Below are 72,089 nucleotides of genomic sequence, written 5' to 3'. Positions count from 1 at the left end.
AATATCTTTTGACATCTCCAGCCAGATTTGGAGGAATATTTCATTTAGTCATAAAAACATATATCCTCATACAAAAAGCTAAATTATCTAAATACAGTTATAGTCAGTTTTCTCTTGTAATACAGTAAAGAACTCGAAAAGTCACAATTTTTGAAAAATTGCAAAGTGTGGTTGCCGCAATCGCTTGCATAGGCCCCTCCCACTAATTTTGCTAGCCAATTACAATGTCAAGTCACCCCTGTGATCATGTGTAAGACAGACAGACAGACAGACAGACAGACAGACAGACGTGTGTACTGTGTGCACATGCCCAGTGCATTGCCTTTCTCTAGATAGCTGCATGCACCAGCATGCATGCACTTTCAAACCCCCCCAAACCCCCCCCCACCCAAAGAAAAAACGCTCAAGCAGTCTTGTTTGTTTCTGTATCTTGACCTTTGACACTGCACTGGCTCTGTCGAGTAGACTATGTAGGTATGTGCGCTCACAGGCCAACGTTATTGTCCGGCTGATACATGTACAGGTGGGTTATGTCCAATTCCACCTGATGAATGTTATGATTTGTGTATACATTTAAATTATGTCAACATCTGATCACTTCCAAGTTCTTAATGAGTTTAAACTTTAAGAATATATGGGCTAACGTTAACATTCCGTGGGAATATTTATTCATAAACAGAGATCTTACTATAAAGAACTAGTGACCCAGTAGTGGCTCCTGCCTCTTACAATTATCTTTTTGTTATTCATGTCCTCACTGTATTGCATTACTGCTCTTGTTTTTTAATGTGTATGCCTTGCTTTTCTTTTCATTTTTTTCTCCATTGCTCTGTAAAGCACTTTGAGCTGCATACAGGTGCTATACAAATAAAGTTTTATTATTATTATTATTATTAATTTCTACAATGACGCCAGAAGCCCAGAACACGACACAGAATCACCATCAATATGGCCGTACCATGTTTGTTTTCCATGTTAAAGGGCCAAGAGTGCCTGAATATTGCGTGATCATTTTTTAAGTGAATAATAATATAATAATATTAAATTACAAAGAGTAGCCTCTTTATCATTACCATACTGACAGAGGACTCGCACTTTGGTTGCCTATACCGTTCAGCTCCTCTGTGATTTTAGTTTTTAAATAAACCTTTTCCTGTTTTTTCTGTTCTTTCTATATGCCAATGTTTACTTAGTAGCACTTTAAGATTTGTTTCAGATGTAAAGTGCATTACACAATTAAATGCATTTATTATAAAATGATGTATTAGCTTCGACTTAAATCAATACTCAAAACAGCTGTGTCAAAGAAAACACATTTTTCTTTTGGCTTGCAAATTCACCGCATAATGGACATACGTCTTACAAACAAGCCACATCCTTCCATTGCATCATTCTACTCTTGAATTCATTACAGCAATGCAACACTAAGAAGGACATATGTAACTCTTGGAACATGTTAAGGCTGGCGAAAGAAATGTTTCTGCGCGTCAGGCCAGAAGGTTGAGACATGAACAGTGATAGATAGTATTAGTTTACAGTTAGATGAAGTTAGATGATGGCCGGACTGATATAGTCTAGTAGCCAGCCCATAGAGCCCCATTGTGAACCCGGACATGTTGAGTACACCAAGGTTTTATGTTATAAATGTTTACTGTATGGGTCCCCAGCATGTAGAAACTGCCGGATGCTAACTTGCATTATGTTTTCATAATTGGCATAATATGTGACCATACCAATTACAACCTATAGAAGGCAAAATATTCAACGTTTCGTCATGCTTTATGTAGCATGTGACGTGTCAAACTATAGGGGGTTTTCATGATGCTGAATTCATTCAAAATTTTGCAAAAAAAAAACACTCATTGGGCTAAAAACGGCCAATGCCGTCATCACAAATTGATGATGTCAGCACAAGTGGGCATGGCCGTTTTAAGCCCAATTAGTGTTTTTTTTGCGAAACTAATGCTTGGAATGGAATAATGGATTCAGCATCATGAAAACCCCCTAGTTTGACACACCACATGCTAGATAAAGCATGATGAAATGTTTAATATTTTGCCTTCTATAGGTTGTTAATGGTGTATGGTCACATATTATGCCAATTATGAAAATTGCTCAACATATGCAAGTTAGCATCCGGCAGTTTCTACATGCTGGGGGCCCATACTAAACATTTCCAACATAAAACCTTGGTGTACTCAACATGTCCGGGTTCACTTTTTGGCTACTAGCTATGGTGTCAATTCCCTTCCTGCTCTCTAATGGAGCCTTTGGGTCCCTGCGGTTTGGCAAAACGCGTGCACGTTTTGGCCAGCAGGGGGGGGGGGTTCCGTGGTGAAAGACAACACAGCCCAGCGGTTGGTGCCACGGTTAGTGCGTCTGAAGAACCGTCGACGTCTGGCGGCCAAGCTGTTCAAATAAAATGTCTGCTTTTATTAAACGCCGGAGTGAGGCCGTGAAGGGGATGAGATGCAGATCAGTCACACAATAAAAAGTGTTCATTTAACTCTGACAGTGTGTATAAATGGAAGCGGTTCTATTTGTATACACTCTTTGAGTTACATTAACTAAGAGTTTACTCTGCAGATCCAATAAAAACGCACCGTTTAATTTTTTATTGTAGTGGGCTAATCACAACATGTTGTCGCGAGGCGCTTTACATAGCGACCCCGATGTCGTAAAACTCCCCTTTTAATGGGAAGAAACCTCAGCCAGAACCAGGCTCCAGGGTGGGTGGCCATCTGACTTTACAGGGTCGGGGGGGAAAGAGAGAGAGAGAGAGAGAGAGAGAGAGGCAGAGAGAGAAAAGTGATCGATGGATCGCCTATAGGGGGTTGAAAGATAAGAGTTTCATTGACCTGAGCTGAGAATTTAGACGCCAGAGGCAGCACAGCAGTTAAAAGTACAGACCGATACAGAGTAAACTGAAGTACTGTATGCAGTTAAAAGTAGCTATACACACCTATAGCGTACACACCTAAACGTCTCTGTCCGTCACGATCCGTGACGTTTTCCCGTTGTGCTTTTGTTTTGTACTATTTTTGGTCCCTTGGTTTCCTCTGTTGCTTTTGTTACCTGTGTTTGTCTCACCACCTGTGATTATTAGCTTTCTCCACCTGTGTCTTGTTTGTCTCTCAGTCAATCCCAGTGTTGATTTTGTTATAGTTGTTCACCTGTCAGTCAGTCTTTGTATATTATGCCCGGGGCATAATTATACAAAGTGTGTTTCAGTCCTTTTGTCAGATCCTCATTGGAAGTCATGAGTGTTTAGTGTATTTCCTAGTACCTTTGTTCCTAGTATTCCCATGTCTTGTATCTTACTTCCTCGTGTTTGATCCTGGTCCGTTGTGAGTTTTGTCAATAAATAATCCTCTGCCTCCGCCTGTCTTTCTGCACTATAGTCTGTGACACTGTCGGGTGGAAACCTCATGTGTCCAAAACTGTTCACTCTTCAGGATTCAAATTCAAAAGCTCGAAAGTCTACAAAGCTACACGTCTATACAAGCTCGAAACGTGCCGCTTCGCTCCGCATTTTGAGCTTGTTTAGATCTGCTACTTTTTTGTTTGTTGCGGCTTTCGCCTTTATTTTCTCTATTTTTCATAGAGAGACAGACAGTATAGGCTGACAGGACATGGGGGGGGGGGGAGAGAGATGGGGGAGTGACATGCATTGAAGGCCGTTCGGTATCGGCAGTCGAACCCGCGGCCACACTGCCAGACTCGGACTATATACCGGCCAAGGTGCGCCTGGACCGCTGAGCCACGGCCCGGGCCAGATCTGCTATACTTTTGATGCTTTCGTGTGACACTATATATCACGCAAGGCATTCATTTACGAAGAAAACAAAACAAAACAAGTTCTAAATATGGAGATAAGAGGTTTCTATATATACACAACCCAATTAGCATTTAGTACACATTAGAAACAGCAGTTAGTGTATGTTCTGGACACAGGAGGAGGGCTACCAGGTCCTCCACACACAGCAGCTACCAGGTCCTCCACACACAGGGACAGGAGGAGGGCTACCAGGTCCTCCACACACAGGGACAGGAGGAGGGCTACCAGGTCCTCCACACACAGCAGCTACCAGGGCCTCCACACACAGCAGCTACCAGGGCCTCCACACACAGCAGCTACCAGGGCCTCCACACACAGCAGCTACCAGGGCCTCCACACACAGCAGCTACCAGGTCCTCCACACACAGCAGCTACCAGGGCCTCCACACACAGGGACAGGAGGAGGGCTACCAGGTCCTCCACACACAGGGACAGGAGGAGGGCTACCAGGTCCTCCACACACAGCAGCTACCAGGGCCTCCACACACAGCAGCTACCAGGTCCTCCACACACAGGGACAGGAGGAGGGCTACCAGGGCCTCCACACACAGACACAGGAGGAGGGCTACCAGGGCCTCCACACACAGGGACAGGAGGAGGGCTACCAGGGCCTCCACACACAGGGACAGGAGGAGGGCTACCAGGGCCTCCACACACAGCAGCTACCAGGGCCTCCACACACAGCATGCTTCGGATCACAACGTCTTCCCCGTTGTTTACATTACGTCACTTTTCCACTGGGCCTGTAGTTGTGCTCCCCCCCCCCCCCCCCCCCCCCCCCCCCCCTCTACAGCTCGCATGTCCCGTTGATCCACCAAGACAATTGGAGTCGGAAAGTGGGCAGAGGGGTAATGGAGTAAATTTCGTAAATGTCGCTATGGTCTGGAAAAGGAGGAGAGGATGTGTGTTCATTCACTGGCTGGGCTCCGTGTTGCTCTTGGCCAAGACCCCATACTGGGCCCGTCCCGGGCCTGACGGAACACATTCTTGGCTCTCGCGCACACACAAAGCACACATGTGCTCACACACGCACCATGCTGCGTATATACACACGTGCACACGCACACGGTTGGCCCTCGTTTTTCCCAGTCCACACATTCATGAAAAGCTGCTGCTGCTGCTACAAGAGGACATTTTATGGCAGAAATATGCAAGGTGAAGAGGATTAACCAGACATAATCATAATCTCTTCATCACTCAAATAATTCATAAATAAATACAATTGCTACTAAAACAAATAGCACTACAGTATTAATGTTCGAAACAAAACGCTTGAGCGTCCGCGTGACTGACCGCGAAGAGGCTCCAGCTCAGGGGCCTCTTGCGTGGCAGCGGCGGCGGCGCAGGGGCCCGTCATTTCTAGATCCGCCTATATGGGGAGCATGAACGTGAGCACAGCAAATTCCATAGTAATCCGGCCAGTAGTTTTTGAGATATCTTGCTTGGCGAGTGAAGTGTTGGACGTACAGACAGACAGACAGACAGACAGACCGGCCGCCCCGGCAACCTTTCGGAGCCCCAGCGCTGCAGCCACTATATAGCCAGCAGGGGTTAACAACAGATGTTCAGTTCTGAGGAGCGTGTCTCCGGCTGCGGGGCTGTGTATACTTGAAAACAGAAAAACACGTGTCACCTTCTGACCTTGTACATAGAGGAGGGCCAGGGTTAGAGAGAGAGAGAGAGAGAGATTTTAGTTTTCTCGTGAGAGCAGAGCCACTAACAAGCTGACAGCTTGGCTCTGTCAGGCTTCACGCTGACGTTCCAGACTCGCCCATTTGGGACGACACCTCCAGCTACATTTTTTTCCTATCTGCTATTTATCACAATACGAGCACCGGTGGCTGACATCTTTCTTAATCGCTTCCAAGCACTTTGTTGTGTAATTGGTTTTCGTGAGACCTTCTCTTCCGAGGCCAAGAGATCAGTAATTTTAGTAGTGGCTGCGGTTATATTGCTTTTTCTTGCCTCGAGGTATAAGGCGGGCTACGATTCAACTTGGCCCCGAAATGCGTGCGCCATTCATCTTCTCCTCTCTTTCAAGTCAGGTCTCTCATCTCCATTGTCTCCTCCTTTTGTCAGTTTTTGGTGTCATCATTCGCTCTCATAAATCACCTCAAACTGGATTCATGGCATATTGTGTGAGTGACCAGCACTGTAAGTGATAAAACGCTCATTTTAGTTTGACACACAGCTGGTTGGAGGCAGTCATCCTATTCTATTTGTAATTTGAATCTTGATGATATTACAATATAAACATTGAACATTGAACTTTTTAAAATGTTAAATGTTATACTGTTAGTCAGTAAAGTTCAAGATTGGGTTGAACTTCTTTTGCCCAAATACGATGATTACTGACGTTATATATGACTCGGCCATATTGCGGCCAAGAACCTTTTGGAAGCCAAACCGTCACAAACTGCACTAGGCTATGCCCATGACATGGGCCCTATAGCAGCTCTCTCACGGGGTTGTCAGCATGATGCCTGCCCGAGCATAACTTGGGGATTGGGGGAAATGGAGAACAGGGGGCATCTATGAAACAATTCAAGGCCAACGTATGCTTGGGACAGGATTATCAGCTGATTCATGGGTACAAGTGTTTTGGTCTGGATTTCTCCTTTAAGGGATGGAAAATAAATGCCACGTATATCACTGCTCATTAGCAGTAAGTTGTTTCATCCCCTCATTTCCTTCGGTCGGTTGGTTGGTCTTCCACTGAATCGTTGTGACTCATCCTCAGAAACAGTGTTTGTGAGGGAATCACTTGGCCTCGTTAAATGAAAAGAAAGAAAGAAAAGAAAAGGCAAGTAACAGTAATTACGAAGAGAATCAGTGAGACGATGGAAAAGAAGAATATCTTGAGCAGTGTAAAATACAGTTCTCCTTAAAATGAATGAGGGTGCATGCATGAGTGATCAGCGCCACACTGTTCTTCCACACCAATACCCCCCCCCCCCCCCCGTTTATTTTTCTGTTTAGTTTATTCCAGTTTTTCTTTTCTTTTTTTAGTTTTCTGTTGATGGAAAAACACTATCAACTATCAACAGATGGTATAGATCTTGACTTCAGTGTTTTATTTTGTCTCTGTCGGAATGGAAATCTGGCCAAAACCTGATTTGAATTCCAAAATAACAAAAGTAGCAGATCTACAACCTCCGAACGCATTGCTTTGTGCCTCCAGTCTGCGGAACAAACCCATTGCTTTGTGCCTCCAGTCTGCAGAACAAACCCATTGCTTTGTGCCTCCAGTCTGCAGAACAAACCCATTGATTTGTGCCTCCAGTCTGCAGAACAAACCCATTGATTTGTGCCTCCAGTCTGCAGAACAAACCCATTGATTTGTGCCTCCAGTCTGCAGAACAAACCCATTGATTTGTGCCTCCAGTCTGCAGAACAAACCCATTGATTTGTGCCTCCAGTCTGCCACCAGTCTGCCACCAGTCTGCCACCAGTCTGCAGAACAAACCCATTGATTTGTGCCTCCAGTCTGCCACCAGTCTGCCACCAGTCTGCAGAACAAACCCATTGATTTGTGCCTCCAGTCTGCCACCAGTCTGCCACCCGTCTGTGGAACAAACCCATTGCTTTGTGCCACCAGTCTGCCACCAGTCTGCCACCCGTCTGTGGAACAAACCCATTGCTTTGTGCCACCAGTCTGCCACCAGTCTGCCACCCGTCTGTGGAACAAACCCATTGCTTTGTGCCACCAGTCTGCCACCAGTCTGTGGAACAAACCCATTGCTTTGTACAGTCTGCGGAACAAACGGGGGTGACGTGAGTGTGTTTTGGAGCGAGCGTTCCGCTTGTGTGTGTGTGTGTGTGTGTGTATTCCGGTGTCTGTCTGACTGGCTGCAGCTACCTGCCTGTGTGTTAAACACACACACACACACACACACACACACACACACACACACACCACACACGCACAGAACGCACACGCGAACATGCACGAACACACGTTCTCCTTTAATGTGCTCCCAGCAGACACACGCTTCATGGTTATCTAACTGCTGCTGGGCTCCATGGAGAGAGATGACACATCCAACACAAACACGCCTACAGCTGCTTATCACTGTGGGTTGGGTCTGTCTGTGTGTGTGTGTGTGTGTGTCCTGGCAGACGTCTGTCTGTCTGTCTGTCTGTCTGTCTGTCTGTCTGTGTCATTGTTCATCGCCTTAGGCCTTTAACACCTCATTAATATTGGTGTGAGCCCTTTTCCTGCCTATATGTATTACTTCATTAGTCAGGAATGTAAACAGCATGTGGTACAGTAAGACATAACAAAGCCATATTATCCACTTATTATCCCTAAGCTTATTTGCCCCCGCTTTGATGTCTATGTGTGCACGTCCCTGCAACGCATGCTTTACTTTACTGCATGCTCTCTCTCTCTCTCTCTCTCTCTCTCTCTCTCTCTCTCTCTCTCTCTCTCCATCTTTTCAACTGATTGTGAACCAGGAACCCCCTCGAGAGACCCGGAAAATAAATCCCTGTTCATTTTCCTCAGGAACTTTTCAGAAAGTATTTATTTAAAGACGTTTAACGCCGCGGACAAAGCCAACTCTTGTCGCGACAAATCATGACAATAAACACAATGTTTTGGGCCAAACCAAGAATTAGAAAGTAGAAAAAAATGGCAGGTTACAACACTTTTTTTGTTTGTTTTTCTTCTTTGTAATTAGTCGTTTGGTCCAAAATATTGTGTCTGCTGTCATGATTTGCCACGACTCGAGTTGGCTTCGTACGACGCTTAACAGGTCTTTAAATAAATACTTTTTGAAATGTCTACGGGAAAAATGCATTGGGATTCATTTCCTGGGCCTGGCGTCGTCACGAAAGGAGGCGAACTGATTCATTCAAGCAGACACATCTGATATGGGCACATCTCTTAATGGTGACTCAACCAGTTAATCCGGTACACTTTCCCTTGGAATTCGAACTCCCTCACATTTCTGTGGAAGTTCTTGACCACGTCCGACTTCCCAGTAAATGACGACATTGACGTGGCATCATGCTTCACCACGTCATTTAGTGCACTGTTTCTCAACTATAGTGGTTGATAAAAACAAATGACCACATGCCTATACAATACCTTCACGGGCCACCAGTGGAAAGTCTCTGCTCAGCTTATCCACCTGGCCATGCACACACACACACACACACACACACACACACACACACGCACACACACACGCACACATGCGCGCGCCCGTTCTGGCATGGTCCAAATTGGCAGCTCTCGTGTGAACGATGTCTCTGGGAATGAGTCAGCCTCTGTTGGAGGACAGGCCTTAATGTCCTGGACCCTGTTTTGGACGTGAAGCTGCCATTAAAGTGCAATCGTTTTCCAGGGAGTCACCCTGGGTCACATTATTGACAAGCTGTAGTGAGTTTGGAGAGGGTCGGCGGTGCTCCCATCAGGCAGCCACCGGGATGGCTCCACAAATCAATCTTCCCTTTCCTCTGTTTGGTCGTTGTAACGTGTAACGTGGGGCTGCATGTCAAACGCCCAGCTGTAATAGCAAGCACTAGAGGAGGGACACGTCTGTCCCGTGTGCATGCCCGCACACGGGCACAAACACACACACACACACACACACACAGAAGACACGGCGCACGGACACACGCACACACGTAGGTATCACGTGTAGGAAGGCAATGTTTTCACTATAAATGCCAATTTACTTTTCTCTTGTCATGTTTAACCCCTAAATCCAGTTACACAGTTTACTCCAACCCCTAAATGCTGAATCCTAAACCGTAATTTAGGAAAATTCTGAATCCTATATAAATCCTAAACCGCTAAGAAATGCTTAATCCTGAATCTATACACAATCACAATTTTACAAATTGTACCTTTAGTAAAAATAAAAAAAATCTTTGTTAAACCTTGAAAATAATATTTCTCTTCAAGAAAATAGTTCTCACAAGGTTGATTTCTCAAGTTCTACAATATTTGTGGGACGTCTAGCTCTTATAATACCTGACACGCACGCACGCACACACGCACGCACGCACGCATGCATTCATTCATGAAAACATGCACACATACTCACACATTACGTACAGTATGTGCACCATTAACATAGCGAAGTGCTTTCACACCTTTACAGAATTCCTTCTGCGTTTCGTTCTGGTCTAGCTCCAGATGTGGACGAGACGTTTCCAGATGTGATCTCTGCGGTATATATTTTACACTATAGTGATTTCCTATACAACAGAATTCCCTTCCCGTCCCGTCGCAAACCTCCAGATTGTTTGGGTTATAGGTTCCTGCTGGCCTTCAAGCGCAGTCAAAATGCTGACGCGTTGCGTTTGGGGGGAAAAAAACCTCCCTCTGCCCTGAGGCAGGAGAAGTGTTAAAAACAATACTGGGGATGTAAACCTATCCACACTTTTCCTGGGCTGTGTGTGCTCCAGTTCCTGTCGATTTCATTGGATATCATTGGTCATCTGACCAGTTTCATTGGCTTTCATTGGATCAAATTGACAGGAACTGGAGCACACACAGCCCAGGAAAAGTGTGGATAGACAATGAGTTGCAGAGATATCGCTGCTGTTGGGCAGAAACCTCTTATCTCCACGTTTTAACTTTTTGAGTTTTTTTGTTGTATTAACACGCTACTTGATCACGCTACAGCGTCACACAGCGTCATCAAAAGTAGCAGATCCTCGAAACGCGACGCGACGAAGCGACAGGTTTTTTTTTAGTATGTAGATCTTGTAGCCTACTTTTGATGTTTCTAATTTGAAACAGTTTTGGACAGAGACCCGACGGAGACGAAACAGTTGATTCAGATTTTAGAATCAAGTTTTGTTTGAATCAAATAGTACTTTTTTTTGTTGTGCTTTTGTTTGTTTGTTTCTTTCTTGAAAATGTTCTCCTATATCATTTTGCCCAAAACTGTGACACGCAGGTTGCCAAAAGGATCTCCATTCACATGAGCGTTTTAACACGCGTTTTTACTCTCATGTACCTGTCCTGTACACACAAGCTGTAACAATAAAGTACAACCTTGACCATGACCTTGAAATAATCTCCTACACGCCTGAAGACATAGGCCTATACAGCCATTAGATTCAATGAAAAAGTACTTGTAGACCCACAACGCCTGTACATCCATAGCATGTTTTCCCTCTCTGTTGACATAGTCTGTGGATTGAAGCTCCCAAGCCTTGTGGCTATGTATAAGTTGATGACAAGATCCTTCACCTCAGACTCACTCTGCACTCAGCATTTTGATGTAGCCTACTGTATATTCCGGGCGCAGGAATATGCTGGTATAGCGTATATAGACTTGTAGGATGAGGATGGCCTTACAGAATTGTGCCGATGAAAACGGGGTTCGTCCTTCGTCACTCAAGGTAATGCAAACCGTGCGGTGCTTTGTCATTGCTACTTCCACATTTTCTGTCACCATGCAGCGCCCAGTTGGAACGCTATGTAGTACAAGGGCACTGAGAGCAGTTCATATGCAATAGCATAATAATGGATGTCTCTTTCGGTGTGGGAGGAAACCGTATAGTGCCCTTGGAGGAAGCCCACCGCAAACCCGCGGAGAACATGATCCAGACTCCTCCACACAGCAGGAAGGCCAGGCCCCTGCTGGGATTTGAACCTCATGGGGCTTTCTTGCTGTGAGGTGCTAACCAGTAACCACTGCACAGTGCACTGCCATCATCAGACACGTAGTCTGTCACTGAGGTCGATCAGGACATTTGAAACTAAAGTTTTCTTGACATTCCAAAGTAAACCTATTTGTTCATTGATTAAAATATATATATATACTTTAAAATAGGTATAGCCTATACTGCTGGTTCTTCCTGGCCTCACCCAAACCGGCTCTTCATGTCGCAAATCTCTTATAATACATATAATACCTTGAAGCACATGTTGGCAGTATAGTGTTTTTATAGTATTTTCTGATTAACCCCAAACCATGGAACACATTATAGCCATGCTCCACAATGCAATGGAGTTGACCTGGCCGAAAAAACAAAATGGCTGAACACGAAGAAGACTGCTCAACATATGGCTTCTATAGCATATAGACAACAATGCCAGCAAGCCTGGAATTCACTCACAATGTCTAACATGTTTATTGTTTAATAAAGAACCACTGGTATAGTGATCGTCATTAAGTTTTCTTCCAGAAAAGGGTCATGCAATATATGGAACTTGATGACTCAAGGATCGGACACGAGTGACTGATAAGAGACAGCTCAGGAAGGGAACGCAGGGATGTCGTCGTCAGCAGCGTTTTCAGGTCTTTGTTGTAGGTGGTTCTAAATAGCAGAAATTGTGTTTTTAAGTTAAAACGTATTAGTGTAGATGCAGCATACTCTCTCTATTCTGTCCTCTCTGTGTCACTGACTCTCTCTCTCTCTCTCTCTCTCTCTCTCTCTCTCTCTCTCTCTCTCTCTCTCTCTCTCTCTCTCTTCCCCCGTCTGAAACTAAGGTCATGCTTAGCCCATTTGGCTGACATGCGGAAAAAAAAGATTTAAAATGCGAAAGATTTTGAAGAATGTCTGCAGGGTAATATCAAGTAAAAGAACCGGCCTTCAAGATGTTGAAACTAAAACAAGTTGTTATCATTTAAAGACAAGGCTTTTGGCCTCGTATAAAGGACCTGGAAACAGTTGGGTTCTCCACACTTTTATCACCTCTTGGCTGGACTACTGTAATTCCCTGCGGCGTCTGGGATTGACCCAGTTCACCCTCTTCAACTGGTTCACTTCACAATGCCAGCTGCTTTTAAATTTTAAGTGGAACAAAGGAATATAGTATAGCATGTGTTGTTGTTTTTCATTCTTTTAACTTCAGAATATAATATTATTTAAATGTAATTTTGTGTTTTCACTTTTTTTTTGTTCAAAAATAGCAGATGTACAAGCTCACAGCACGACACAAAGTGTTGTGTTGTGAGCGAGCTTACGGTATATATATGCATTTGCTATTTTTGAATATCCATTGCTAAACATCTAAAATGACAACAGATGCTTTCCCGGTGTTAATGGGATAAGTATAACATAATAGTATCAGTATCAGGTTTTTGAATTCTACCTGGTATTTTTCGCTCTGTTCTTGTGCTTTTATTTTTCTTGTGTTTTCTCTTTCCTCTTTCTTTTCTTTATATATATATATATATATATATATATATATATATATATATATATATATATATATAGCCTATATTTGTATTTTTTAGACGAATGCCTTTACTGGAAATCACTAGTGTGCGACATTATCAAACAAAGTGACCTGGCATGACTTATTGTAAACATACTGACTATGCATTTACACTTTCATCAACAACACACACCGTGCATTTGCTCGTCTAAATAGATGAATACTCATTTGTAAACTCATTGCCATGGTGTAATTCTAGACAAACAAGTCTTAAAATAAAGATATAATTTTGAACACTTGAAGAGACTCCTGCTACAGTATATGTATACTGTAGCCTCTCAACTGTAAATGCCCTCCAGCGTTCCTTGGAAGAGAGAGAGAGAGAGAGAGAGAGAGAAACTAGAGAATAGCTCATTGTTGTGAACAATAAGCTGATTCACATGAGGCTCCGGACGCTCAAATCGACCACAGAAATGCACCAATAAACCCCAGGGGATAACGACTGCGGACGCTGTAAAACAACTATAGCCCACCATGAAGGGTGACTGACTACTGGTCCTAAGTAACCACCGTACAGCAGCACAGCCTTTCCCACGCTGACACAGACAGCACTGAAGCTGATAGGCCATGCACTATTGTGATATTAGAGAGTCCTTCCAATGCCTATTTGGCTATACAGACCATGACATTTTGTGATTACCAATTGTTCCCAGCCTTTTCACAGCTCACGAGGAGAGTCAATTGCATTAATCATAGTGCTGACAATATAAGTCAGGGTCAAGGCACTTTCATTATGTCAGATGTGCATGTCTGTTTACTTTACATTCCCCCCGGGCATGAAAACACAATTGTGACTGGTTGGGAAAAATGCAGCTTCCGGTCCGGAGGACGTGCATTATATAACGTTAACAGTTCTTTCATCTGACAGAAAGTTTGAAAGTGAATTTTGGAGTGGACTTCAACGTTTATTCCAACACGTATACTATACTATACTACTTCACCTGGTCTGGTCCGGGTGACAGCTGCGCTTCTCATCTCCACCAGCCATGAGCTGAACCGCGCCGAAACGGAAAGGTCCCCCCTTGACTCCCACCATCTCCGGGAGCTCCTTCCTTAATTGTCTTCTATATATCTCAGATGATAGAAGGACATGGAAGATGATCTGCGGCCGGTGGATGAAAGCAGAGAAGGGAGCTGCAGAGGAGTATAACAAGAGGTCCCACATGGAACACATTTATATCGGGGAGATGACCAGATCAGCGCTGTTGAAACTGACCTCAGCCTTCTGGAATGATAAACTGATACAAAGAGGCATGGGGGGATTATCAGGAGGTCAGTATGCATGTTCCTGGCTGTCACTCACAATCTATTTTGCCAATGTACTGTATGTATGTGTATGTATGCCACCCCATGTATGGTGTGAGCCCCCCACACACACCCAGACACACACACACACCTGCACACACACACACATACACACACACATGCGCGTGCACACAGCTACAAACATACACTACACACGCACATCCTCTTTTCGTCATGTATTATCTCATTGTCATCTGTTCCGTGTATACTTTGTTTATTTCTCCCATAACTGCACTGGGAATACTGGAACAACAAGATCATGATGATCACATCTGGATTATGTCCCCATCATCCGCCATTGCTTCAAGAGTAATGCACGCGCCGCGCGTGCACACACACACACACACACACACACACACACACACACACACACACACACACACACATGTACACACCAAAATATGTATTAATTTAGGCCTATGAATAAAAAAAGAATAGTCCCTAATAATAATAAGTCGATGTGAATGAGCATTTCAAAAGGTCATCATCACAACCACTCACACAAGAGCATGGCAAATGTATTATAATCGTTTCTTAACTGGTGCACAGACTATAGAGATCATTTTTCTTTTTACAATTTCCCCTTTTCTCAGAATTGAGTCTTCATGCCAGCCAATTCCCCGTTGCTCCCTGTCACTGCCGATCCCTATACAGTCTTTAATGTTCTTTTGACGTCTCACGGTGCTTGGAATCTGCACCCATAGAAGACAAGTTTGTTTAGGGGCACGGTGGCACAGTTGGTAGTGCTGTCGCCTCACAGCTAGAAGCTCCTGGGTTCGATTCCCGCTCGGGGCGCTGTGGGTGCTGGCGGCGTGTTTCCTCCTCCGCGTCATCAGTGCCCATACCCGAAGGCGGGGTTGGCGAAAGGGCCTTTCTGTGTGGAGTTTGCATGTTCTCCCCGTGTCCCCCCTAGGGTAGGTACCCTCACAAAAACATGCAGTAATCCTGGTCTCTAAACTGCCTCCCCCTGCCAGCCAGGGCGTCTGATGGAGGGGAAAGGAACTGGTTGGAATAACGTGTTCCTTCCACACGCTATGTCCAACCAGGGAAACTCCCCCCCTGTCAGCTGTAAAGGAGGAAAGAATATATTAGAGAAAGACAAGTTGTTTTTAGTCAAGCCTTTGAAGGGAAGTGAAACACAAACACGTCTCCTCATATACACACATGAAGTCACCGGCCGCTTCCTTTCACCTGAGAAGGAGGAATTTCACCAGTGATGCCGAATTATTTAGGATTATCCCAAATGACATCCCAAATGTCACCACTATACTGTTAGGTGCGAAGTACATAATGGTCTCCTATAAGTGAACTGGGAGATGTGACTCTGTCGGCAGGTCTCGCAAACGTTCGCTGGTGCTAGATTTGCGTGTGTGTGTGTGTGTCACAGAGAAATGCCGATAAAAAAGTAGTTTTTGTCTGATTTGTGTCTCTCTGAAAAGTGACAGAATGTTCGGAAGATTGTGTGTCTTGTGTGACGATGGGGTCCAATATTTAGTGCAGTGACCATGGGACTAAAGCATGTTTCAGAAGCTTCATGTGCACTCCATTGGAATTAATTAATAGACTATTATAGATTGATTTACGATTCTCTCCCTTGGGACGTATAACTCAAGAGGGAACCGGCACATTCTGCACAATGAGTATACTTTTACTTTTAGTAGCCTACTTTAAGTACATTTTGACGCCGATACTTTTGTACTTTTACTCAACATTACATTTTCAATTCCGTACTTTTTTACTTGTAACGAAGTAGTTCTAAATTGCAATATTGATACTTTTACTTAAGTCAAACAACTGAGTACTTTTTCCCACCACTGTTCCAAACCCTAGTCTCCAGTGTTTTGTGACTGTCCAGTGAATTTGACCCCGGCGGTGCCACCTGGAAACCTCTCACTGCGGTTGGTTCTTTAACCAATAGCCTGTAAACTCAGTTTACAGGCTATCCCTTTGGACCATTTGTGCTTGACTATATATAGTCTGTACCCCATTGCATTTTATTGTCCAATAACATTATCAATCAAACATTAACATACCATCCCTCAGGGCCCCTGCAGCCAGGGCCTCTATAGTAGGTCTACTCCTTTATTCTCTCCACCAAATCTCTCAAGCAATTAGCAGATCTGCAAGCTTTCAAATGAATTAGTATACATCTATTTTAGATACTGGACAAGAATCAACAAATGACATTTCAGCAGAAAGCCTTCTACAGCATTATCATTACAGTAAATTGTTACAACACGCACACACGCACGCACAAAGAGTTGTTGTTTTTTTTTCGCTTCACACTGACTAAACCCAAGCGGTTTAGGTTCTAAACACCTATTTGTAACACTTTTTAAACGTGTCAGTGTTTAGATTATAAACAGAAGAGCATGTTTAAATGGCTGCATGATTGCACTGAGTCATCTGGCTACTCCTTCTCATTGTGAACAAGTAGCCTATTAGCAGAGTACAGTACTATGCATACCCTACCCATGGCAGGTGTAAAGAAGCCACCAGATTATATAGCATTTGAATGCCTGGTCTGCATGTTTACAAGTGGACAGGCAACGCTTAATTGGGTCGTCCACTCACAGTTAACAGTCTTTGTATTGAGTTTGTGCTTGAAATGTACTGTAATTCTGCAAACTGTTAATACATATTTCAATCAATCAATCAAAAGGATGGTTAGAGCGGCGTGATTACATATACAAAGTCAATGCAAAGACGAGAATTGCGCGAACGGTCTAATTCCTCATGGGGGCTCGAGCCCCGCCGCCCCCACGGAGTCTACGTCACTGACAGTATATTATATGCCCTGATTTATCTATTTGTCAATATGAGCAAACGGAGCAGATCCACACTATTTTTGCATATTTTGACAGCAGAAACTGCCTGTCATAATTTCACCCCCTCCCTATCTAAAGATTGGACAGTATTGGGATGTTGATACTATTTTATATTCATCCTTAGAGCCCCAAATCACACTTTATGAAGCAAAGATTAGAAATTAAAACGTTCACTGTGAAAGAATATATATATAGTCAAAGATTTGCGCCACATTTTCACGATTTTGCAACAATAGCAGATCTACAAGCTCGTAGCGCGGCACTCGGTGCCACGCTATGAGCTTGTTGATCTGCTATTTTTCAACAGCTAAAGTATAACATGTTTATAACAACGCTTACCAAAAGGGGTTAATTCCGCCCAGAATGGGTTATCCTTCACGCCTTTGGACGCCTCCCCCTGGTGGCCAAGAGTGCCAATGGCGCCTTTGGACGCCTTTTTGAAAGAAAAATAATCATTTTCATCCAGATTTCGAAAATTCCTCTAATCTGGTGTTCAGGTGATGATATGCACTGTGACGGCCAGAGTCACAAGTGACTCTTCATTGAATAATCAACAGGCCATCACCAGGTAACGATGATTGACACCTGGCAATCTCCCTACTCAGGATATAGTTGCCACAGGTGTGTCACTCTGGGTGTGAGAAAACAGTTTGTGTGCTGGCAGCAGCTCTCAAGGACATAGTGTCCAGCACTCTGCACTCTTCTCTATACCTGTTTGTTTATTTTTACCTTCTTGAGTAGCACTCCCTGCAGAAGAAAGGCCTGCTGTCGAGACTCTTCAAACTCCTCTGTGATGAAATCCAGGGAGGAGAAGTAAACGGAGGACGTGAATTGCTGCAGGAGGCTTGTTTGCCTCTGTTTGAGTTGACCGAGTGGGACCATAACCCACGCACAGGTAACCCAGACAAACAAGAACATTTGGACGACAAACAGTAACATTTGGACGATAAAACACTTCATTACCATCTTTATTTTGTTTATCGCTGACTGAACTCACAAAGACTGATTTTGCTGGCTTTCAAAGGAGTGGTGAATTTAACTAATAACCCCATGTGTAGCCTACCCTAAGAGTTTCAGTTGAACATTTATTGAATATATATTTTTGGGCGTTTCATGATTTGTCGCTTTTCGTTATATGAATATTGTATGCCATTTCCTGCTTTTTGTTGTTTTATTTCAAAGTATACAATGTTGTAACCTAACCCATGCACCCTGGTTTCAATATAAATCCTGTTCTAATCCATCACATTTAAGGAATCCTTATATTTTATTTGAGTCCTTTTGTCAGTTTCCTTGAAACCAACTGGCTACTTTAAAAAAAAAAGGAGAGGCTAAGTCCTCTCTGGTAGGCACACGTACGCCTGCCTGGCACCCCAAGCTATACTGAGGAAACCGTTACAGCACATTACATGCACAATAGAATTACAATGTCTTTCTTTTATTTATAATGGGCGCTTCGGTGGCAACGAGGACCAAAACTGGTCTCCACCAGGTGGCACTGAATGAGGGAGGGAGGACCGCAACGACAATGCGTTGCTTGTAGATCTGCTATTTTCACTATAGTTTGGATCCAAAGCACGAATGTCTAGTTCATTGAGCTAAAACGTTTGGAAACCACTGACTTATAGAAGCTGGACTCATCATCATCATCATCGTTTGCATGCGAGCTTAAGTTCTGACTCTCACCCACCAGGAAATATTATAATATAACCCAATGACTTCACCACATTTATAAAACCTCATCTTTCATAAATCCCCCAAAATGGGGCAGGAGCTATAGGAGGGTTAAATTACACAAAACCTAAACACCAGAATGGAAGAGTTAAGTATCCCCCGCCCCCACCCCCTCATTTGGGGGTAGGTCTATATACCGCGCTTGTCAAGTTAATTTTCATAGGTTTTTTATATATATATATATATATATATATATATATATATATATATATATCCATGCACCGTGTGTGCGAGTGACTCAGCAGCTGCTGCTCATTATGTGGTGGTTCTCTCTCTGTGTTCTGTAGCCGCTGTGGTGAACATGAAGTATAAAACAGTGTTTTACTTGTCACATGCGGCGCTTTAACAGCTCCAGAGAGCCGTTTGGTTGCTTTTCATACAAGCTGTGTGTGTGTGCTACGTATACACTCTGGCACTAATTTAAAACCTGAGACACTTTAGTGAGAGCACTAACTACAAGGGCCTCGTATATACAATAGAAAACGTTGTACTGTATAGAATTAAAGAACATTTTTGTTATTGCGGGAGTGCAATTTAAATTGAAAGGGGCATTTCACTTTCAAATAAAATAAACATTACAAAATATATATATATAGAACATAAATTTAACATAAATAAAGTCATGGCCATTTTGAATATATCATGCAGCATGTAGCTTATTTTCACCAAAAATGCAATCTGGGAAAATAAATCCGATGATGCCTTTTTATAAATCCTTTAGCCTTGAAGTGCACGGCTGATATATACTTTAGTTTTTTATCTTTATGCATTTGTTTTTTTTATTCAGAGCATGTTCAGCCAAATAGACTGAGTGGTCTTTGCTTTGGCCCTGTCATAGTATAGATAGTCCCACATGGTGCTTTATTTGGCCCTGTCATAGTAGACAGTCATTGTTTCCAACATAGCCAGTCACAGCAGCACACTAATATCCAGGGACGTGCACAGAGTGTTAGAGGGGCAGGGGCTGAAATCCCGTAAGAGGGCATGCACTTTTGGACAAAAATAGCGAAAACAGCAGATCTACAAGCTCACAACGCGTCGCGCTGCGACGCGTTGAGAGCTTGTAGATCAGCTATTTTCGGGGCGCAACCCTAGCACTCTTTAGCTAGTGGAGATGTGCTGTATACGGCATGTATTTCTAAACAAATCTGTTGAAGGCAAAATGCTGTGTTTAAGTTCAGGAGACTTCGGGAAAAAATGCAATTCTCCTGAATGCTGCCTTCCGGCATGGCATGGAAGGAAAGGCGTGGCATTAGCATTTCTCATAGTAAATGCTGCATTTGTGGTCTGGAAAGGGCAGTTGTTTTACAGACGGGTAAAAGGGCAGAGGCTGGCCTGGGCCATGGCTGCCTTAATAGTGTGATATTTATGTATAATACTTGAGTACAATACAATTTACAATTTAGACATTTAATCCAGAGCGATTTACATTAAGCAAGAACAAAAAGCATGGCAATACATCACATACATAAAAAGTAGTTATCATGAAACATGCGTAAGCTAGGAATGTAACAGTGGAATAATGAAACTATACATATAAACTATACATAGGCTATATACTGTACTATTCTATACATTATGTACTATGAAGTGCTATGACTACATACAATGCAATTCTAGTGCTGTCTACATAACATGCTAAGTCTATATCAATATATATATATATATATATATATATATATATATATATATATATATATATAATATATAATTCTACAAAAAGTGCTATCTAAGGGCCGATTCATACTCCTATTGTACCACTGTTTCGGCGCTGTAGTGCCGAAATGATTTCGGCTCGTCAGAAATTTTCAGTAGCACCGAAGAGACGACTTTAGGACGGTACCCGCCCCCCCGAACCTCAAATGACGTCACATAGGCTCTACAGAGCCGAACCGACTTTTATTCGGCTCTAAAATAGGAGTATAAATCAGCCCTAAGGCGGTAGGGTAAGTGCATGCTACCGGGGCCATGGTGGAGTCTGAAAAGGTGGGTTTTCAGACTACGGCGGAAGATTGGGAGTGAGGCTGGATTGGGAGATTGGGAGTGAGGCTGGATTGGGTGATTGGGAGTGAGTAAATGCACTTAATTACTTTAGACCAGGTGACGTGAGGTTACACACACATGCAGAAGCATATGAGTGGACAACAGCAGTGGCTGAAACAACAGCGAGCGATTCCGAGGAAGCCGAACACGGCTCCGAGGCGAGCTCACGTTCAAATGATATGTTTTCGTTACAGACCTTAAACCAAAAACAATACTTACATTATGCGCTGGCCCTTCTTTATCCGCTTAACCCACTTTGGGCGGGAATCCCTTTTGGTGTTTTAAGCATTATGTTGTACTTTTTAGCTGTTGAAAAATTGCAGATCTACAAGCTCATATAGCGCGAGCGCTCACGAGTGCTCACGCTACGAGCTTGTAGGTCTGCTATTTTTGAAAATCAAAATTTGGAATATATATTCTTTCAGAGCGAACGTTTTTAACTTAAATGTTTTCAGATGGGGGTCGGAGGCCAAATACATATGATTCTATAGGGGTCCTTGACATTTTGTAGAATCGTTCCCAGGTCAAAATGGGTTAAAAATGTCAACCTTCAAGAAGTTCAAACTTGAACTTGAGAAAACAATGTGTTGTCCTTACAGGGTGCAACATTATTCATGCCCCAGAATCTATAAATCTCACACACTATTAAAGGGTCACTTCACCCTTTTTGCAAAAAAATATATGTTAATGACGTTTAGAAGCTTTAGAACACTTTCCTGGGGGTATTTATGTGTGTAATATGTGGTTTTAGATATTTTAGATTGTAGCAGTGAGCCTGTTGTCTCTGAAGTCTATTACACACATAAAGAACCCCAGGAAAGTGTTCTAAAGCTTCTAAACGTCATTAACATACGTATATTTTTTTGCAAAAAGGGTGAAGTGTCCCTTTAAGACAGCCGGCGGTTCCACGCGCCGCACAATGGCGCCCTTTTTTTCACTTGAGCCCTTGCCCCTCAAAATGCCTGTGCACGCCATGCACTGCCCACCACATTTTGCCATTGCAGTGATTCATAGAGGACATGAAGGCAGGTTTAAGTACCTTAAACTGTTATGTAAAGGCTGTTTTAAATATCATCCTTAAATTGTTGCTTATGCAAGATGAAATATGACAAGATAAACCTTTATTGATACCCAGGGGGACATTTGTATGTCCAACAGTTAATGTTCTAATCACATAGCTCCACGGGACCTATACGGTATGTTGCATAACATCCCTCAGATCTAACAGCCTTCCTGAATCTTCACTGTGCTGCTGTCTATAAAACCTTGAAACTATAGCATTAACAACGGGGTTATAAGCCCCCGGGCCTGTACTGTATGCTGACAAGCAGTGGTGTACCTATTAAGTACATGTACGCAAGTACTGTATACTGTCTTCAGTATTTATACATCTCAGAGGAAAATATGTACTTTTACTCCACTGCGATTATATGAAAACTTTAATAACTTTTTACTTACTAGTGCACGCACACACGCACGCACGCACGCATGCACGCTCAGTTTGTGTCTCTCTCACATGCGACTGCGCTCGCACACACACACACACGCACACACACCAAAAGGTTTGCTTTCGGGACATATAGCTCGTAATCAAACATGTGGCACTGGAGAGGTGAGACTAACTGAAAACAGAATTCTGAGCCTCATTTCTGGTCCAATTTATCTCAATAAAAAAAACAGCCTACTGATTCGACTTGATTGGCCAAACACTCCTTAAGGGAATTCAAACCAGCTCAGTTGTGCTAGAGGCAGGATGAAATAACTGAACGAGCACTCGCAGCATACATGCAGGGGTCAGCTAGCGGTGACCTTATACCAAAACAGGTCACAACGGTCATTTACGACCAGAGCACTTTAGTGAAAGTGACTGACCCTGTGCATGCCCTGGCACGTACTTGGTATACTTCAGCTCTAGCACAGAAGATGTTCCACATACTTGCATTTTGCCGTATGTCATCGTTTGTCTTTTAATGTCTCGACGAATTGAAACAACAGGACCTTAATTAATGGAAGCAAGCCCCGGGCTTAAAGGACCACTTCATCACTTTTCAACCTATCTTCATCTAAATGGTCCTCACTAATAATCATGAAAACATGGCGCAATTGTTTTCTACTCGGTCTGTGTCTCATAGGAGGGCTGTGGGCAGTTCAGAAACCTCCCTCCAGTGACATCATCGATGGGGAATACAAGCTAATATAGAAACTGCAGGCTTTCTAGTCCTGAAAAGTTGCAATGCGCAAATGAAAGCCATCGTTCTCACGATAATGAAAATCTAAACATTTTTGTAAAACAAAATCTTGTTTAAAAAAGATCTGCCTAATGATGATGTCACTGGAGGACGGTTTCTAAACTGCCCACAGTCCTCCTATAATGAGACACAGACTAAAGCCCATCACACACGGTCTGCGACCGTCTGCGGAGCGGCGCGTTGCCGCGCGGCGCCGCCTGGAAAATAGAACTGCATGGTTCTATCGACGCGGCGCGACGCGGCGGACGGAGCCGGTGTGCGATAGGTTCATTGAAAATAATCGAAGCGGCTGTGTCCGCCGCGCGGCGCCGCGCGGCGGATGCAGCCGGTGGGTGGTGGGCTTGAGTAGGAAAGAATCGTGCCATTGTATCATGATTATTAGTGAGGACCTATTATATGAAGATAGGTTGAAAAGTGGTGAAGTGGTCCTTTAAAATCGGGTTACCCTTTTTGCATTCTTTTGTGCAAACTGATAATAAAGTATTCGATCAATCAAAGAATGCGTCAGGTGGAGACTAGTCCAGTGTGCGCCCCACCCTGCGCCTTCTGCAGTGTTGACAGAGCGATGCAGAGCGATGATGACACTGTGGCGTTGAAAGAAGACTCTACAAAACATGACAGAGGAGCCCGGAGGAAAGAGAGAGTTCCTCACTGGTGGGGTTTGTGTGCTAAAGCAAACACAGCTTGGAATGCCTTTATGTGTCTCCAGCATGGAGTAAAAAAAAAATGAAGCTAAAAAGTAACAGTTTTTGACGATATGTTTTCAGAAGCTTTTTTTTTTCCTTTTATGTTTTTTTTCTTTTTTGCGGCTTTCGCCTTTATTTTATTTGTATTTTTTTTTTATAGAGGGACAGACAGTATATAGGCTGACAGGAAATGGGGGAGAGAGATGGGGGGGAGTGACATGCAGTAAAGGCCGTCGGGATCGGGAGTCGAACCCGCGGCACACACTGCCAGACTCGGCCCGCTGAGCCACGGCCCAGGCCTGTTTTCAGAAGCTTATAGAGACTATTTTGTTTTTCTATATAATATATATATTTTATATACAAGCATGCATATAGGCCTTTATGTTTTGCACTGGCATGGCAGCCATGATATAGAAACAAGTAGACTCAAGTTTTATTTAGACTACCATCATATGTTATCACTTGACCAAATAGAGCAGATCAACAAGCTCACAACCTGACGTGACGTCATGTCATGCTGAGCTTGCTGATCAACTGTTTTGGCGCACGCCCATCATACAACAGATATGAATCAGGCTTGGCTTTTATTTATTCACGGTTTTCTTTCAAGTAATGCCCGTCATCGTATGATTGGGCAAAAACATTGATGTGCTTCTGTGCTATAGTCTGAAAATATCATTAAAAGAAACAAACATTAAAATGTAATCTAATATGGGGAAGTAGTTAAGTGAGTTTTTAATCGGGAGTCGTTGCGTAAAAAGGGGGCGACTGTGTGTCTACCTGTACCGGCAAGGATAATAAATGTTTATAGAGCTCGCGATGATGTGCGTTGCCTTGAGGTCAGGTCGGGCAGAGGTGAAAGTACTTGGACAGACGTATGATGATGATGTAGGTTTAAAATGAACGGTACTAAATACTTCTTCTCTTGTGTTATGGACAGCAGCCGCAGCAACGGCACCTGAGGCAAAACCTGCACATCTGACGAGAGTGTAGACAGACATGGTTTAAGGTATGCCGCGTAATAAGACTTATTCCCATCGCCTTGCCCAATGGTTGTGCAGGTGTGCAGATGCAGTAATGCGCGTCGCTTAATCACACTATAGGGGCGCTCAGCAGAGAGCACGCCTCCGCCAGGCCCAGGATATATATATGCACGTCCTGCCCTCTTATTTCCACTGCTTCCACTGAGTATGAAAAGGCACGACTCACGAGGCATAATGTGGGAGGACGGGATATCATTACATCATTGGGGAGTAGAGAGGCTAAATGGAGACAAATCTTTGGACAGTGAACCCATTTAACAGTAGTGTGGCCTGTTGTCATCACTTGGGACAAAACAAAATGTGCGCGCGCGACTGAGTCACCCTCCGAGCTCTTAATGTCAGCGAGATCCCACATGTAACTCTGAACAATTACATTATTGCATTGAGTAGACTTATCCAGAGTGACTTACAGAGTGGAACACCAGGCATAAACCCTCGTCAACAAACGACAGGGTACACACATGGTCACATAAATAGCGTGCAAAGAACACAATGCAGTACTTCAAAGAAACGAGGATGCCAGGTTGACGTCAGCCTAGCATCTGTCTAAAGTAACTAGGATACCTGGTAAGCATCAACATGGCATACAACAAGCTTGTAGTAAATTATATTCTTAGTGGTCAAGCAACATTTCATCTAAACTAGAAAGGGAACCACATACAGCACATTATAGTACTGTATCTCTGCCAGGCCGGGTGGCCTATAGGCTGTTCAGGGCTGTGTGATGTGACATTGTTGTATAGGGATTATACAGACGGACGGACGGACGGACGGACGGACGGACGGACGGATGGACAGACACACACACCAGAGGCAGAACAGCAGTTAGAGAACAGACACAGAGGAAAATTAGTACTCTATACCGCTAAGAGTAGTGACACAATAGGAGTCAAGTAAGAAGAAACAAATTAAGAAAACCCCCACTTAAATATCAATGTACGTACAGGCTATATGCACCCGATACATGCATCTTGCACTATGCAGAAACAAATCAACAACCAATGACAGTCCCATTATACGCAGTACGTACGTGTCTCTTATGTGTCTGCAACAATGTTACATAATCTTTTTCTTCACAGCAAGTATACCAGGAGGCAGAATAATAGTAATACTGGCAACATGGCGGCCCGCGGGGGCCACATGCAGGATATAGTCTGGCTACGGGCCTACCACGGCGTGTATAGTGCCAGCCTTCAAATCTGAGGGGGGGGGGGGTTAAAAAGTGTCTCGCTTTCTTTGGCCCCTGGTCGTGGAAGGACCTGCAGTTCAGACTAAAATTGGCCTCGCAAGTTCCTTTGAGACGTTTCAAAGGGATCAACTTAAATGTATACAGTCCAACACCTGCACATGTTCAGATGTGTATATAGCCTTTGATTTTTTTTCCTGTTTATAATGTATATTATACGTTGTGCATTTGCTCTGTGCACAATTCCTTGTGCCCGGTTACCGTTAGTGTAGATTTAATTTGTTGTATAAAGTATAGGTTTCTTGAGGTATCATGTAATGGATGTATTATTTGGCTGTTTGTTGTTTGACATGTATAGTCTACGATGTAGCGTTGAAGTGTAATTTAGTTTTCCGCTTTTTGGCCAGTTCCCACTTGCAAAAGAGATTCAGTCTCAATGTGTTTTTACTGGTTAAATAAAGGTTAAATACAAATAAATAAGTTTTCGGTTTACAGGAGTGGCCAGTTATGAACGAAATGTTTCAAACCGTGGACGTGACCTGGTGGAGACCTGTGCTGCGAGGAGCACTTTTGCTAGTTTATTCTCTGAGTTTTATACTCATATTATACGTATACTGAGTTTGTACGTACGGAAACGGAAACACATTTCTCAATTGTTTTTTTATATACACCTGTAAACCTGTGACGTGACAATGAAGTTGATTCAGATTTTTTTTTGCGATACATTACAAATGTCCTCCTCCTAAACCTCCTTTAAATGAAACCGGATTCATCCTATGTCCTAAAGAGATATTGGGCTACATTAATCTCATCTCCTTAATTTTAATCCAACCTATTCATTCATTCTGACAATTCCACAGCAGAGCTGTTGGGCTGTTTAACTAGTGTGAGGTGTTCAATTTGCAATACTTCTCTGCCCCCTAGTGTCCAATGGTGGGATAACATGGTTGAGTTTACAGAGTCATCAAATACTGCATCAAATACTCAATGCAACAGGGTCCAGGGATGGGGACACATCATGCCTGTCATCATTTTAAACACAATTCATTTGCTGAATTAATGAAATGAATGCAATGATCTTATTAAAAAGTGTGTGTGTGTGTGTGTGTGTGTGTGTGTGTGTGTGTGTGTGTGTGTGTGTGTGTGTGTGTGTGTGTGTGTGTGTGTGTGTGTGTGTGTGTGTTTGTGTTTTCTTTTGCATTATTATACTGGTATGTCCTATTAATATTTTGGATTAATTTAACTCAATACTGTGCAGTATGCACATTGAATGTCTGCAGCCAGTGTGCGTTGTGTGTTGGTGTTCAAGAAACAAATCACACCCGTGTGAAGTGAGTGGTGCAACTCTGTGTGGGTGTCCCATGGAAGTTCCAGACCCACAGGAACGCGGCCAGGGTGCCGGCCCGGTTCCGAAACGGTTGAGTTACCGTGTGGGGGTCCTCGGGGGGTCCCCGGAACATCCAGACCCCCCCAGGAACACATCCAGGGGGCCGGCCCGGTTCTGGTGAGAAATGACAGTAACTGTGTGCATGGGGGTCCCTCTACTGTAGCTACTGTACTGTCACTGTACTGTACTGTAACACCCCAAACCCAAATCATATACGGTATACAGTTTGTGTGTGTGTGTACTGTGTGTGTGTGTGTGTGTGTGTGTGTGTGTGTGTGTGTGTGTGTGTGTGTGTGTGTGTGTGTGCGCGTGCGTGCGTGTGTGTGTGTTAGGTAAGTGTTTCGTGCTCGGACAGACCCAGCCAGCCGCCAGCCAGCCAGCCAGCCAGCCAGGGACAGACCCAGGGACACACAAAGCTGTCTATAGGAGTGGTTGCACCACTCAAAAACATACCGACCACAGTTTCAGAGTCAGACCCATCGATAAAGCTGCACAGGATCCAGAACAGAAGTCAAAGAAAGCACTAACATTTGAAGAAGATTAATGTTTAGGAATTGTTTTGATGTCTTTAATTAATAGGGGCATCATGTCTGATTTGGAATGGGTTCCGAATCATGAAACCCCCCTAGTTTGACACGTCACATGCTACATAAAGCATAATGAAACGTAGAACATTTTGCCTATTAGTTGTTAATGGCACCCCGACTTTCAGCAGCTGTCAAAAATGGTTGAATAGAAACCAATGTGGGATATGTCAGTAGACACCTTTACAAACACATTGGTGAAGAAAATTCTCGGTAAGAAATGTATTCCCAGATTTCTTATTAAATATCCTCTGACTATTAGATGTAAAGTAACGGTGCTTCTTCTAGACAGACTCCGCCCACTCGCTCGCTCGCGACGCCTCCCTCCCTCCTCCCCTCCCGTGTCACCAAACCGGAAGTGTAGCTGTTGTTGTCACACTGGAAAGAAGATGGCTGCTGCCCTCGTAGTTTTATCTGAATGAAACACACTGAAGTATCTCTGTCTCATTCGGAGGCTTCCCGGCAGCCGGAGCTGCGCTCACCTGCTATGCAACCCGAAGAGGTAAGGTGGTGCGCGGGGCCGCCCGACGGCAGCGTCGCTCCCAGGAAGCGGCGGCCTCGGGAACGGGATTGTTTTGTAGCGTTTTTTTTTAGCCACACGGAGCTAACGCAGCACAACTTGCAGGCTATGATATGCTCTCTGCTGCTCCACTAACAGGAACAGGCTAGCATGCTAACGTTAGCCGCGATGGTGATGCCAAGGATAGGGTTGTGTCGTCACGACTACGGTGTGTGGTGTACGTCTCTAAATGTTATGATGAATTGAACAAGGTGGACCCTCTTGTAAACAAGTGTAGTGCTTTATTGGGTCGTCCACTCACAGTTGACTGTATTGAGTTGTGCTTGAAATGTACTGTAATTCTGCTAACTGTCAGTCAATAAAAAACGCCTGTCAGAAGCTGCTTATAACGTTTAATGTTGTCGAGATGTTTCTTTATTTTTTTGTACGTCTTTGTGTGCGAGTAAACAAGTGGTTTGGTTTTGATTCCTTTGTAGGAATACATTGTAGGATGTAACATAACAGATGTTAGGGACATGTGGAAGTGTCTGTATTCGTGAAGGGACCTTGGTTGGGACATCTAAACAGTGTCATTGTCGAGGCTAAGTACTTGTTTGCTTGTTAAAAATGACCTTTCTGCGTCGACGCTTCTTGTTGTAAATATAAAGCTACGTTTGTACGTCTCCCCCTTCAAATGTCTGCTCCCTTGTTGTTGTGACACTGTCACACTAGTCTACACACACTTCCGGGTGTTAGTGACATCACGGAGGCATCCTCCTTGGCGTGTTTAATTCTAGGCCACCTCCTCCTCCATGAACTGAACGAGCTGCTTGTTGCTGTTTTAGCCTCATTTGATTTTGATGTGTCTGGCTTTTGTTGTTGTTATATCACACTTTTAACGCCATCCACACACAAAAAGTGGTTAACTTAAGCTTAGTTAGGTCGTGTGTGTGTGTGTGTATGGCATGCCATCTTGCCTGTGATACAGGGTCTTATGGAGGTTGTCTATTTGGAAGACACAACAATTCAGGGTCATGGATAGGGGAGGGAGGGGGTCATGTTTTGATTTAGGTCAGATGTGTTTTCTAGTTAGTTCATCATGTCTTTGTTTATAATGGGGAAAAAATCACACCCGTGTGAAGTGAGGGGCGCTAATATATTAAAGTCTAACTCATGTTGATTAGATGATGTAATGGTGGTGTGAAACAAACGGTGCCAGCACAAACATTAAATGCCATTAACAATAAAGAGACATTGAACTAAAGACAAACATTAATCCTGTGTCTAGGAGGCGCACCTAAAAAATATTTGATGCATTTATCATTGTAAATACTATGTATGTCTATAATAATGAATGTTTTTGTCATTTATTATACTATTATACTACACACATACTTTAGCCAGGGCTTAATAAGTAGAGACTAGAGACACCAGAAGTAGAGGCCCCAAATTGGCGGCAAATTTGCAGACTTGGCAACCCTGTTCCTACTGCAAATTAACACAGTGATTCACTGTGTTCATTTGCAATAGGAACAGGGTTGCCAAGTGGAAAAAACAAGCCAACTTTGGCGGGAAACAAGCCAACACGGCAACCCTGACAGTGAACCCCCAACTACCACCCCACCCCCCCAGCCTAACACCTCCCCCAGTGAACCATCCCCCAATTCCCCAAACCTTTCACCTCAGCCCAGGTGAGAAGAATGAACCGGAAAAGTCATCTCTTTGGCCACTACTCGGTCACTTTCAGTTGACTATCATTACTACTACTACTACTAATACTACTATCCCTAGAACATGTTTAGTGCAAATTGTGTTTAATATTTTCTTTACCGCACTTGCCGTACACAGGGAGTGAATGGTGGCTTTGGGAAGGTGACGGTGTGAGGCTGGCGGAACAGACAGGATCGTCTACTGTCACTCCCCTTGCATCTGGTGGTGGACCACAATGGTAAACACATTTTGTTGCCGTCGGGCAGAAACCTCTTATCTCCATATTTGTGTGTTTTTTTTCCTTCTCTCCCCCGTAATTAATGCCCTACTTGATCATTATACTACAGTGTCAAACAAAACGGTGTCACGCACAACAAAAGTGTGAAAAATAGCAGATCTAGTCGATCTAGTTGTAATGCTTTTTTTCTCTCCTTCCCCTTTTTCAGCAACAAGTTTTAGAATATGCATTGGATCGTGCCGAGGTAAGGCCTTCACGTAACATTTTCGGTGTGGGTTTTGCATGCATTTCAGCACGCTTCTCAGTGTTGAATAGGGCCAGGTGGTCTTTTGTTGTTGTTTCCGATTGTTTCCCCACTTTCTGGTAGAAAAGCACAATAAAGTCCCAAGAGAAGTATTAGCATTTTGTCCATCACACAAGCAACAGTTAATAACACATTACAATACAAAACAAATTACAGTAGCATACATACATACATACATAATTCAGAAAGTAGAAATGGCAGGAATGGTGGGATCGGCACCAACCAGACCCAAATATCTGGCATCGGTCGGTCTCTAGCTGTGATCGTGTCATTGCAATCTCTATTAAATCTGTTCCACAACAGTACATTGTAGAATATGCTCATTCCAGTCTGTATTAAATGTGACGTGACTCTCTCTCTGTTCCACAACAGTACATTGTAGAATATGCTCATTCCAGTCTGTATTAAATGTGACGTGACTCTCTCTCTGTTCCACAACAGTACATTGTAGAATATGCTCATTCCAGTCTGTATTAAATGTGACGTGACTCTCTCTCTGTTCCAACAGTACATTGTAGAATATGCTCATTCCAGTCTGTATTAAATGTGACGTGACTCTCTCTCTGTTCCGACAGTACATTGTAGAATATGCTCATTCCAGTCTGTATTAAATGTGACGTGACTCTCTCTCTGTTCCGACAGTACATTGTAGAAAGTGCTCGACAGCGACCGGCCAAAAGGAGAGCCTCTTCTGGTGGGAAGAAGAGTTTATACCAGAAGCTCTATGAGCTTTATATAGAAGAATGTGAGAGAGAGCCAGAACTGAAGGTGTGTACACAATCATGTTCATATAGCTCTGTCTGCTAAATCCCTAAATTGTAAATCTCTAAATATACCGACGGATGAATGAATTGTTACAGACCGCTCTAAAGCCCCAAACCACACCAAAAGGGGGTCGGGACGAGACGGTCTTTAAGGTCAACCACACCAATGCAACTCAGGGAGTTGCATTGCACTGCATACTTTTACTTTTGTACATTTAAGTACTTTAAGTACATTTTGATGCCAATGCTTTTGTGCTTTTTTACTCAAGTACATTTTGAATTCCAGACTTTTTTTTTTTTTTTTTTTTTTTTTACTTGTAACTTTAATATTTCTATATTGCGGCATTGATACTTTTACTTTAAGTGAAAACATTTCAGTACTTTCCCCACCACCGCTTGCTTGGCTCACCTGTTGTGTTGTGTTGTGTTCCCCTTGAAGAACCTGAGGAGAAATGTGAACCTACTGGAGAAGCTGGTCTCCCAGGAGTCAGTGTCCTGTCTGGTGGTCAACCTGTACCCGGGGAACGAAGGTTACTCTCTGATGCTCAGGGGCAAGAATGGATCAGGTGAGAGACGTCAATCATTCACGCACACACACACACACACACACACACACACACACACACACACACACACACAACACTTGGGCTAAAAGGATACACAAAATGATAGTGTGGGGGACTTGTTTCCATTGTGGTAGTAGTATGTATAGAGGGTATGCACTATGCACATGCATAAAGTGAATGGCAAATTGAGTTTTAACATTGCCGTTAACATTGACGTTGTTTAATGCAATAAAATAGGACTTTTCTGTTTGGAAGTAGGTCAGTAGGTGTTCCCGCATAACGTCCGGGTTTGATGACGATGTCACACGCTCATACCCTCTGTCTATTCAATTCATCAACGGAGCATAGTATATTAAAGCATTGCCATTAATACATGTCATCGACAAATATCTATATTTACAGTGGAGAAAAGGGAAAAACGGTGTGCCCTCATTTCAAGGGGTTTTAATATATATCTCTGCTTGTAGTTTTCTGACTGGAGCCACGCGTTGTTTAAGTCAGGGCAGCCCGCGCTATGGTGTTTATTGTTTCTTTTGAAATGCAGACGTTCTCGTCAAATGTATCCCTGAACCGTTTGTGTCTGTGTGAACGTATACAGACTCTGAGACCATCCGTCTGCCGTACGAGGAAGGAGAACTGCTGGAGTACCTGGATGCTGAGGAACTGCCCCCTATACTGGTGGACCTGCTGGAGAAATCACAGGTTAAGAGTGGCTCTCTCTCACTCACTCACTCACGGCCAAGCTACACCAGGCTTTTCTCGTGCGTTTACTCTAAACGTGTGGACCGTGCGTGTGTAAGCCAAATGCCCTGGCTACATCGATCTGTCAGACGCGCGGCAGATTTGTGCGGGACCTTCCGGGAGCATATATAGATACGCGCGCATGGGGGCATACGCACGTCTGGTGTAGCTGGTATCATTGCCATATATTGGTCCTATCCAAACGCACTGTACGCGCGCAGTAAACGCATACGCACGCACGCAAAATTGCCTGGTGTAGCTTGGCCGTCACTCACTCACTCACTCACTCACTCACTCTACTGGCATGAGAAAACGTACGTTTACATTGCCAAAGCAGAAGTGGAACAAGATAATCAAAATAAAAACAATGTATTTGCAAATAAATGTTGGATATAAATAGGAATGAACTAAAGGTGTAAAACAGAGCCGTGTTGCATTAACACTTTGGGTAATACTATCTTGTGAAACTATAAAGAGATTGTGCATTTTCTGTCAGAGATAGTTATGCATGTTAGGGTGCTTGAGTGAGGAAGGATGTCAAATGGAAACTCACTCACTCCCTCCCTCCCTCCTGGTTCCTCGTGTCCTCAGGTGAACATCTTCCACTGTGGTTGTGTCATCGTGGAGGTGCGAGACTACAGGCAGTCTGGTAACACTAAGATGCCCACATACCAGAGCAGACACATCCTTCTACGACCCACTATGCAGGTAATCCCCTCGTTATTAGGGGTGTTTTAGCATTTCAACCAGGGGGGCAGTCAGACAGATATTTTGTGAAGCCACTAAGGAAGTGAAAGTTCATATAATGGCCTGTTGTGGCGCTGTCATTGGGCTCAAAAAAACCCATAGCCCCATAGAAGTCCATGTATTTGGGCCCAACTTCACCTAGACTGTATTACCTTAATAAACATGGTCATGAATACTTTTTGCTTCCAGTCACTAGTTTAAAGTCTCATTTCTAATGTCATAATATTCTTTTTGGAAAATTATGGTCCCATTTATAAAAAAAATGACCATAAAGTCGCGCATGTTCTGAGGGGCTTGGCTACCGTTACAGTCTATGAACGGGATCCCCCACCCACTCGAGTCAAAATAAAAACCAATGAAGAAGAAGGGGGGAAGTCCCGCCTCGTTGTCTGGGCCAGCCAATGGCCAGATGGGCCCAAACGGATCTAGAAAGATGGCGACTTCCATTGCAAGGACTGACAGGCTTCATTTTACGTTCATGTTAGACCCGCGGAACGCTTTGTCCATATTTTTTACAGTCTATGATTTCAACGCATTACATCCCGTTACTATAGAGAGTATGCACATGCATCTAGACTGAGTGGCAAAACATTGAGCAGCATGGAGTGTTGGAGTTTGGAAGCGCTCGTTGGAAATCACTCAACCGTCCTGCGTATACCACCTGTTTCTAAATGTCACATAATGCAGGAGGCAGCAAAATGTTGTGTTATTGAAAACAAGCACTTCCAAACTCAAGACACTTAGAAAAATACTCAAATGCAGGGCCTTTCTTGACAGAACGTAGCTCATAACGTTTCTATGGTGGACTGTTATGAAATAAAAAAAACTTTGCAGATAGAAAGAGGATAATTCAAGCTTTTCGTACAGCTGCAATGTTGGGTGAGTTTGACATTGTTTCATGCAATCAGACAGGACTTTTGGATGAATGGGCTGTCAAGGCCAGAAAGTAGTTTTTTTGCCACTCAGTGGGCGTTCCCGCATAACTTCCAGGTACGATGATGTCACGTGCATACATACCCTCTATAGGCGGCGATCTACGGCCAGTGCCAACGGACTGAGCGATAAGACCACCGTGAACCTGCTCCGTGAACCGGAAGTACACACTGTCCATTTCAGCGGGCAAACTCTGACTATTTAAAGTGAACACGTCTGCTGGCACTGGGAACTGGCGTTTATGCTAACAGCTAGCGGTAGAGAGAGAGTTAAGCTTCTAACATCGTCCTTTACCCCAATCTTATCCCTAAATCCACTAAAGATCACGCATGATGAACGCATACCGTCCTTACGACCCAGTATGCGGCATAGACATATGAAGGTAGAGACGTGTCACGCAAATCAGGCCATTCGTTATGAAGCTATTTAGCCGTGTGTGTGCTTGGTGGGAAATCACCCAACCATCTGTTAGCTCAGGCAGACAAAACGCAACAGAAGTGCGTGTGTGTGTGCGTGTGTGTGTGCGTGTGTGTGTGCTGTGTGACCTCAAATTCTGTTTGTCTCCATACTGCCAGCACGTCTTGCCTACGGATATATTATGCCTCGTCTCCGCCGCGGTACCTAAACAAGCCATGTTTATGTTTACTGATGTCTTTAAATCCCTTCCAGACGTTGATCTGTGATGTCCATTCGATGACCAGTGACCACCACAAATGGACACAGGTAAACAGCCTGCACACTATAAACAACAATCACACCCCTGTGAACTGTGTATGTGTGTGTGTGTGTGTGTGTGACCGTGCGTGTGTCGCGTGTTTGTGTGTCTCTCCGGCTGTCACCGGAATGCGACTTCCAATTAGCTGACTGCTTGGGGCCAATAGGTCGTACTCTAAACAGACAGACAGACAGACATAGGGACACGCATAGATTTAAAGGAGCTGTGTGCGAGGCTTGTCTTTAGCTGTTCAGGATTTGGACGTACAATACACAGACATTGGGTGAAGAAAATGAGCTACAAACAATCGTGGGATCAATTTTGAACAACAAGAAGGATTAGGATGTAGATTTGATATCAACTTGAACAGCCATGTCCCTATGCCCAAACACCTATGTCCCGATGTTTAGAGTACCAATAGGGGGTGCTGTTGCACCTGGTCTGAGTTTTGAGTGGCGCAACCACTCCAAGGAACATCTTTGTCCATAATGCCCCAACCTATGTGACTAATGTGACTCTGTCCCTGTGTCCCGATGTTTAGAGTACCAATAGGGGGTGCTGTTGTACCTGGTCTGAGTTTTGAGTGGTGCAACCACTCCAAGGAACATCTTTGTCCATAATGCCCCAACCTATGTGACTAATGTGACTCTGTCCCTGTGTCCCGATGTTTAGAGTACCAATAGGGGGTGCTGTTGCACCAGCACTCGCTTCAGACTGGTCTGATTCTTTTTAAATCTATACACAGAAGTAGATCAGATATGCCGTCCAGTTGCGTACAACAATGCTTGAAGCAGGCCAGAAGTCAGTTTAAGTTCCGACCTAGAGGTCATATCATCTGATATGGATTTCTTTCCAAGGCTGATAGAGATTATGATATTTTGGAAAACAAGATATCTCTCTCTCCCTCAAAGATTCCCATATCCATAATTAATGTAGTGAACTCTGTGAACTAAAAGATATATCGGACTTATGCACTCTCTCTGTGCAAGTTTATTTTATTCTAGGCAGGCATGTTTATTGTTTACCCTATTTTACATTTCAGTATTGCTTGAAATGTTGTTCTCTAGAACTTCAAAATAGACAGAGTTCGAACTGCTTCCCTCTGGTAGACGGTAAAAAGTACCAAGGGCTAACCGTAACATTTTTTTTAAATTCCTTCATACCAAATGCCATTAAGGCACTAAATGATACCATGTCTCGCTAGATTTGTTTGTTTTTCCAATGTATTTGCCACTGTTGTCCTGCACTTTTTTGCCATGACAAAATAATTGTGTCAAGTGTTGTTGCTGTTGTTGTAACCGTTTGTTTTTTTTACTGTTGAGACCGAAGACGAATTTCCACACGTGGACAATAAATGAAACTAACTAACTAACTAACATAAAAAATAGATAAATCCGTTACAGCGGATAATCACTTTCACCCTGTTACTTTTCAGGAATCACGTAAAAAAAAACAGCAAAAGTAGCTGGTCTACAAGCTTCGTCCCGCCCACGTTTCATATCTTTTAGATTTGCTACTTTTGTATGATGCTGTAGTACAGGGTTCCCCAATACATTTTCCTCGAGGGCCATATTTTGACTAGGGTACTAGGCTGGGTGGCAGAGTCTGCACGCGCAAATTGGGGGTTTTATTTTTTCATTAATTAATTAATTAAGCTTAGAATAGATGCAGATGATTTGTTCTCAACCAGTGGTCCGGGGACCACCAGTGGTCCTTGAGGGGGTTCCTGGTGGTCTCCAGCTAAATGACAGAGAGTTGGTAGCCAAAGGGGCCCTTATAGATCTTTCACTCTTGAGTGTACAATTAATTCATTTGCAGGGCAACACCCCGTTTGAAAAGATATGGCAGGTATTCTCATCTTTTAATTTGAAGGATGCCCAGTTTGACATGCATAGGCTACTGACCCCCATTTCATGCCATTTATATGTGGGACCTCAATTTATTATAACTTTTATGTATGAATAAAAGGGGAACCCTGCTGTAGTATGGTCAAGTAGTAGGGCGGCGGTGGCTCAGCGGTAGAGTGACCGGATGTAAACCGAAAGGTTCCCAGTTCGAACCCTGTGGGCTCCCCCCAGAGTTAGTGTCGAAGTGTCCTTGAGCAAAGACACTGAACCCCTAATTGCTCCTGGTGTGCAGGTTGGTGCCTTGCATGGTTTCCGCCGGCATCGGTGTGTGAATGGGTGAATGTAATGCACAATCTATGTAAAGCGCCTTGGATAAAGGCGCTATATAAATGCACCATTTAGGGCATTCATTTACGAAAAAGCACAAAAAGTTAGAATACATGGATGAGAGCACGACAGAGATGATATTCTATTACTCTCTTTTGCGGAGTACGTTTTTGTCTTTCTTTCATACGAAGGTCTGTCTTTGTTTCATAAGAAGGGTTGTCTTTGTTTCACACATAGGATTATAAGCTGCAGTCGGAGAGCCAATTGAGCCAATTTGAGCTCTACTGGATGTCTTCTCCACTAGTCCCTACCTAACATTTCAGTCTAGTTTTTATTTGACGAAATTGTCAATGTCTTTAGTCATAGTTTTAGTCATCATAGCTCGGTGGAAAAAAAGGTAGTCGGACATCTTTCGTCGACGCTTTAGTCGACGACATCGAACTGCTTGTGTCCTTGTCGTTAGGATGATAAGCTGCAGCTGGAGAGTCAGTTGATCCTGGCCACGGCGGAGCCTCTGTGTCTGGACCCTTCCATCTCGGTCACGTGCACCGCCAACCGGCTGCTCTACAACAAGCAGAAGATGAACACTCGCTCCATGAAACGGTATTATCCCATTTAGGCCCGACGTCGACATTTTATTAAAATAATTGTCTTGTCTAAAATCATGACAGTTTTCTGAAATACCTCATGTTTCTGTATCAGTGGTGCTCAATATTTCATGTCAAGGACCCCCAAAAATTATATGTAATTGGCCTCCGACCCCCCATCTGAAAATATGTTGTTCCAGGGACCCCCCCCCCCTCCCCCCAGAAGCAAAGATTTGAGTTAAAAACGTTCGCTCTGAAAAAAAAAAATATTCCAAATTTGCGACACATTTCCACGATTCTTCAAAAATAGCAGACCTACAAGCTCATAGCGTGCCACTCGGTGGCGCGCTATGAGCTTGTAGATCTGCAATCTTTTGAATAGCTAAATTATAACAATGTTTAAAACGCCAAAAGGGGTTCCCGGCCAAAATGGGTTATTCATCCAGACAGTGCAGAAAACGGTCTTCGGTCTATATTTAGCCTGGGAAGTGGCCAGTGGGTATGGATCAGATGGACGCAGTCGCTGCTTCAGTCATAACGGCTGAGCTATAAGCAATGCTGGTTAGAAATAGAATAGTAGTGTATTGCAGTATCTGTATCAATTCAAGACGCTTTATTACTCATAGTCATAAACGATACGAACACTCTTTAAGTTGTCTCACATTTAAGGAAATAACAAAGGAGTACATCTTTAATCAATTAGACGACGACTTCACCACTTTTCAACCTATATTCATATAATTGGTCCTCACTAATGTTCATAATAAAATGGGGGGAGTCGAATCGGTCTGTGTCTCATATAGGACGGCTGTGGAGAGTTCAGAAACCCGTTTTCCAGTGACATCTGTTTAGCGAGATTAAAATATATATATATTTAGATTAGTGTTGCCGCGAGAATGATGCCTTCCATTATTGCATTGTAACCTTTCGGGAATGGAAAGCCTAAAGTTGGAAGTCTCACTCTCTCGCACGCACGCACACGTGCACAAAGAGCTTGTCCCTGCCGTCACGTGTTTATTTCAAAAGACATGCACACTTGAGCTGAACTACTGTATGTGTGTGTGTGTGCTTTGTGTGTGTGTGGCAGGTGTTTTAAGAGGCACTCCCGGGCGTCTCTGAACAGACAACAGGAGCTGTCTCACCTGCCAACGCCTCCACAGCTCCGCCTTTATGACTACCTGCAGAGGAGGAAGGAACGGAAGCCTGCTCCCCTCGTCATCGACCTGAAGATCTCCAAGTCTGGGAATGTCAGTCCAGCAGAATGATGTGCAATTTCTATTTCCGTGTTTCCAAAATGTCAATGTTATATATATATATATATATATATACACGCGTAGGTGTATCCAGCAGTCTACTCCAAAATGGTTACTTTTCAGTGTGAGCCACGAGTGCAAAAATGTGTCGCGATGCAGGCTTTTTTTTTGTTGCACATCTTTTTTTCGATATTGTGTCATGGTTACACCATCATATAGCGTTCATATTAATCCTCTTTACTTACCCATTTTGACCTGAGATCAGATTCTAAAAAGGTCTGCTACATCCTGACAGTTTTCTGAAAAAGCCTACGCTTCTATGTCAGTCGTTCTTCGATCTTTCCAAAATAGCAGACCTACAAGCTCGTAGCGTGCCACTCGGCGGCGCGCTATGATGAGCTTGTAGATCTTTGCCTTGCTTCCTTCATCTGTCACTATGCAGACGGTGTTATTGACCCGCCTGGCTATTTTTGCATGCACGCACGCGCGCGCACACACACACCCCCACACCATATTTAGATGCTATGCTTTGTCTCACTGTCTTTGAATATCTCCCTCTCTCTCTCTCTCTCTCTCTCTCTCTCTCTCAGGGTGTAGACACGTGGAAACAAAGCAACTGCCAACTCAGCGTACCGAAGGAAATCGATGTAAGTGGCGTAACGCCCTCTGCCAACACACTCTGTGAAATGTAAAATACCCGTGCTTTGGAAAACACGTCACGTGACCACGTGCTCCAATAGAGAGCATGCACACGCGTCACGTTTCCCACCGGGACACGCCCCCCCCCCCCTGCTCACCTAGTGGCAACACATTGAGCAGTGTTGTTTTCGTCGACTAAAACCACGACGAAAAGTGACAATTTTGTCAACGGATAAAAAACCGTGGACAAGAGATCCAGTATAAGTAAAAGACACTTAAGTCATTTACATTTACTTGGTTGCATCATGTTGAAAATGAGCTCGTAGATCGGCTATTCTTAAGTGTAAAATCTGTTGGAGTTTGGAAATCACTGAACAGTGCTCCGTGTGCGCCACCTGTTTACCTACTTGCCACCCAGTAGGTGTTTTTGCCCGGCGGAATTCTTCAAAGCATTGGCGCTAAGAGGGCCAGCAGATGAGCCAGACTTTACTCTGAAAAGCCCTGCCTTCCATTACCCCCCCCCCCCCCCCCCCCAAACCTTACCTCGCGCTACCTCGTCTTATGTCTCCGGAAGCGTTAATATTCCAAAACGAGATGCACGCTGAGGTCAGAAACGAAGACGGAACATTTGCCCCTTTCGACGAAAACCATGGAGATCGCCGTCGACTCGGAGTCATGAGCCACGTTTGTCGGCACCGTAAACCAAAGGAAGTGAACGGAAGTGTGTGCACGCGCCAAACGCAAGGAGATCGCTGAAGAAGGAAAGGCCAAAAAAACCAAATAAATAAATACATTAGATTTTTTTTTTTTTATGGTTTGATATCAATACAAAGGACCTAAAGACATCTATACACGTCCGAGGCACCCCGCGGTTTTGATTCTAAAGACGTCATTCGCACCGCACCTGATCATAGAGCACGGCGTGCAGTGTGGGTCATTTCTCTGCGTATGTTCTGTGCAGGTGGAGAAGTATGCTGTGGTTGAGAGATCAGTGCAGCTGGACGCTAATCAGCCTACTGTCATCTGGCCCGCGGAGGTAAGTTGTCTTTAACCCATTCACGTCGAAATTTAAATACAAAAAGTTTTCTAAATCATGAAAAAAAAATTGGAAAGATTTTAGGCACATTTTGACGATTTTTCAAAAAAAATAGCAGACCTACAAGCTCATAGCGCGCCACTCGGTGGCGCGCTATGAGCTTGTAGATCTGCTATTTTTCAATAGCTAAATTATAACATAACGCTAAACACCAAAAGGGGGTTCCCGGCCCCCCCAAAAATGGGTTAAATACAATTGAACAGCAATCGTGGTTAGACGGCGTAGTAGTGTGAGCCGTTAATTGATTCAAACTGTTCATCCTCCTCCTCCCCCCGTAAATGGATTATTATCAACATTGTTGGTCCATCGTATCACTGTGTCACTGTGTTGTTGTTGCTGTGTGTCTTGATAACAGGAGGTGGTGGATGACTACACGTTTGAGTGCGAGGTGGGCGGTCAGCCGCAGAAGACCAAGGTGTCCATCTTCCAGTCCATGGGCGATCCGCTGGTCTACGGCAAGATCTACTGTGCCAAAGAACCCAAAGCTGAGGACGACGGCACGGATCTGAAGCTTATACACCCACCGTAAGTTCTCTCTCCCCGTGTGTGTGTGTGTGTGTGTGTGTGTGTGTGTGTGTGTGCGTGTGCGTGTAATTCAAATCATTCAAGCTCATATTGAGCTATACAGACAATTAAAATCTGTTGTGTTTCTTTTGTCGTGTCCACAGATTCCTCATAGGCTCAAAAATAGACGCTGACCGGTGAGTCACTGCATGTTGTTTTTTTTTCTTCGTGGCATTCGGTGTTGGGGCCCCATCAGTCATGATGACTAAATGACTAAATAGGTTAACTAAATTGCCAGATAAATCGCAATGTCTCAAGTTTTAGCACCAGTTGCAGTTCCGTGTCTGCCATCCCTTTATTCTACCTAATCTATTCACTATCTTTCTGTCCTGGGAAATCAATTGAATTTAGTTTATTTAACCTTTTTTCATCCAGGTTTGTCTGGTGGCCTAGAATAACGGCAACACAATAATAATCTTAAAAATGTGAATATTTGCACACAAAAAAGCATGGATTCTTTAGATTTCAGAGTAGTTCTTTACATCGTTTTACAATGTTTTGAAGTGTGTTCCATCATGCAACAGGTGAAACGTTTCCTTCCAACTTTGGGCATAAAACAAAAATTTAAATGACGCAACTTGAAGAGAGAAGATAAAGTGAGCCCCGGAGGGACATTTTCCAAGAATATGTTTGAACATATGAATGGCATGCAAGTTGCATTAGGATTAGGCCATATTGACATTTTAAAGGGCCTTTGCCAACGTGAAGCGAGGAACGCGGGCGTTGTTGCCTGGATCAACGACAGGTCTCCTCCAGGTCTGACCCATTCTGACCTGAGATCAGATTCATACGAGGTTTCCACTGGACACACACACACTGGTCTGATGAACGCATTCTGACCTGAGATCAGATTCTAAAAATGTCAGTGGTTCTTCGATTTTTCAAAAATAGCAGACCTACAAGCTCGTAGCGCGCCACTTGGTGGCGCGCTACAAGCTTGTGGATCTGCTATTTTTCAATAGCTAAAGCACGACGTGATGCTAAGACCAACATGGGTTCCCGGACAAAATGGGTTACTTTACCAGCTATACTTTCTCCGTATGAAAGGTGTGCTAAATATGCAGACGTTTGTTTTCATCTCGTCCGGCAGCTTTCTGACTCAGTACAAGGGCGTGTACGAGAGAGACGTCAAATGCCAGGTAAAGATGTCTCACAACTCGGGCAGCGTGGTACAAGCTCCTCCCTCGCCAAGCAAGGAGACCACCGAGGTGACGCTCACGGTAAAACGTCACTCTCTTTGGGTTTTGCGCCGCATCATGACACACAGCAGTTTATATATGGCTCTTGTCCTCCCTTTTAGATTATTTACGAGCAGTATTTTAGCATTGTTATACCAAATATGTCTTGACGACAATAGGAGTCGGGAGACATTATCGTAGATGCTGATGGTGGTTGTGCTTCAGGCCTAGTGGTGTGAGACACATTGGCTCTTAACAAGCTACATTATAATATCATGATTTATTATTAAGTACCATAAGTGACCAGCTCAGTGGCCTTGTGGTTAGAGTGTCCGCCCTGAGACTGGGAGGTCGGGGGTTCGATCAAAGACTGTAAAAATGGGACCCAGTGCCTCCCTGCTTGGCACTCAGCATCAAGGGTTGGATTGGGGGGGGGTAAGTCCCTGCGTCATACTAGCGTCATGTCCAGGGGGTGTACTTTGTACATCAAGCTGCCTCACGCTACAGAAACAGGAGATAGGCTCCTGCCCCCTATGGGCCTCATGGCTCGGCAAGGCTACTTACTTACTATAAGTGACTTGAATATAAAGGTTAGATATAAACGACGACCAATGACGGTATAGTATAATGTATGATGCCTCTGCGGTGCTCTTATTTCCAATCGAACCCAATGCGTGTTCATGTGGTGTGGGCAGGGCGACGGCTTCTCTTCGCTGGTCCAGAGTACGTCTGTGTTGGGTAAGGGGGTGAAGCATCGACCTCCTCCCATCAAGCTGTCTTCCGGATCAGGAACCAGCTCCTCAGGTACCAAGACCCCTTTGCAAACTAACCTAAAAGAGTTCCTGTCCTGAAAGAATATACACGTGAACATGGTTTAACACATTTGTTTTGACCTGGAAACGATTCTGCAAATGTCTTCTAAATCCTGACTGTTTTTTTTGAAAAAGCTGTTTTTCTGTGTCAGTCGTTCTCAAACACTTTCACGTCACTTTTCACGATTCTTCAAAAATAGCAGACCTACAAGCTCGTAGCGCGCCACTCGGTGGCGCGCTATGAGCTTGTAGATCTGCTGTTTTTCAATAGCTAAAGCATTACATAATGCAACACCAAAAGGGGTTCCCGCACAAAATGGTTTAAGTCCTTGAACATCTTGATAGTAGAATTCTACTGAGGAGCTTTATGTTGATATGTTTTGTAGTATATGTCTATTACTTATACTTAGAGTATAAGTGTCTTACTCAAGCATATGGAACACACAATACTGTTTTATTTCACACACACACACACACACACACACACACACACACACACACACACACACACACACACACACACACACACACACATTCACACAACTCAACTATGATGCCAACTCAAACTAGCACTTTGTACGGTAACCGTGTTCTTTCAGCCAGGTAATCGGCTGTAGGGACACAAGAATATACAAAAACACACCATCAATAACATGGACATGTCAGTGCTTGTATAGTATAAGCATTTATGGTAGTTATATGCCCAGTAAATAAACATTTATAACCACATTTCGGCCCACTCACCAACTCAACTTCACCCGTCGACAACAATGTCATAAGCCAGTTGACGCATGCGTAAATGAGCGTACATGCACACCTACAATTAACAAATATGCACTCCAACAGTAGACACAGGATGAAAATGACCACACCATTAACTAAAACATTGAACTCCTAAATGCATCTGCATATTGCACCAACACGTTTGGGTCTAACTCTCCCAGAAAGACTAAATATACTTTCGCCAAATAAACATCAGAGGCGATACATTGTGCGTGACCACTACTACCAGAAGAGGTCACTGTCGCACCACTCGATACAAAAAAGGTAATGGGAAGAAATGGCAAGAAAATGTTTATATATTTTTTTTTAGCATAAGCTTTGACTGTACTACCTGTACTGTTGATAAGCTTGTTAGTAATTACATTCATCAAAAGCAGTAACTATGTCTCCCCATGCTGTCTCTACCTTAACCCATTTAGGCCTGACGTCGAAATAAAAAAAAACGTTCGCTCTGAAAGAATATATACCTATTCAAAGATTTGTGCCGCATTTTTACGATTTTTCAAAAATAGCTAAAGTATAACAGAATGCTTGAAACACCAAAAGGGGTTCCCAAAATGGGTTAATTACCCTTCTTAATGAATCGTTTCACACCTAGACCTTTTATAGCCCAATAGAGTCATTTCTCTATGGAGAACAACACGGGGTATCATCTTAAAATCGTCTCATACGAGCATTTGTGGTCCAAAGATAAACACGCTGTCTCAGCGTTGTTGTTGCGGAGGTGTCTCTGTATCGTTCATGACAGTCAGTCACTCCTGTTTTGATACTTATTCTAGCGCAAATGTAACTATTTCTGCAGAAGTAATGTAGTCAGAAGATTCTTCACATCCATATGAGTGAAACGGCCGAGATGATTTGATTATTTTTCAAACATGAAACCGTGGACTTTGGCGCCCTCTACCGATATTGACGTCAGACTTTCGGCGCTCTATTGTTTTCCCGCAAAACAATAATAATGATGGTGACATTGAAGTGTTTTAACCCATTCTGGGCGGGAACAGCATTACGTTATGCTTTAGCTATTTAAAAATAGCAGCGCTACGAGCTTGTAGGTCTGCTATTTTTGAAAAAATCGAAAGAGCGACTGACGTAGAAGACATTTTTTTTAAATCTGATCTCAGGTCAGAATGGAAAACTGTCAGGATGTAGAAGACATTTTTTTAGAATCTGATCTCGGGTCAGAATGGGTTAACGTGACGCCTCCTCCTCTGTGGTCTCCAGGTAACCCATACAGCTCTCAGACCAGCGGTCTTCTCAAGTGTCCTACGCCACCTCCAGCCAAAAGCCAGTCACTGAGCAGAAAGCACTCCCTGGAGATGGGTCAGGTGGGCCTGCTGTCCCCCGCGGCTCTGTCGCCCATGGGCTCCACGCAGAGTGAGTACACTGAGATGGGTCAGAGTGAGTGTACTGAGATGGGTCGGAGAGATGTACTTAAGCAAACCCTGTGAACAGTCCTCAAAGAGTGCATAGAAAACTGTCCAAAATGTTTTAAAAAAAACAGTAGACTAAAGGTCATTACACACTGGCGAATTGGCGACGCGATATATTCGTGCGAATAATTCGCATTAAAAAAAAAACCCAATTGAAGTCCATGCAAGCTTCCACATCAGTGGCGAATGTGCGAAAATGCGACCGTTTTCGCTCTTTATTTGTTCGCTCTGGTGTCGTATTTTGCAGAGATTTGCAGGCGAACTGCAACATGCAATATTTCGCATTTTCAGATCGCTTATTCGCATCGCGTCGCTAATTCGCCAGCGTGTAATGACCTTAATGCAAGTCAAACAGGGGCTGTCCTTGAAATGAAACGGGTTGAGAATCACTACTCAATGCGGGGTGGGTCCAGTGCTCTGAAGACGTTATCACCTCTCTCTCTCTCTCTCTCTCTCTCTCTCTCTCTCTCTCTGCCTCCGCCCCCCAGGATCGGGGACCCCGAAGCCATCCACCCCGACGCCGCCCCCCCCCACCAACACTCCCTGCTCCACCCCGCACCCGGCCGACGCCGTCGCCGCCTTGGGCACGCTCCCCACGCCTCCCCCCGGCTGCGGCGGCGACCCGTCGTTGTCGGGTCTGCAGCTGCTGCAGGCGCAGACGACGACGACGACGACGACGGCGACGGGGGGGCTGCAGCTGCAGCCCGCCCCCCTCCTCCTCGCCTCCCCCTTCACCCAGCAGCAGCAGCAGCAGCAGCAGCAGCAGCAGCAGCTGGCCCTGAGCCAGCCGCTGCCCCTCATGACCATCCCCATGGGCGCCACCTCCATGGGCGGCGGTGCCGGCGCGTCGTCCTCCTCCTCCTCCTCCTCCTCGCAGCAGCAGGTCATGGCCAACCCCGCCGGGCTTAACTTCATCAACGTGGTGGGCTCTGTCTGGTGAGAGAGAGAGAGAGAGAGAGGACATGTCTTTGTTGTTTTCCTTTTTGTTCTGAGTTGAAGCCTATATACGGATCCTACGATACTTATTTAACTGGTTCAGACCGTACGACGGCGCGTGGGTTCCGTCACTTCCCCCGTTTAACCGCTGCAGAAAGACTGCCTCGTATATCTCCTAATCTATAGGAAGCTCTCCGTGGTACTTTCTGATCAGATACTAAGCTCTTAATCTCTTGACTTCTGACCTGCCTCTCGGTCAATAATGTGAACGAGCGAGGGACCATCGAGCGATTTTATCGAAACAAGAGAAAGGTAAGCAAGCTAAAATATGTTTCCAGGAAGGGGGTGGGGGGCGCGCTTTACAGGGTAAAAGCGGCCATATCTTCCCGGCACCCCGAGCTTCTATTTTGAAGGAATCCCGGCGCTAATTGTGTTTTAATGAATAAAATGTTCATTTAACTAGCATTATTACCACATAACTAGTATATCCTGGCTGTCGGTTGGGAACATCATATGTCCAAAGCCGTGCCTTTTTTGGTTATTTTAAAAACTGTGAAAATAGCAGATCTACAAGCTCAAAACGCGTCGCATTGTGGCACGTTGTGAGCTTGTAGATCTGCTATTTGCACTACTTTTGCGCGACGCTCTTGTATGATGAATAAAGTAGGCCATTCATTTATGAAAAATGCATAAAAAAAGGTTGAGCTACAACTTTTTGACCCTGGTGTAGGGCAGGGGTTCTCAACCTTTTGGTCTGTACTAGACCCCCCCCCCCCCAAAAATACTTTGACCATGTCATGCGACCCCCAGATGGGGATAGAAGAGAGGTAGCAGCCATGCCATGGAGCGAACGGACTAAGGCGCGATTCATACTCCTATTTTTGGAGCTGAATAAAAGTCGGTTCGGCTCTGTAGAGCCTACAATGTGACGTCATTTGAGGTTCGGGGGGGCCGGTAACCGTCCTAAAGTCGGCTCTTCGGTGCTACTGAAAATTTCTGACGAGCCAAAATAATTTCCTCACTACAGCGGTAAAATAGTATGAATCGGCCCTTAGAAGGACTGAAACCACCTCACCATGGGACCCTTATTCTTTTAGGACTGTATGACCTGTAGCATGTAATGAGTGAAAATATTAGAAAAGTAACAATTTATGTGTAACAACTATGTAATGTACTGCGATGCCCAACAGTAGCAGAGCCCAAACAAACACATGGTTTGTAGTGACTGTAGTTCCTTTAACTATAATTCTACCACAGGTCGTTTCGAGGAAGCAATCTGATTGGTTGAAACAGCCTTCTAGCCGTGGGTTAAACCAGCACCGTTCACCACCTAATCAAAACAAAGAATTCAGCTGCTCTGTTCTCCCAGAGCGCTAGCAAACTCGGTGGCTAGCTAGTTTGACATTTGCGGTCGTAGTGACTACATCTGTCATTAAAAAAATAAATAATCTTTCAGCGATTTTCTTAGTTTTAAGGGTAACTGTGGTAGAATTGCAATATTACACTCGAGGGTGTGGTTAAACGTGATTATTGCCACTTCAGTGATGCTTGCGGAACTCGACTCCGTCTCGTTCCTGACCGCATCCCTGTCGTGGCAACAATCACGTTAACCCCACACACTCTCTCGTGTGTAATATTGCTTAAATCTTTCACTGGTGTTCTTTTTCCACAATAATCATTCTATTTGTTGGTGTTTTTATTTTATTTATATAGCAGTTCTCAGACACTGATGAGTGGCTCAAACCCGATGCTGGGAATCCTTCCATCTGGGGGTCTGATGCCCACCATGCAGTCCTCGGCACAAACTGGTAAGAGATACTTGTTTCATGCATCCCACTTCAGGGATATTTCACCTGCAAATAAAACATTAGAATGTCCCTCTAATGCGCCGTGACCCTTTTCGTTTTTTTGTGTTTTTATTTGATTTGAAAGCGATTTATCCCTTTTTTAAGGACGTTAACACATTTTGTACATAATACGTCCTGAAACGTCATAAGGATTGGAACCGAGAGGTGCCTTAGACGTCTGTGGACGTCCTAGCGACGTCCAAACGACGCGGGGCGAGATAATAATATTCAGAATAATTCCTTTTTTTTTTTTTTGGCATTTCGCTTTTCGCTTGCCGTATGCTAACGCTCTGTGAAACTATTAGCTTGTCATTGACTCTCATGTTAGCGCGGCGGAAAGAATGACTCGTATCTCCTCATCCAGGGCGCTCTCCGTGGTGATGAATGGATCGATATGCTGGCGCTGCGTTTCTGCTCCTCATCCGTCTCTCCCGCAAAATATGAACTCTTTTTGTAGCGTATATAAATATATTAAGATGATCGGAGATTGTGATGGCACTTTGTCAGTCAACTTTTTTAAGAAAGTATTTCCGGTTCATGGCTTTCAAAATGGAAGCGATCACTACTCTGGCGATTACTCCGGCGCAAGCAGCGCCTTTATTTTGATGCAGTTCCGGTACTAAATGTGTTAAGAATCGTTTTCCACTTTCGTAAATTCGCAAGGTATTATTTCGGTATCGATAATGAATTGTTTTGTTTTTGAATGGCACAGGGAGTCCGTTTGGCCTGAACAGCGGCGCTGGGCTGAGACCACTCAACCTGCTACAGGTATGACACTCAACTTGGTGTAGCGTAGGTTGTCCTGCTCCCGCACCCGTGTCACTCCCTTCTTTGCCATATTAGAGGCAGCTGTGGCGTTATTGTTTTTAGTCTCACTTTTGATACAACAAATTAAGCTATGACTCTCTCTACAGTAGGTTGAGCTAACCGTCTGGCTGGCTCAGCAGCCTACAGTAGGTTGAGCTAACCGTCAGGTCCAGATTGGCTATTTTTGATGAAGAGATTTGGTATTAAGGGTAAAAACAGCAGACCTAGTATGAAGGGGTGTGGGGCCTCCTATCAACTAAGTAATAGTATATATTATTATTATTATTATTATATATAGGGTGTACTGTAAGTGTTTAAACCTTACACACTGTTTGTTAAGCTTAATGTATGTTCCTTCAGTACGACACTGTTGCTCGGCATCAAAAAAGGAGCAGATCTACAAGCTAACAACGCGTCACATCACGATGCATTCTTAGCAAATGAGAGGTTTAAAACGGTTCAATTCTTCCCCTGCTTCCTCTCATCCTTGTGGCTTACGTGTGTGTGTACCCCCCTGTGTGTGTGTGTGTGTGTGTGTGTGTGTGTGTGTGTGTGTGTGCGTGCGCGCAGATCCCCACTGGTCCTCTGATCTTCAACTCTCAGCTCTCTCAGTTCTCCCCTCAACAGAGTCAGTCGGCCACAAACAGCCCTCAACAGCAGGGGGAGACGGTGAGTCACATTTTGCATTTTGCACGCCATCTTCTGTGTAATTAACCCATTCTGACCTGAGATCAGATTCATACGAGGTTTCCACTGGACACACACTGGTCTGATTAGCCCATTCTGACCTGAGATCAGATTCTAAAAATGTCAGTCGTTCTTCAATTTTTCAAAAATAGCAGAGCTTGTGCGGAATTTTGTGTTTTTATTTGTGTTTATTTTTGCTAGCTTTAGTTACAATCATCATTTCTTCTCCTGGTTTCTACGTGAATGTAACCACATTATAACCAAAAAAATATGACTCCTATAACGTCGTTGAAGTGGGACTCATAAAATGTCACCTGCTGGGACTCATCTAACTTTTAGGGGACATTTAATGAGTTTTGGATTCTATAAATTCTATAAAAGACCATCCCTGCATCCCGGGAACTCTTACGTTACATTGAAAACCTATTTACGTCTATTTATTGTCTTTTATTATTTTTGAGAAACGGGGCCTGCAGTGACGATGTCCTGCTTTGATTCATTCCCTGTTTAACCTGTTGACCTGTGCTCCAGGGCGACCCGGGCTCCGACCAAGGTCTCGGAAGTCAGCAACAACAGACGGTCATCAACCTTGGAGTGGGAGGTTTCATGTCCCCACAGACGGCAGGTATCTCTCTCTCTCTCTCTTAACACACACACACACACACGCTTTTAACACGTCCCTGACACGTCAGTGTTTTCTAACTAACTTAGCACTACTAAACGTCATGTGTTATTATTAGTTACTGGTACACAGGAGGCTGGCATCATGTCGTCTATAACAAACATATATATATTTTTTCTTTTTTTTTACTGAAATCAGCCATTGTTCCATCTCACTGCTATACCGTTAATAACCTCCGTCAGGAGAAGAAGAAGAGTTCCCCACCTCTCTCTCTCTCTCTCTCTCTCTTCTTCATCTGTTCCTCTCCCGTTCTCTCGTTTTTTTTTTTTTTTGTTTGTTCCACCCCCACCCCCACCCCCCCGTCTCTCTCTCTTCACCTCCTCTGCTGCTCGGTGTGTGTGTCTTCTATCCATCCCTTCCACTCGTTTACTCAACCTTTTCCTGCTACCCTCCCTGACCTTTGACCTTCTACTCCTCGCCCCCCCCCCCCCCCCCCCGCCGCCTCCTCTGTCCTCGTATTCGCCGTGTCGTCCACTCGTCTCTCCACCAAGGTTATTATAGTTAATTCAACTTGTATTATTGACCCATTTGGACCTGAGGGACGACTCTACAAATGTCTTCTAAAAAATCCTGACAGTTTTCTGAAAGACCCTAGGTTATGTCATCGGTCGTTCTCAAAACATTTTCACGTCAAGGACCCCCGGAAATATATATGTATTATATACCAGTAGCAAAGATTTGAGTTGAAAACGTCTGTATGAATATATATTCAAAGATGTGCGCAACATTTTTCACGACCTTTCGAAAATAGCAGATCTGCTATTTTCCAATAGCTAAAGTATAACATAACGCAATAATTACAAAACAAACTAAAAGCTAACTAAATCCGCAGAGAAATATCCTTACTTTTCATCTTTTTCAATTGATTTCGTTACAGGGGTGATGAAAGCTGTCAATGTTCTAACTTACACAATACACACTTAATACACAATATTTTATATATATATATATTTTTTTTACCGGCATGATATTCGTATATAGCACAGTTTTTCGGCACAAAGCCCGTTTAAAAAAAACCGAGCTAAAATTAAACCGAAATTTAGAACAAACAAAAAAAAGGTTTAAAACTAAAGAAAAATGCCACAACTATAATATCCTTGGCTTCTAAACGTTCTGCTGAAACCCTCGTCCCTAAACCCCCCCCCCCCCCCTACCGCTTGTCTCTCCATACACTTTTCATCCATGCCTCACACCTCTCTTATTCCTGCCCCTCACCTCGCCCTCCCTCCCTCCCTCCCTCCCTACCTCGTTTCCTTCCCTGCCCCCTTCCCTTCCTTCCTCCCCCACTAGTGCTGTCCCAGTTGGGCTGTGGGCTCGACGGCTCTGGGCCCCTCCCCCAGGCCTCGTCAAGGCTTCAGCAACAGCAGCAGCAGCCACAGATTCAAGTAATACAGCAATTTTAACATCTCTCTCTCTCTCTCCCTCTATATATATATATATATAAATATATATATATAGACGGTTTAAAAATGTCAACAATATATAACAACAATGGATGTTTCCAATCCAAACCACGATGGTTTGGTTTTGCCTTAAGTCGAGTGAACCGTTTTGGTTCACTCGACTAATATATCGTCACTGTCGGGCAGAGGAACCTTCCATCTCCATGTTTTAACACCTTGGGAGCGCTATAAATCTTAAAAACGTGAAATAATTCTTGATCTAAAAGCAATCCGTCCAATTCCAACCGAAGATTATGTTTTTGACGGGCGGTCTCGCTATAGTCGCGTTTTAGAATTAATCATATGCCTCCCGTTGGTTGGTGTCGATCACCTCGCCGGGGGGTGTTTTGGCGACATCCAAGCTACTTCAAGCCACTCCCAAAATGGCACGTGAGCAACCTCGAAATAGGTCCCGAAGAAACAAACCGCTGGGGGACGTCCTGATTTAATGGTTACAAATACCCCCCCCCCCCCGGGGCTTTCGGGGTGTTAACCTTTTTTTGCGTTATTTTATTTTATTACATTTTTTTTTCGTAAATTAACGCCCTACTTGATCACTCAAAAGTAGCAGATCCGCAAGCACGAAACGAAGCAGAGCTGAGTACAACAGCACGCCCTTGGCACAGATTCTCACTCACTCGCTCGGCTCACGTAACGCTCGGGAAGCACCTCGGTCCTCACAGGGATCGATTCACATCCCACGCTGTCTGCTTCGCGGCCGTGTGCCGCCTGCACGCTTGCCATCGTCGTACAGAACGGAAGCACGCATTCCTACGAAAACTACGTTCCGTCCAGGTGGAAATTGTGTCCCATTTGGTATTGTCTCTCAGCAACATGAGGGGCCTATAAAGCCTTAACCGAAACCAAAGGGTCGCCACCATGCAACTCCTTGGGTCAAAACGGTTGCAAAAGGAGTAAAACAGTCTCGAGCCTTTGGTGTGGTTTGGGGGGGCCATTGAATTCCATGCGTTGAATCACTATAGGGTCAACGTCGTGCAACAAGGCATATCACAGCGCAGGGACAACGCTTAAACCGTCTTGACCTTTTTGGTGTGGTTTAGGGCTTTAGGACAAAACCGTCTATAGGAACTAATATAAGGAGCGCTTCACACAAGTGGTGGAAAGAAAAGTACAATGTAGAAATACTGAGTCTAGGCCAGCCGGGGCGCCTGATGGAGGGGGAAGGAACTGGTCGGAATAACGTGTCCCTTCCACGCGCTACGTCCGGCCGGGGAAATTCCCATCTGTCAGGTGAAAAGAAGCAGCTTGGACTCCTCATGCATAGAAGGAGGCATGAGGTCAGTCCGCTGCCCCCCCAGGTTGGCAGAGGAAGTGTAGCGCCCAGGATTACATTAGATAATTGGCACTGGGTGAAAAGAAAAACTGGGTTACAAAATCGTGGGATAAAAAAATTAATAAAAAAAAAAAAAAAAAAAAAAATACTGAGTCTGGAATTCAACGTTTACTTGAGTAAAAGTACAAAGGTATTGGTAACAAAATGTACTTAAAGTACCAAAAGTATGCAGAATGTGAATGAAAGTTTTCAAATGTATGAAATGTATAGAAATCTTTTCAAAACAGCCGCTCTACAAGCTCACAAGCGTTGTGAGCTTACAGAACGACTGGTATCAAACGGAATGTATAGGCTGAAGTGGTTCATGTATGTTTTGTAATAATAATCAATACTATACTTAAGTAAATAAATCCTCCATCTTCTTCATCATCATCACCACCACCACCCCCTATTCATTTGGTTGTTTCAGTTTTTAGACAGTTTCACACATTCACAACACTCCCTTGTTGCGATGTTTGGTTTGACATAGTGATGACAGTGGCCAACCACCAGTAACGGTGTGTTCTTAGGCAACCCATTCTGACCTGAGATCAGATTAAAAAAATGTCTTCTACATCCTGACAGTTTACCATTCTGACCCGAGATCAGATTCTAAAAATGTCTTCTACATCCTGACAGTTTACCATTCTGACCCGAGATCAGATTCTAAAAATGTCTTCTACTGTATGTCAGTCGCTCTTCGATTCTTCAAAAATAGCCGACCTACAAGCTCGTAGCGCGCCACTCGGTGGCGCGCTATGAGCTTGTAGATCTGCTATTTTTCAATAGCTAAAGCACGACATGATGCCAATACCAAAATGGGTTCCCACTTCCCGCCCAAAATGGGTTAATTAAAATGCTTTAATTATTCAAATAAATGATTAAAATATGATACATTGTAGGCATAAGACATACAGTTTAAATGTAGGCATTTGGCAGACACTCCTATCCAATGTAACATACAGTAAGCCTAATGTACGGTATTGGAGGTGTTGAGTTTGAAGTTGCTGCCTTTGCTAAATCACAGTTGCCGAGCTGCATGCTTGTTTGTTTTTGCTCTGGTTTTTACTAATGATGCATGATATATTGGTCATCATACCTGTGACGGTTTTAGTTTAGTTTATTTCGTTTATTTGCACACAACAATATGGTAAAATAAAATAAATACGGAAAGCCAAATATACAAACAAGATTAGTTACACACATGATGTGCTGGAAGTGCCAAACCTGTGACGGTATATAGCAAGACCGGTCACCACATGGAAATAATTGGTTATATTGGTCATCATCCCAAAAGTGTCTGTATTGTGCATCCTTAGTGCTTACGCTGGATGATGAAAGCTGGGGGTTTCTTTTCCAAAGCGAGGTGTGAAGTACCCCACATTGAAGTCTCATACAAAACAATAGATTTGATGACAGTAGGTAGCAAACTGTTATTTAAAGGGTTAGTTCAGATTTGTTTAACTTAAGTTGTATGAAATACTTGCCATTAATATAGTGGTTGCAACTGTAATAATTGATTCCCCCGAGTCCCGTGTTGGGAGTTCTGCTCTGGTTTTTGTAGTTCCGGTCATTTTGTGGGGGGGCACTGGGGGGGTCACGCAGTAAAGGTAAATTAATCCACAAAACTAATGTCATTTGTATCGTTGACCTATTTCTAAAATATTAGTGCAACTTTCGTTCTTTTTTTTACCCCTCTATCACACAGAACCATGTTTTTTGTGTCCATATCACTACGCCCCAAAAAAATAGTTCCATGTGATGGAGGGGTCAAAGTTGAACGAAAGTCGCGCTAATATTTTTGAAATAGGCCAACAATACAAATTACGTTCGTTTTGTGGATTAATTTACTTTTACTGCGTGGCCCCCAGTGCCCCCCATAAAATGACCAGAACTACTTAATATTCACTAAAACCAGAGCAGAACTCCCACCACGGGACTCGGGCAATCAATTAATACAGTTGCAACCACTATATTAATGGCAAGTATTTCATACAACTTAAGTTAAAAAAAATCTGAACTATCCCTTTAATGCAGTCGCTAGGTTATAATAATATAATACTAATGGTATAAATAAGGTCATTAAGGCGGTAACAAGACTACTCGCCCCGTTTCTGTTTTCCTCCCAGAATTTTCCCCAGTGAGGGGTGGGAGAGGCTGGACAGCAGACGGCTGGACTTTGAATTTCTCTAACTATAAACTTTCATGACAGCAGAACAGCCTAAGTACAAATATAATTTATGAAAAGCTACTACAGTGAAGTCTGTTCACAGAAGTTGTTGTAGGATATGTGGGGATTATCTGACGAGGTACCATTTGAGGGGTCAAAACCTTACATATACTAAATAATACTAAATTGTTTATAGGTTCAATATAAGTCAAATAATATAGCCTTTCCACAGCAGTATCTTTTTATATTTTTCCAAAAAGAATACAAACAGCCAATAGCATATTACAAAGTTATCCCCCTCACTGGGGAAAATTCCGGGAGGAAAAACGGGCAAGCACCGGGGCGAGTAGTCCAGTATTCATTAAGGCGGGGTATAAAGAGATGCAGTGCTCTTTATCGTTGAGGTATAGCTCTAGTCTCCACCAAAACAGACGACTATACTACAGATTACTGCAGACGGGTCAGTCGCGAGATCGTTTGGAAGGGTTGAAAAGAACTGACACAGTCACAGACAGATGGCTACTATGGTCACGGTGCTAAAAAAAATAGCCTACGGCTTGATATCTTTTGCCTGCTGCTTCGAAACCGTCGAAAGCCGACCCCGAATTGCTCGTTTCGGCTTTCGACGCTTCCCTACAAATTGACAACCTGACACGACAGCGTGCCGTCTGTACCCACACGCACATTCACCAGCGGATTTTGGGCAACAGAACAGACGCTTTCCAACACTTACCGCCACCGACGTCGGTGTGGTGGAGAGTTACCTTTCGATGTCGGTACTAACGCCAATCAAAATGTGAGGTCGAAATTATACTAATAGATAATCGATATCTATACGTAATATATTTAAACGAATGAATATAATATGATATTCTCCTTCATGTGAGGGTGGCTGATTTTGACCATTTTAATATATCTGTAAACATTGTTTTTGTAGTGTTTTCTGTGTGGGGTGGTTGAAGTGTTTGAAGTGTCAAAACACTGGTCCCTGCTTGACCGTTTCTCCCCCAACACGACCCCGTCTCTCCCCCCACTCCCCTCCTGCTCTCTCTCACTTCCTACTTCCAGCCCATAGACTCTGTGCACAAACTGTAGATTTACGATTTCTAGGTTTCCCCCTGAAAGCGTCATTTGTGTTTCCGGCTTAAATCTGGTGCCTTGCTGCTAGTCAATAATGCCATCGATTGGCCACAAACCACATGCTGCACACATTCTAAAATGCATTAAACACACTTTTCCTTTTTGGCGCTGCTGGGGAAAAGTGACTGCATTGTTTATTTGACTTGATTTATGGAATTGGATCTTAGCAACTAAAAAAAACATCATCTGGCTGTTTCGCCCATGCTGTCGATGGAAAAAAATGGATACTGGTATGAGCTTTTTGTAGAGATCAGAAGTCGTCAGGCTACAGTTAATGCACAGAGCCCAGCAAGCCCCCCCTTCCCTTGTCTCTTCTTCAAACTGTCCTACCAAGCTTCAGCGCATAGCAGCTTCACTAACTCATAACCAACCCCTTCACACGTTTATTTTATGGTGCCACATATTGAGTTGAACGTCTGGGAAAAGCTGCCAGCTGTTGGAACGCTGCCCCACAACTGATTACATTAACACATTCTGACCTGAGATCAGATTCTAAAAAATGTCTGTTTGAAAATGACAGTTTTCTGAAAAAGTTATGTCTCTATGTCAGTGGTTCTTCGATTTTTCAAAAATAGCAGACCTACAAGCTTGTAGCGCGCCACTTGGTGGCGCGCTATGAGCTTGTAGATCTGCTATAGACTCAAGACAGGCGTCTTGAATGTGTGAAACGCAGGCCAGTAAGGCCTAAGGGCCGATTCATACTCCTATTTTAGAGCCGAATAAAAGTCGGTTCGGCTCTGTAGAGCCTACAATTTGACGTCATTTGAGGTTCGGGGGGGGGGGGGGGGGGGGGTACCGTCCTGAAGTCGGCTCTTCGGTGCTACTGAAAATTTCTGACGAGCCGAAATCATTTCGGCACTACAGCGCCGAAACAGCGGTAAAATAGGAGTATGAATCGGCCCTAAGTCCTGGTGCTGCGGCGGCAATCTTGGATCCTAAACGCAACGTAAACAATTGGAGAGGGGTGGGGCGGAGAAAGGCCCTTATTGTCAACGTTGGTATTTTAGCAAACTTAAACAGTACAAGGTTGGGGTAGTAGTAAGCACTATGAACCTTGGTAAACCAACAACAGGGTAAGTGATCCAAGGAATGATGCTTGCAATGCTACATAATCAATCGCACGGCAGTCCGCTTGCAGATTTACTGTAAATGACTGATTTACAAGCCAACAGTGAATTGTGATGGCTTATTACTTGGGCTTGTAGGTCACTTATTGTACAACAATGAAGTCGTTGAAGGTTGCTAAAGTGTGCGCTACAAAGGATCTAGCGTCTGTCGAGAACATTGGTTGTTTGTACTGCACTGCAGAAACACACACACAAGCCGGGCTTGATTGATTGCCACTTCAACCCATTCTGACCTGAGATCAGATTCTAAAAATGTCTTCTACATCCTGACAGTTTACCATTCTGACCTGAGATCAGATTCTAAAAATGTCTTCTACGTCCTGACAGTTTTCTGAAAAGGCATATGTTTCTATGTCAGTCGTTCTTCGATTTTTCAAAAAAATAGCAAACCTACAAGCTCGTAGTATGAGCTTGTAGATCTGCTATTTTTCAATAGCTAAAGCATAACATGATGGCAACACCAAAAGGGGTTCCCGCCCAGAATGGGGTTAACAGCGATGTTACAGAGAAACACAAGCTTTGATTGACTTAATACTTTCAATTACAGTTTTGTAAAAAAAAAACAGTACTGATGTATAGGCTACAGTTATACACAACGATTGTGATGGCTGGTGGTAGGGCATTCCATATTGTGGTGGCATACTAGTAGAAAGAATTCATCCCCATGCTTGTGCCGACTCTGGTGGGAATGAGATCAGTAGCGCCCTCTGTGTAGGCATTTATCACCCTTTTTTTTTAACCCATTTTGGGCCGGGAACCCCTTTTGGTGTTCGCGTCATGTTAATGCTTTAGCTATTGGAAAAATAGCAGATCTACAAGCTCATAGCGCGCCACTCGGTGGCGCGCTATGAGCTTGTAGATCTGCTATTTTTGAACGACTGACACATAGAAACGTGGCTTTTTCAGAAAACTGTCAGGATGTAGAAGACCTTTTTTAGAATCGAAGTAAGCTAGACGGGTTGAGTATCCTGAAAAACGGAACCATTGCAAGTCGCTGTACTCGTATACTGTCGTTGCTCACGTCAGTTGAACCCAAACTCTTCTCCTTCTTCTTCCTCTTCCTCTCTCCTCTGTGACAGTTGCAATTCTTGCAGCACCAAATGCAGCAGCAGCAGCAAATGGCTATGGGGGCGGCGGTGGCTCCACAGCTAGCGGCGGTGGCGGCGCGGCAGCAGCATACCGCCAACCAACCAAGAAGTAAGAGGAAGAGGAGCGTGCCGCAGCCACTACCCAAAACGTGACGAAGAACAACGCAATCACTCACACACACACACACTCGCTCACACACACACACAAACATCATCAGGATATGAATGAACCATGCTGTGCTATATACTCGTTTGTGTCTCCGTGGAGACCGACCAGACGACGACAAACGAAAACAACTAACATTTTCTGTCTGTCCTTTTTTTTTTGTAGCTGAGAATTAATAATTGTCATGATTTTTTTTCTATGTGTTTCCGGGGTTTTTATTTGGAGAACCCCTGGACCACGACGGCGGAGGGGGGACGGACGGGGTCATTTATTTTTTAGAACACACGGGGGGGGGGGGGGGGACTTTAAAGGAACATTATTCGTAATTTTTTTTAACGGAAATTGGACGTCATATAAAAGGGTTCTTATACAGTATAGGTGGTGGGTGAGGGGAAGGGAAGGGAAGGGGGGGGGGTCCATTACACATTAACCTTCTGTGAGAAACGTCCCTCTGCGGAAACCACATCGACCGAGATTAACCGAACGACTAAAAAAAAAAAAAAAAATCGCTCCTGCGCTCGCAGAGTTGACCCTCAGGTAGAAGAAGTCTTATCCCTGAGCAATCGTCGTCGGCGGCCATTGGCTCCGACGAAACTCCGCCGACGAAAGAGCTGCGCGGCAAAAGTCCGGGAGTGTTGAGATTAATTAATCTGAAATCCGGCGCACGGGGGGAGTCGTCGGTTGCCCAAAAGGAACCCACCTGCAAGGTTTACGAAGCAAACGCAACTCGTAGCTATAGTGTTGCCAACCAACCCTTGAAATAAGGAATCGTCCCTTATTTGGAAACGGAGACTTATTGAACTGATACGGACACATCTTAGCAAGTTGAAACGGCTCATATACGTGTACTATAATACAGGTTACACTTAACCCATTCTTACACCGAGATCAGATTCATACGAGGTTTCCACTAGGACACACACTGGTCTGATGAACCCATTCTGACCTGAGATCAGATTGTAAAAATGTCAGTCGTTCTTCGATTTTTCAAAAACAGCATCCTCTACAAGCTCTGAGCTTGTAGATCTGCTATTTTTCAATAGCTAAAGCATAACATGATGCTAACACCAAAATGGGTTCCCGTTCAGAATGGGTTAAACCCTCTGGACTTAGTAAACTGGACCGGAGTTGTCTCTGTATGTGCACCGCTTTTTTCCGCGTGCAATCTTTGCCAGAAATAGACGATCTACAAGCTCGCAACGCCTGGGTTCAAGTGGTTAATATAATATCTGGAAAAAACTGTACATGTATACAGTGAGTTTTTAACTTTTTCTGTGCGTCCCTCATCTTTTTGAGCGGTGCAACCACTCGTATAGACGGCTGTGTGTGTGTGTGTGTGTGGCTGTGTCCCTGGGTCTGTCCCTGTGTCCGAGCACGACACATAGCGTTTGTTCACCACCAGGTGTCACTGTTGCACAGCCTAATAACACACAGGCCAGGGAGGAGGAGGGCTTGTAACAGTACAGCACCACTCGCTTCAGACGGGATCTGATTTCATCTTAGACGTAATGGACGCGTTTGAATTTCAAGGTAGTTGGCAAACCCTATACTCGTCACCTTGCAGGTCTGTTTTTATCTGGTTGAGCAACACTGTTGGGGAGATTCACATTGTCGGTCACTGCCGGTGTACGCATTCTTTAGATACACACTGTCGGTACATTCTTATAGCCATGCTAATTTGGGTCTTCAGAGTAGTGCCTGATGGGGGGGCTGCCGGCCGCTCTACCTCTTTATAACGTCTGTTGGGAAGTTCTGTGCTAATTCACTGGTTCTCAACCCGAGGCTCGGGACCCCCCCTGGGGGGGGTCAGTTAACCCATTCTGACCTGAGATCAGATTCTAAGAATGTCTTCTACGTCCTCCTGACAGTTTCCATTCTGACCTGAGATCAGATTCTAAAAAAAATGTCTTCTACATCCTGACAGTGTTCTGAAAAGACTACGTTTCTGTGTCAGTCGTTCTTTGATTTTTCAAAAATAGCAGACCTACTGTACGAGCTTGTAGATCTGCTATTTTTAAATAGCTAAAGCATGACGTAATGCTAACACCAAAAGGGGTTCCCGCCCCAAAATGGGTTAAGGACTTAAGACCTTTTTAATACCCCCCTCCCCCCATAAAATCGAAAGTAATCAACTAACTATACTATAGAACTGATAAGAGCCACATTTTTAAAACTAGCCAATCTACAACGTTGCGTGTCGTGAGCTTGTAGATAGGCTATTTTCACTATTTCTGTGGAACCGAGTCAAACAAAAATATAATGCCCTCAACTCTAAACGATTCCAATTGCTTGTTGTCAGGGGTTGGGGTCTCCCCAGTTCAAATATGATTTTGGGGGGGGGGGTGGCGGCCTGAAAAGTTGAGAACCATTTGCTCTATGGAAAACCCCCTGTGCAGGGCTGAACCCAGGCCCCCCCATACATGCAACACAGTGTGTCTGTTTTTTGTACAGCATATTTTGATGATGAGAAGAAGAAAAGAAAAGAAGCATTTCCTTTTAATTAGTCCAGGATCTATGACTGTATTCTTCACAAGACGTCAAGCGAATGGAGTGTTTGTGTTGTGTGAGTGAGAGAGAGAGAGAGGCATTCCCGGACACTGAGGAATAATTTTTTTAAAGACTGTCTTTTTGTCAGCAGTTTTATTGTTATGAAAAAAATGAAAATGAAAATATATATTGACAGTGGAAAATACAACTTTTAGATAAAACAAAAAAAAGTGTCTGGATTTTTCTTTTTTATATTCATGCCGCTGCCTTGACACTCTGTGCGACTTTGTCGATGAGTTTGCGGATCTCTCTGTGGCGTGCGGTGGCCCGGCTGATGCATTCCTGCAGCTTCTCTGCAGACAGCGACGTCCCGCCTGAGGGGAAGACAAAGAGATTAGCCCCATTTCGACCTGACGGACCATTCTACAAATGCCTTCTAAAATCCGGACAGTTTTCTGAAAAGCCCTGTGTTTGTCAGTGGTCTTTCATGTCAAGGACTCCAAAAACTATATGTAATTGGGCCGCCAAACCCTCGTCTGAAGCAAAGATTATATATATATTTTTTAATTGCAGATCTACAAGCTCATAGCGCGGCACTCTGTGCCGCACTATGAGCTTGTAGATCTGCTATTTTTCAATAGCTAAAGTATAACATATGGCTTAAAACACACAGGGGTTCCCGGCCCGCCCAGAACGGGTTAAAGCAAAAGAAATTGTTAAGCCAACTCCCAAGTTCCAACCTGTGATTTGTGAAACAGCTGTGGGCCCCCCACCCCCACACCAGCTCTCTTGTTTCCTAAACGAATGGCACAATATGTAAAATTATGTTTTGGTATTATTGTTCTAAACCTATGTTCCTAGTACTGTTCTTCACAATAGCTCAGATTTATATAGTGCTTTTCTAAGTATGCAACATTACAGTACAGTACAGAACAACCTGTAACACGCGTAGGTGTGTCCATGTCAGGGACGTGAAGAGAGGCAGGGGCTGAAATCCCGTAAGAGGGCACTTTTGGACGAAAATAGCAGATCTACAAGCTCACAACGCGCAGCGTTGAGAGCTTGTAGATCAGCTATTTTCGGGTCGCAACCCAGCACTCTTTATCTACTGGCGATGCGGTGTACGACATGGATTTCTACAAAAGAAAAAAGCAATTCTCCTGAATGCTGCCTTCCGGAATGGCATGGAAGGAATGGCATTTTTGCATCTCTTTCACCGTAGTAAATGCTGCATTCATGGTCTGGACTGGAGAGGGCAGGGGCTCAAGCCCCCCCTTTGATGTCCATGTGTTCACATCCCTGGCCCACGCCACCAGTACACATCCATGCAGAACGCCCTGTGTGACATGGAGAGTATGGGTGCCTGGCCCGTCCACGCCACCAGTACACATCCAAAAGCATCTTCTCACCTGGCTTGTGGACGGAGCAGAGACGGTCGTCCTCGTCCGTCACCACGGTGAGCTGAGCGGTCGACAACATCTCCTCGTCTACCGTGGGGTCCACAAACAGGATGGAGCTATACAGCGTGACGTTGGATGAGAGTGTCACTTGTTAACACGGAGACCGTCTCCCAGCGACATGAAAACCCATTGCCGTGAAACCATTGACTTACTCGTCAAAGATGCAGAAGGAGGTGCCGACGGGGTGCTTGTGAATTCGCAGACCACTTCTTTTCTCGAAGTTCACCGCGGGCGCACATGTCTCCGTGTCGATGGTGACCTCTGGAAGTTGCGCTGAAACGGATAGCAGTTCACGGTATAATGAGGTTGTGTTCGTAAACAGTTTTTTTTTTTTTTTTTTTACCTATTATAGAGTCTGAAATGAAGATTGATTGTGTAATAATGAATTGCATTTGTATAGCGCTTTTCCAAGTGCTCAAAGCGCTTTACAACGGTTCATTCATTCATACATTGGGAGGTGAAGCGGCGAACAGTCGACGCCAGCGTCCTCACTTCCCACATTCACGCACCAATGGTGGCGAGCTCACACCGACCAACTCATTGGAGGCAATGTGGGGTTCAGTGTCTTGCCTCAAGGACACTTCGACATGTGGACAGGAGGAGGAGCCGGGATTCGAACCGCCGACCCGGGGATCATTGGACGACCTGCTCTACCTCCTGAGCCACAGCCGCCCTGTAGAACCGCGTTAATCTGCAGGGGACTTACTGTTCTTCAGGGCAGCCAGCAGGGCAATGACACAAGCGTCCAGCAAGTTCCCGTCGTAGTCGAGGCACATGAGGTCACAGTATACGACCCAGCAGAGCTGAAACGCAGCATCGTCAAGGAACAATGTGGCTCAAAATGTATACAGATATAATACAGTTTACGTCACGACTATTGGTGCAACGATGACATCGAATCGATTTAATGAATTGTGAATTGTTGAGTTCAGACTAGTCGGTTAAAAGAAAATATATTAGAATGTTAATTTGTTGATACATTAAACATGTAAAACTATACGGAAAAAACATTTCTCAATTTGATTAATTAAATGGAAAAAGTCATTGATAATCGCCAATTTATAGGCTGTGATTTGACGGCAACAACAAAGACAGTGAGCGTACCTTTCCTTTTTCAATGCACAGGTCTTCTGTCTGTATCACCTCAGAGCTACAACGCCAAAGGAAATGGATTATATTACATTTGAGTAGGATTATTAACAGCCAAATAAATCCCACTTCTGAATTTTCTTCCACAATCTTTTGTCGTCGTCCCCGTCACCCCCCCCCCCTGACGAACTAAATAAAAACTAAGCCATGGTGACTAAAACTAAGACTAAATATATTGACAAGTCATTTTATGTTATATTTATTTCAAAAAAAAATATATATATATATATTATTTTTTTACATAATAGGTAGTTAAACAACTAGTCGACTAGTAAACTAGTCAACTAGTAAAAATGACTAGAAGTGAATGCCCTAGTGTGTGTGTGTGTGTGTGTGAGAGAGATACATAGTACCTTTCAATGATATCGGCCATAAACTGACTAGCGGCCTGCGCCTGTTCTCCCGGTGGTCCAGGACGAAATCGAGAGGAACACAGTGGTGGCAGGTCCACGTTGGGCACTGGAACACACACACACACACACACACATGCACATTTTGACAATGTCAATGACACCATATTAAAGGTACAGTTAAGGTTACATTCACAAAATCATGGCATATGTCCATATATAGCTATTATATGGCTGATTAGGAAAGAAAGAAAACTTCTGGATTAAAACAATAGCTTTTAGAATTGCATAACTTCATTCAATACAGGCTTGGACAGCTTCCAATATCTTACCCACTACATACTGTTGAGAGAAACAGGATTTCCACAGGTATTTACAACTAAGGCGTCACATTTGATTAAAATATATAAAGATTGAGAAATCCGAGATGACTCAATATTTCTACTGACGTTTATAAGGGCTTATTACATGTCTTGGTTGAATGATTGGTCAATCGCCGAATTCAGTGGTGTGTTATCCATCTATCTATTAAAGCACTATGTCACCATGGTGGCAGACAGGCAGCTGTCACACACGGAGCATAGCCTACTACAGTTATTTCACCGCTTTGCAATGCGATGTTGGAACGTCACTTTAATAACTTCAAACCAAACGCGGGTGACACGCCTGACCATTGTGACCAACATTCCTAAATCACAAAAAACATCTCATTCTTATCCCGATTAGATAAAGCACAAACTACAACTTCATTTGAAGCCCAAAAGGATTTTAATAGATTATATGCATCTCTATGGGCAGCAGACGGTCAGCTGAGCGGTTAGGGACCGTCTACAAAGTGCAACACCGAAAGTGAAAATATTCAATCACTTTATTTCTATGCAGAATATTACCAACAGATCACACATCAATGGTGTACTTATAATTGTACTACAGCATGTAGTCAAAACGTAAAGATTCTTGCACAATAGAATAGAACTTACCAATGTAACCTTTATGAGGTGCCTCCACGGTTGGGTTCGCCAGCTCCTTTGGTTGGTGAAACATCAAGGGTTTATTAATACACATGGATCTTTAATGGAACAACACAGGCCTACATACGTACATACTGCTATTTGCTTGGGTTACATCACTGACTCACCACTTTGATCCCACACATCACTGTGGTGCTTCCAACCTTCACCAACGCAGAGCCATCTGCTGTGGAGATGGAGCCTGTGTGTGGAGGACAACGGTTAATCACATTTATTAATAGATTATTCAGAAAGAAGAAGAAAAAATCTAAGTTTCACACCCCTGATCTACAAGCTCAAAGCACGGCTACTTATAGTTGTGATGCTTTCGTTTTGTCGCTGTAGCATATCATGTAGGGCATTAGTTCCCAAAGGGGGGCCTTAGTTCCCTTGAGGGAGTTCCAGAGGGTCCCCAGCAGCTAGTTTGGAACCAAATGGACCCTTATGGGTCTGTAACTCTGAGAGTGTACAAATGGAACCAAATGGACCCTTATGGGTCTGTAACTCTGAGAGTGTACAAATGGAACCAAATGGACCCTTATGGGTCTGTAACTCTGAGAGTGTACAAATGGAACCAAATGGACGCTAAACGGGCCTTCCATTTGTACGCTCAGAATTGAATTAACATTGATTTTACAATATAAATTGGGAGTCTCCGAGATACAAATGCCATTTAATGCGAGTCGCATATCAAACTGGGGGGGGGGGGTCCTTGAAATGAAAATAGTTGAAAATCACAGCAGTGTTGTGATGTTGCTCACCTATATTCAGAGTTGTGGTTCTAAATTCTGACAGTTCCCTTCCATCCGGCCGACAGTTTTCTTTCTGAATGAGAAAAGCCTTGCAGGTTAATTCAGAAGACCAACAACGCAGTACTGCTGCGCTGTTTGAGACCATTAGTAATCAATGAACTATTAATCACATCATTGAATAACCGAAATAACGTTTAGAATCCAAATTTAAATGTGAAGATCAATGTGTGCTGACGTGGTGTTGAGTGAAGCGTTATTCATAGTCTAATGTTTTTGGTGGATTTTCGGTGGTGAGGTGACCACCGCTCCGGTGGTGAGGTGACCACCGGAGGTGTAATAACGTGGAGCGGTGGTGAGTAAAAACAGAGAGAAGGGCTGGGGGAGAGCGGTGGTTTGCTCTTCACCGCGACTCAGTGAAGGCATGTTGTAGTTCGGTGGTCACCTCACCACCGAAAATCCAGACTATGAATGGGCCTTTACACTTACCAGAAAACTTCTGTGGTACTCCAGTGGCTCAGCAGTTCTGGAGGAGGTGTAGAGGATGCCGTGATCATTAATACACAACAACAATGATATTTGATATTACATTTCATTAGGTGAATGAATGATTATTAATCTAATATCCAATTTATAAACTTTTCAGTAGCACTTTATGTGCAGTCAGTGTTATCCTTTTAAGACAGTGGTTCACAACCAGTGGTCCGGGCCTTGAGGAGGTTCCAGGTGGTCCCCGGCTAAATGATGGAGAGTTGCTAAGCAAATGGGCCCCTTATATAGATCTTTATCTCTTCATTATCTTGAGTGTAAAATTAAACCAAATGGACCTTGGTTTAATTGTACGCTCTCTCACGAGTTACATTATTGTTACACATCTGCATTGCTTTATTTACAAGAAGTCTACACAATTCAACCCTTCAACGTTTGCCTGTTATCTCTCCTAATGGTACCAACATCAATACAGAATGGAATTGCCGAATTTTGCCGACACAATATTCGTTCGTTTTGGATCTGAGAGGCTAAGTGTCATCAAATAGTGGTCCGTGGCTCAAATACCCAATAGATAATGGGCCTTGCCTTGATATGAAAAGGGTTGAAACCGCTGTTTCAACTTTTAAGACAAAGTGTTTACTCTGCTGCTGTTTGCATTTCTGCTTAATAAAGTATTCAATCAATCAATATGAAACCGGACACACGTTTTAACTATTTCTACTTTCATTAATGATAATAGTAATCTTAACACATTGGATAATTAACATTCATGTCACAATCCTGTGTACAGTCAATTGTATAATATTTGTCATGTAGATAATCTTACTTGTAGCCAGCCGCCATGATGTTTTGATTAACCACGTGGGTTTGGATGACGTCAGTACGGCGGCCTCCGTATGTCAAAAAGGGGGAAAAACTTAACGCGTGACTAGGATGTAGTACAACGGTGTCGCTTGCTAAAAACAAAACAAAAAATGTCAAGCATCTAAGATTCTATTCATGATGAGTATGACTAATTTGCTACATAGATTTCACAGTGTAATAACGTAATAAATAACAGACGACATACAGTAGGCTACATGATTTCCCTTTCTTTTTTTTTCTGAAAGAGGGCATGTGCAGCTGACAGTAAAACATATTCGTCCAGCTTAATCCATTATTTATTTCCATATCCATATGCATACATAGCGGTTTCCTATATGCTACTTTCTGCATGTGGCAGAGAAATATAGTCACCGGAGGATCGACATTTACAGGTGGATTTTCATCACGTAACAGTAGGGTTGACACTTGACAGTCAAGACTCATAACCATTTCTTCATGATGATGCCAGTGTTCAGAGCGCAGATGCTTATATCGTTTTAGCCTGTATAGTTAGATAACAAGATTTAGCTTAAACCTTGAACTCTCAAATCATCAACAAGGCACATAGCCTACGTCAGGGATACTCAAATAGATTTACCTGTGGGCCACATTACAAAAATGGCAAGGGGCCAGGGGCCAGTAGATAAAATTACGACATTAATGATACTTGATAACTTCTCTCTTTCAATTGCTTTATTTTCGCAAAATGTATCAAAGTACAATGTGCATGCACACAATATGTAAATAAATAAATGTGTTACATTTTCTTGCATAAACACAAAGAGCTGTTTCCATAACTGCACAAATTATTGCACATAACATGAGTAGCTGTTATAATAACATAATAACATAACATGAGTAGCTCTTTGCCTGCCTGCCTGCCTGTCTGTCTGTCTGTCCATGAGTAGTTATTTGTCTGTCTGTCAATGAGTAGCTGTCTTACTGTCTGCCTGTCTATGAGTAGCTGTCTGCCTGCCTGTCTATGAGTAGCTTTCTGTCTGCCTGCCTGCCTGTCCAATTGTCCATGAGTAGCTGTCTGTCTGCCTGTCTGAGTAGCTGTCTGCCTGCCTGCCTAATTGTCCATGAGTACCCAGCTAACATGTCCATCTGGGCCCCACTTGGGTTTTGACATGGGCTATGGGCATGGGTTCCGAGTGGGCCGTGCACCCAGTTTTCACAAAGGGCCCACCCGTGTTAGCCCATATGGGCTTTTGCGGGTTTCTAAGTGGGTCTTAGGTGGTATCCAAATGGGCCATTTTATTTCAGAACCATGTGTGCGCCACCTGTGTTTGCCTATATGGGTTTGAACTGGGATCTGATTGGGCCTTAAGTGGGTACCAGCTGGGCGAATTATATGTGACCCATGTAGGCCTCATTGTCTTCCGTCCTGTTTCTGTTTTCCCCTGCTGTTGATTGTTCATTCCTACAGATAGGATGCAGTGTTTCCAGTTTTCTGTAGTAGTTTCTTCAAGTGTTCAAACTTTATGACTGGATAGCACTTGATCTGTAGAGTCCTACATTACTATCTCCTACGATCAAGGGTTATGGTTAGGGTACTGTAGCATGCCGTTTTTTCATCATTTTTGAGGATTTGAAAAAAATGACGAAAATCACTCCGACACCATGGACTATAACCCATGGTCAGGAAGTGATTTTGTCTTTTTTTCAAATCCTCATTTTTCATCGTTTTTGACCATGGATTATAGCCGGGTTAGGGTTAGGGTACACTAGCATGCCGTTTTTCATCATTTTTGAGGATTTGAAAAAAAGACGAAAATCACTCCGAGACCATGGACTATAGCCCATGGTAAAAACGGGGTTTTGTAAAAAAGACAAAATCACTTCATCATTTTTGACCATGGATTATAGCCGGGTTAGGGTTGGGGTTAGGGTTAGGTTCCACGGGCTAATAAAGTGTAAATTCTGGGATCCTTGACAAGAAAGGGTTTGGGAACCACTGTTGTAGAGGGTATATAGAATAGATGGATGTTGATAGTATTAGTTAGTGACTTTGACAGTGTACAAATGGAACCGGATTTCAGCAGGTCAAATGAGGTACAGAAAACCGTATGACTCCCAGGCTGATCTCACTGGGGGAAAACTGTATGAGTTTATTTGTTTAAGAACTAACAATCAATTGAAAAATATATTCTGGATGTGACACTTACAAGCCGAAATAACGCAGTTGGTAGAGCATTAGACTGAAGATCTGAAGGTCCCTGGTTCAATCCCGGCTTTCAGGAGTTGAAATGAGGTACAGAAAACCCTATGACTCTTAGGCTGATCTCCCTGGGTGAAAAACATGAGGTTTTTTTGTTTAAGTAGTAACAAGTAACAGTCAATGTAAAAAGAAATGCTGGATTTGACACTTTGCAAGCCGAAATGGCTCAGTTGGGAGAGCGTTTGACTGATAGACCTGAAGGTCCCTGGTTCAATCCCGGCTTTCGCCAGTTGAAATGAGGTACAGCAAACCCTATGACTCTTAGGCTGATCTCCCTGGGTGAAAAACTTTATGAGTTTTTTTGTTTAAGAAGTAACAAGTAACAGTCAATGTAAAAAATAAATGCTGGATTTGACACTTGCAAGCCGAAATAGCTCAGTTGGGAGAGCGTTAGACTGAAGATCTAAAGGTCCAGAAGGACAACTTTAAAGCAGCCCAGAAATTCAACATGTTTGTGTGCCTCAATGGCCAAGCGGATAAGTCAAATGATATCCGTAGTATACCTAGTAGAAGTGTGCCGGTTCAAACCGGCAAAGACTCCAACTTTGCTTATACATTAGAGACAGGTAGGCCTACAAAGGTACAACCTTGCAAAGATGCAAAATGAAAAAAGAATAACTAAAGGCCCTGCTCTTTGTAATACACATACAAACTTGGAAAAACATCCTTGATGTAAGAGTGAGCTAAATATTGTATAAATGTCCGTACTAGTAGGCCTACTTGTGTGCAACAAGCAAGTAGGCACTCGATAGGGTGCAGTTCTAGTTTATTTTGCCATAACACCCACATTTTACTGTGTGGAAACACCGGGGGGGAAATACCCCCCCCCCCGGCCCCACTGTACTGCATCCCAGTAGACCCAGGGTAACAGAGTACATCGATGAGTATTGGCTTCAGTGCTTGGTTACAGCTTGGTCCCCCAGGCTGGCCTTGAACCTGCTTTGGCCATGTACCTCGGTACACAGTCGCATTGGTAGCCACGCTAGAACTCGATCACCTAGAGCACCTCCACCAATTACACTTGTTTCTTTAGGGCTTTTATGTCGAAAGTGTGCATTGTTTTTTAACCTAAAGAACCTCTATATTCTGAAAGGTGGGTTAAGTCAGACATTCTCAACTGCATCAAGTTCGAACCTGCTGAAGATTTAAAGGTCGGTCCCTGTTTCAATCCTGGATTTAGGCAGTTCAAATGAGGTACAGAAAACCCTTCGACTCTTTGGCTGATCTCACGGAGTGAAAAACTTTATGAGTTTACAGAAGAACAAAAGAAACAAAAAATAAGTGTGAATTTTCTGGAGCCAGTGGCTCAGTGTGTTAGAATGCTGCCACATGATCGGGAGATGGTGGGTTCAAAGCCCACTCAGGTACAAAAAAATAAATTGGCCAATCCCACCCCATTCTTTACTGACACTTTGCATTCCACACTAACATCAACTAGCACAGAAAAGCTGTGTTGTAGTAACCAGCAGTTAGCTCAGTGTGATGAGTAGCTGTACTTGTGATCCACAGGTCCAGGGTTCGAATCCCACATTAGTCAAGTGGCTCTGTGACACTTTGCTATATTTCTAAAACTATGACATGAAATATATGAAATATAGTGCTTTCTGAGTAGTTTCTGAGTTATTTAGTTAGCCTCGTTTCTCATCATTTTGGACCATGGGCTATAGCCCATATCGTACGGCATACTATAGCACGCCGTTTTTCATCATTTCGGAGGATTTGAAAAAAATGAAAAAATAAAAAAACGATGGGTTATAGCCCATGTTTTTTGAAATTTTGAAAAAAAAAGTTAGCCTCGTTTCTCATCATTTTGGACCATGGGCTATAGCCCATATCGTACGGCATACTATAGCACGCCATTTTTCATCATTTTGGAGGATTTGAAAAAAATGAAAAAATAAAAAAACGATGGGTTATAGCCCATGTTTTTTGAAATTTTGAAAAAAAAAACGTATCCTCGTTTCTCATCATTTTGGACCATGGGCTATAGCCCATATCGTTCTAGTCAGGGTTCTAGTCTCATGAAGAACATTTTCACTGTCCATCTAAATTCTAAAAGGCTGGTTAAATGAG

At 43.7% G+C, this 72,089-nt stretch overlaps 2 protein-coding genes across 4 annotated transcripts; one reads left to right on the top strand and one right to left on the bottom strand.

Moving 5' to 3' along the window:
• The first annotated feature begins 28,436 nt into the window (after positions 1-28,436).
• Positions 28,437-59,522, top strand: supt20 (SPT20 homolog, SAGA complex component). 2 transcript variants are annotated; one of them, XM_080780543.1, is made up of 24 exons: positions 28,437-28,575; positions 30,421-30,520; positions 30,729-30,764; positions 31,467-31,592; positions 32,028-32,154; positions 32,753-32,856; positions 33,487-33,603; positions 35,245-35,298; positions 37,928-38,067; positions 39,139-39,298; positions 39,895-39,951; positions 40,905-40,979; positions 41,395-41,564; positions 41,708-41,740; positions 42,694-42,823; positions 43,477-43,585; positions 45,601-45,753; positions 46,298-46,745; positions 48,459-48,553; positions 49,305-49,360; positions 49,970-50,068; positions 50,618-50,711; positions 52,059-52,153; positions 59,060-59,522. In XM_080780543.1, the coding sequence occupies exons 2-24, from the start codon at positions 30,518-30,520 to the stop codon at positions 59,219-59,221; spliced, it is 2,643 nt and encodes an 880-aa protein (XP_080636669.1). In that variant the 5' UTR covers positions 28,437-28,575; positions 30,421-30,517; the 3' UTR covers positions 59,222-59,522. The 2 variants fall into 2 exon arrangements, with proteins under 2 accessions (XP_080636669.1, XP_080636670.1); XM_080780544.1 differs by lacking the exon at positions 52,059-52,153.
• A 144-nt stretch (positions 59,523-59,666) lies between these two features.
• Positions 59,667-67,808, bottom strand: exosc8 (exosome component 8). Of its 2 annotated transcripts, XR_013965176.1 has the most exons (12): positions 67,758-67,808; positions 66,929-66,965; positions 66,452-66,515; positions 65,819-65,892; positions 65,661-65,706; positions 64,684-64,789; positions 64,286-64,331; positions 63,888-63,984; positions 63,334-63,454; positions 63,131-63,237; positions 60,049-62,095; positions 59,667-60,008 (listed from the first exon to the last, which is right to left on the bottom strand). XR_013965176.1 is itself a non-coding variant. In XM_080780546.1 (11 exons), exons 1-11 carry the CDS (start codon positions 67,772-67,774, stop codon positions 61,977-61,979), a joined length of 834 nt encoding a protein of 277 aa, XP_080636672.1. In that variant the 5' UTR covers positions 67,775-67,808; the 3' UTR covers positions 59,667-61,976. The 2 variants fall into 2 exon arrangements, 1 of the variants encoding a protein (XP_080636672.1); XM_080780546.1 differs by having other exon boundaries at positions 59,667-62,095.
• Positions 67,809-72,089: the final 4,281 nt, after the last annotated feature.

The sequence above is a fragment of the Protomyctophum bolini genome, assembly GCF_963924005.1.
Source record: "Protomyctophum bolini genome assembly, chromosome: 13".
In the NCBI taxonomy this organism is placed as follows: domain Eukaryota; kingdom Metazoa; phylum Chordata; class Actinopteri; order Myctophiformes; family Myctophidae; genus Protomyctophum; species Protomyctophum bolini.
Note: the sequence above shows the minus strand (reverse complement) of the source record. Positions and strands in the feature narration are given on the sequence as shown.

Bases quoted from the DNA above. Each gene is read 5' to 3' on its own strand.
- supt20 (XM_080780543.1), top strand. The intron at 35,299-37,927 runs GTAAACAGCCTG...CCTTGTCGTTAG, and splicing joins ACCACCACAAATGGACACAG to GATGATAAGCTGCAGCTGGA. The intron at 50,069-50,617 runs GTGAGTCACATT...CCTGTGCTCCAG, and splicing joins CTCAACAGCAGGGGGAGACG to GGCGACCCGGGCTCCGACCA.
- exosc8 (XM_080780546.1), bottom strand. The intron at 66,516-66,928 runs GTAAGTGTAAAG...TTTCTCATTCAG, and splicing joins AGTACCACAGAAGTTTTCTG to AAAGAAAACTGTCGGCCGGA. The intron at 63,455-63,887 runs GTAAGTCCCCTG...TATCCGTTTCAG, and splicing joins GCTGGCTGCCCTGAAGAACA to CGCAACTTCCAGAGGTCACC.